We start from the raw sequence: 72,089 nt of genomic DNA, 5'->3' as shown, positions 1-72,089 counted from the left end.
AACATAGCACTAATCTCTCAAATTGAGCCAAAAAAATAGAGGAAGCTCTGAAAGACTCAAGCTGGCTGCAAGCGATGCAGGAAGAGCTAGATCAATTTGACAAAAATCAAGTATGGAAACTGATACCCAAACCTGAAAGTGTTCCTATAATTGGAACAAAATGGGTCTTCAGAAATAAACTAAATGAGGATGGAAAAGTTGCAAGAAACAAAGCTAGATTAGTTACTCAAGGATATTCACAACAAGAAGGATTCGACTATGACGAAACCTTTGCCCTAGTAGCTCGACTGGAATCTATATGAATTCTTCTAGCATATGCATCTTTTAAGGGATTCAGGCTATTTTAGATGGATATTAAAAGTGCTTTTTTGAATGGTTTCATTGAACAAGAAGTATACGTGACAACCTCCTGGGTTTGTAGATTCAAAGTTTCCCTATCATGTGTATAATCTAACCAAAGCGCTGTATGGACTGAAGCAAGCTCCACGAGCATGCACGAAAGACACAGTTCAATTTTTATTGATCATGGATTTACAAGAGGTAAAGTAGACACTACTCTGTTTATTAAAAGATCATCAGAAGGTAATCTCATTATTCAAATTTATGTTGATGATATTAAATATGGTAGTGTTAATCCTCTTATGTGCAAGGAATTTTCAAATCTTATGCAAAGTGAGTTCGAAATGAGCATGATGGGAGAACTAACGTTCTTCCTTAGACTTGAAATCCAACAATCTGAAGAAGGAACGTTCATATGTCAAACCAAATATACAAAGGAGTTGATCCAAAAACTCGGTATGAGCAATTCCAATCTTATTGGAACACCAATGAGTCCTTTAACAAGTCTCGACAAAGACGAACAGGGAATTCTTATTGATGAAACTAAGTATCGTTAAATGATTGGCTCACTTTTTTACCTAATTTCTAGTCGACCAGATATTATGTTTAGTGTCTGTAAATGTGCCAGGTTTCAGTCAGCTCCTAAGGAATCACATCTGACTGTAGTAAAAAGAATTATTCGATATCTCATTGGAACTGTCTCTCATGGACTATGGTATCCTCGTTCTAACTCGTTTAAATTAGAAGGTTTTTCAGATGCTGATCTTGCAGGTGATAAGGAAGACAGAAAAAGCACAAGTGGAACATGTCAATTACTTGGCAAAGCATTGATATCTTGGAACAGTAAAAATAAAAATCAGTTGCATTATCCATGACTGAAGCTGAATACACCGCTATTGGACAATGTTGTTCACAATTACTATGGATGTCTCATCAACTTGGTGATTATGAATTATCATTTAAGCCTATACCAATTTTCTGTGATAATTCTAGTGTTATATGTCTCTCTAAAAATCTTGTGCATCATTCTAAGGCAAAGCATATAGACATTAAGTATCATTTCATTGGAGATCATGTTCTTAAAGGAAACATAGAACTATCTTTTGTTGGAACAACTGATCAATTAGTGGATATTTTTACTAAGCCTTTATTAGAAGAAAGATTTTGCTTTATAAGAGAATTACTTGGCATTATTTGCACTAATAGTTAATATTAGGACCTATGTGCTATTATTTTTTGTTCTGTATGCCTAATGTTTTATTTCTTTTCTTAATCATTAATTGCACCTCCGATTTCCCTCTCTTTTCTTCTCTTTTCATATTGGTTTCAAAGTTCAAATAAAGAAAACCAATCATCACGTCTGATCAACTGACGCCCCTTGCTTTTCTGTACTCAACCGTCATCACCCTCTTTTTAATATTGAAACTTCTTTTCAATATGCATCGTCCCCATCACCTAGAAACCCTTCTCAGAAGCTTTCCCCAACCAAAAACACTTCAATGGCCAAACACCCCAAAAATCCCTTTGCCTCCACCAGGAAGAGTACTCACTCTAGAGCAAAACCCTCTTCTCCGCCCCCAGAACAAGTAGACCTAGGGTCCGACCATTTTAAAGGTTTTGCCTCTTCTCAAGCTGATGTTTCTAATCATTATCACACACTAGGAGAAAAAGCTTTGTGAAAATGACTTATGGAAGAACCCCCTATTTCCTTCACTCCAAAGAAATCAAAAATATATCTTTCTAGTTCTCTAGAGTCAAACCTAAATTTCTGGGATTCTCTAAATAGAGACTTTTTCATTGCCCTGAAAGACAAGCCTATTGCTCATGGGAGGGTAGTCAGCCTTGATGACATGGAAGCCCTAAATTGTAAGGTAAAAGATCTTTTCATTTATCAAGGGTGGTAAGTTCTTTTCTGTTCCTCCACCTAAGGTCTATGAACCCCTAGTGAGAATGTTTTATGCAAACCTTCGCTCTAGTAAGTCTGATAAGTTGGAGTCCTTAGTGTAAGGAAAGCGTATTTTTTTATTGTGCCATGTTTGATTCAATATTTCAGTGTAAGTGTTCTGGTTTCCCCATGCTTTTCAAAAATTCCTGGCCCGATGATTTTGATATTTCTTTTGATCAAGCTAAAAGGTGTATTGTTGAGTGTCCATCTAAATCTCTCCCAAACAAGTTAGGTCCTAGTGATGTTAGTTTTGAAACTCGTGTTCTGGCCCACATTGTTGCAACCACTTTGCTTCCTCATACTGGCTCTTTCTCCACCTTCTCTCAAAGAGACACATTTCTGGTCTATTGCCTTGTGACTAAACTCAAAATCAAGCTGTCCTCCTGGGTCATAAATTTTATGATTGAAAGTGCAGATGATCCCACTAGTCTACCCTATGGAATGACCATCACTCACATCCTGAAGGCTCATAATATTTCCCTACCTGCATATCCCTTTATCTCTGTTTTGAAATCTTAAAATTTCAGAGTGTTTGAGAGTATGGGGTATGTGTGTGTGAATGGCTCATGGGTTAAAAACAAGAAGGAGAAGTCAAGCATGCTCAAACAGATTCCAAACCCAAACCTTCTATTCTCATCCTAACCACAGTGATCCTGACTTTGATGAAAAGCTTAGTGCCATTGACAATCAGCTTTCTGCAATCAAAGATCTTCTCACAGCCACTCAGTCCATTGTTGGTGACATTCATGCTATCTCCAAAGAAACAAGGTCTGATGTTTCCAAGATAAGAGTTACAGTTTTGAGAGTAAGGGAAAACGCTGTCAAGGCATTCAATGAGGTTCATAACAGGCTTGATGGAATGAGTGTTTCAGCCAATGCCAGCTTTGATCGACTAAAGGAAGCGATTTGCAATACTCTTACATATTTTCTGCGTCGTTAATGTGGAAGTTTAAGACAATTTTTTGATGTGCTTTTTTTGGACTAGATAACCATTCGGTGGATGATTTTTTTGTTTTCTTTTGTTTTGCTATAACTTTGCAATTTTGTCATGCTATAAATCATGTTTTAGAATGTAATTTATTTTACTATTCCCTCTTTGCGATGTCAAAAAGGAGGAGAAAAGATATATGTATTTGTATAGTTACAAATAAGGATAAGTCGACTGAAGAGTAAATACAGGTAGAAGTTCACGACACTTTTTGAGGGGAGTCATAGATCGTGCAGAAGAAGTCGACTACATGAGTCTCAACAACTAAAACTAGAGAAAGTCAACTGCTCCCATTGACGGGGAGTAATATACAGGGAAGTCAATTGATGTTTATACATATATTATTTTATACATATATATTATTTTGTCATCATCAAAAAGGGGGAGATTGTTAGATCTGATTTTAATGATGAAAATAATATATTTGTTCTTTGTATAGGAACTCATGGATAACATTCAAGATTGAAGGAATCAATCAGAGAAGATCAAAGAACTCATGGATAGCATTCAAAATTGAAGGAATCAATCAGAGAAAATCAAGGAAAGCATCCAAGATTAAAGGAATCAATGATAGTGTCCAATACTGACGAAATCAATTAAGGCTAGACTGAAGGAATCAAATCAATCAAGAGTATCGAAGATCTTGCAAGATAATCAATCAAGTATCCTAAATTTGGAAGGATCAAGATTCAAGGAAGGATATCCGGCGCTATCAAGTCATGTATAAGGGAAGTCATTAAAGTCTCTCGTCAAGTCAAAGCCGAGTCGTTACTGAATAACCTTATTCTTGGAAAAGATCAATCTCTTTTCAAGGATCAAATCTCTTGTGTTGGTAAATCTCTTCAGAAATCAAGCATCTTTCAAAGTATTTAAACTTGTATTCGTACCTTAGCACACATACTTTGATCAAACCAAATACCCTATCTTTGTTCTACTACAAACAAACATTGTAGCTCTACTAGATCTGCGATGTAACAAGTTAGAGAAGAAAGAGATAACAACACTGGTGAGGCATTGTATCAAAGAGAAACGAGTGACATAGGAACTGAGCTATCGGAGTAGATCACACCATTCACTGTGTACTCAAGAAACTCATTCACTGAAAGAGAATTCCCTTGCAACCCAAAGGGACTGGACTAGGATTCACATTAAATTCGAACCAGTATAAAAATTTTGGTGTCTTTAATTCCTACATTTAATTTCTGCATCTTAAATTATGTCCTTACCATTATCAAGTTATTATATCTAGTCGACTAATTAGAAAACTAGTCAACTGGTAGCGATTAATTTTAAAAATAAACAATTCATTTTTTTTTTTTTTTATATATATATATATATATATATATATATATATATATATATATATATGTGTGTGTGTGTGTGTGTATGTGTGTGTGTGTGTGCGTGTGTGTGTGTGTGTGTGTTATATACATATAACATACACATTCTATATATATTTTGGCTTGCAAATGTAATTAGTTTCGATCAGTCGATTAATTTTTTTTTCTTAAAATAGAAATGAACCAACCCATCCCTTAAATAAGAATGACTTAACCCAGTCTGACCCAATAACCATATATGCAAGTTAAAATAATACGAAAAGTGAATTCTTCCCCCATAAAAAACTTAGTTCGGAATGCATGAGATTCTGACAAAAAAATAAAGAAATAAAAGGTATAATTAGAGAGAACTTGAAACAAAATACTATCAATTTGAACAAAAATCTTGAAAAGAAAAATAAAAGAGAAAAGTATCATGTTTTAAAGGATTTAATATTCATTTTTAGTTTTATTTTAATTATATATATGAGTATTGGGTCGGGTGGGTCGGGTTGGATCATCCCTATTTTAGTTGGATTATTATTTACTAGACTAAAAATAAAAATCACAAAATAAGAAAATACTGCTGGAAATTTTGTATTTTTAGATCACTATGATATTTGTGTGAGAAAACATAGTTATATGACTTTGGTGAAAAAAATTCATAGTTATATGATTTTTGTGTGATTACCTGAGTATTCATAATCAATAACCACCAAAAATTAACTGATTTAATAGGCTCTTTCATTCTGAAATCTCCCAAAAAAAAGTGAATAACATAAGTGGATGTTGTTAGGTGATTAAGTCGTCAAAAGCAATTAGCCTAATCTACAGAAATTTTTATATGGATTTGAGAAACGTGTATGGTAACATTTGAATTTGAGGACAATGCCCACCCAAGTTGGTTTTTAGTCAAACTTTATGGTTAATTTAGTATTCAATTGTGATATTTATGTAGGAAAATTGAGTAGTAGAGATTTTGGGGAAAACCTCTCGCCTCTCTCTAACTTTATCTCTCTAAGACAATGACTGAAGTTAACCTAGATGGGAAACATTTGAGTGACTCAATGCCTACTATTCCCTATGAAAAGAACAGAACACCACAACTCCACCAAATAATCACCACCAACGCTGATAACTCCAATCAAGAAACCACTAATTCCTAGACCGGAAAGGGTCCCAATGATTCTGGCACTCCAAATTTTACCTAGCTCATCACCACCACTACAATCACATTACCTAACCAACCAAAGATCTCAGTAAACTTTGATAAATATGACCGAAGGAACAAAAATAAAGTGGATGTTAGTATGCAGGACCAAGGGAAGGTAGAGAAGATCACAGACCCATCCCAAGAGCTAGCTACAAAAGTGCTAGTGACTGGGGATAAAGAGACATCATTTGCTGCTAATAAATGGAACCAAGGTACTTCTAAACCATCTTTTGCTGCAGCGGTTCAATCGGAGCTTCCAACACTCAGTGAAGGGGCAAAGAATGTGGATATCACGCACGGCACTCACCTGGGAAAACCAACAGTGTTATTTAAGGCAGAGGACTACTTTGTTAATTTGGCACAAGAGTGTAGATTCACCTTAATTGGTAAATTCTACAAGACAAAGCCACCAATGGAAGATATAAGAAAGGCCTTCATCAGTCAATTCCATTTGAAAGGAAAGGTTAAAATAGCCTTTTATGATTTCCAGCATGTGTATATTGATTTTACTAATAAAGTTGATTATACTCATATTAAACTCAAGAAATTTGTGGATATTAGTGGGACTCCGATGAAGATTTTATTGTGGTCTCCTGATTTTAAGCCAGAAGCTGAAACACCTATTGTCCCAGTGTGGATTCTCATCCATCAGCTCCCATGGCATTTGTTTAGGTGGGACGTCATATCAAGAATGGTACAATCTATAGAGGTTGCTATTGCACATGATCAGGATACTTACTCGAAGTCCAGAGGTAATGTAGCTAAAATAAAGGTGGAAATTAATCTATTAAAACTAAAGTTGGATCAGTTGTGGCTTGGTTTTAAAAGGCTAGAAGGGGAAGATGATGGGGTATGACTTGATATTGAATATGAAGGAGTTCCTTCCTACTGCATTTACTATAAAATGCAAGGTCATATGGAAAGTCAATGCTGGAACAAAGTGAGGGATGATAGAATAAAAAGGGAGAGGGAAGAAAGAAGCAACATGGAAAATATGAATACTCAGTAGGAGGTCACAACAACTATTGCTTTAGACCAGAATAGGGAGGAGGAGGTCCAAACAGTAACTAGGAGAAAGAACACAAAAATTAAGAATACTAAAATGGACCAACACATGGGAACAGAACAAAGAAATTCTGAGCAGAGGAAAGGGAGTGATAAGGAGAACAGAAGGAATGGAACCATTGTAATTAGAGAACCAGTCATAGTTCCACAAAGGGAAAGAGTCCAAGAAGTGCCAGGGAAAGGGAAGAGAATTGATACAGAGGATCCAAAAAAAATCTCCACATGCCCAAAAGTCCAACATGGTGCAAGCAGGGGTGAGACTAGCAAGAAGAAAAATAAGAAGAGTTCAAATCAAACAAAGGTGGCGGCAGGGGGAGAAGTTATGGTACAAGTACAGCAAGCAGAGAAACAAAGTGGAGTCCATACCAAGGGTCTTGCAAGACCAATAGCCCAGAGTAATGCAATTGAGAAAGGGGAGCATAGTAGACAAAGGCAAGAGGATGAAATCCTTTAGGCAAGCATAGAGACCACACAACAACAACCAGAACATAATGAAGAAAATAAAGAAATTACCCATAACAATGATCCAGGAGAAGCATAGAAGAATTTCAATAAATTGATTCTAGGATCTAACCTGGAGAAGAATCATGATCCTGACTCAGGTGATGATGGCATAATTCAATCAACTGAAGAAGAAGAACAAGATGATAGCTCTGATGATGAAGATGATGGGGGCTCAATGAAGAGTGATGAAAGTGTGGACAATGAAGAAGAGGTTAGCAATGACATTGCCTCAAATCTGGTGGAAGTCTTTGTATGTGAAGCTACTATGCATCAAGCCATGACTAGTGCTATCAACTTAGGTCACCTATCACCTAGAGGCAAGTATGGACCAAGAGGAGGCAGAGGAACAACAAGAGGAAGGGGTGGCAGACAATATTCTCAAAGTCCTTCGAAGGCCTCAAAGAAACAAACCCCCTCAAACCAGTAATGATGTTTAAGTCCTTATTCTGGAATATTAGGAGCATTAAGTCCAATGGTGCTCTTGAAAAACTTAAACAATTGGTTAGAGCAAGCAAGTTCCCATTCATTGCCTTAGCTGAGCCATTCTATAAGGTTGACAAACTAGAGAAGTACAAAAGAGTTTTGGGATTTAGTCATGCCTTTGCAAATTGCAATGGTCAAATATAGATATTCTGGGAGGAAAACCTAGATTGTTCAGTGGTTGAAGAGGATGATCAACAGGTAACATGTATCATTAATCAAGATGGTGTATCCCTTCTTATATCTTCTGTGTATGCTAAATGTAATGATGAGTTGAGAGAATGCATGTGGGACAAACTAAGGGTCATTAATGCTAAGTATAATCTTCCTTGGTTTATAGTAGGTGATTTTAACTATATCATTGACCCCTCTGAGAAGAAGGGTGGGAATCCTCATAAAATCTCCAAACGTTTCTCTTTTATTCAATGCATTATGGATTGTGAACTGGTAGACGCAGGCTATAGTGGTTCAACATTCACCTTGTGCAATGGATGGTGCCCTAAGAGGAGAATTTGGCAAAGGTTGGATAGAGTTCTAGTCAATCATAATTGGTTGAATCTTTTTGACAGCACTACAGTTAGTCACCTAGTGAGAACGGGATCCGATCATTCACTATTGCTATCTCAAGTGAAGCATAAGATGTCTAACCCTGTCAAATTGTTTAAATTTCTGAACTTCTGGACAGAAGAAGAAGGTTTTATGGATGTAGTAGAGCAAGCCTAGAATGAGGAAGTGCAGGGATCCCCTCTTGGAAATTTCACCTGAAACTTAAAAATACGTGGAGGAGGTTGTCTGTGTGGTCAAAAAAACACCTTGGTAATATATTTGATAATACTAAGGCTCTAGAAGAGAAAGTTGTTGATCTGGAGGAAATGTCAATTGCTTATAATTCTGATACTAACAGGGCAGAATTGAATAAAGCTAATGTTGAGTTGATTATTGCCTTAAAGAAGAAGGAGGACTACTGGAATAAAAAATCAGGGATTAGATGGCTTATCGAGTGTGAAGTTAACTCTAAATTCTTTCACTTTGTGGTCAATGGAAAGAGAAGAAGATTATCTCAAAAGAAAATAAAGAAGGAAGATGGTTCCTAGATTGAAGGTGATAATGAAATTGCAAATGAAGCCATCCAATTCTTCCAAAAGCAATTAACTAAAGAGGATCATCAGAATGATTTCTGTTTACTGAATTTGATTCCAAATATTATTGATGAAGAAGATAATGACAAACTGATTGCACTTCCAACGATGGAGGAGCTAAAAGATGTAGTGTTTTCCATGAGTGTCCATAGTGCCCCTAGACCTGATGGAATCTCTGGAAAATTCTTTCATGTTTGTTGGAAAATCATCAAGAAGGATTTATTGCTAATGGTGTTTGATATTTTTGCAGGTTCAGAACTACCAAAGGCATTCACACATACTTGCCTAACTCTAATACCTAAGGTGGAATGCCCTCAGCAATTCAATGAACTAAGACCTATCAGTCTTGGAAACTTCTCTTGTAAGATCATTTCAAAGTTGATAAATTAGAGATAATGCCATGTCATGCAAAAGTTGATTACACCCTATCAGACTGGGTTCATCAAAGGGAGAAACATTACAGAGAATTTTCTCTTGACTCAATAGATGGTGCATAACATCAATAAACCTGCAAAAAAATGGAAATGTGGTAATGAAACTAGACATGGCCAAGGCCTATGACAGGGTTTCATGGAGTTTTTATGTCAAGTCCTAAGGCATATAGGATTTGCAGAAATATGGATTGATAGAATATAGAGATTAATTTCAAATGTCTGGTACTCTATCAACATCAATGGATCAAGACATGAATTTTCCAAATCTAGCAGGGGTATTAGGCTGGGAGATCATATCTCCCCCTCACTCTTTGTGATTGGAGCTGAGATTTTTTCCAGATTAATGGATTCCTTGTTGGTGGAAGGGTTCATCCCATTCTCATGTGAAAAGAAGGGGCCTACTCTGACTCATTTATGCTATGCACATGACACCATTCTCTTTTCTTCTGGAGATCCTTTGTCTCTAAAGATGATGTCAAAACTAGAAGCTTATGAACGGATTTCTGGCCAGATGGTGAACAAATAAAATCTGGATTTTATGTCTCTTCTAAGATCAATTGCAACAGAATTCGTGAGATTAGAGCTTCTATTGGTTTTCCTCACTTTCAATTTTCTATGCAATACTTAGGTTGCCCTATTTTTTCTGGGAGAAAGAAGGTTGCTTATTTCAACAACATGGTGGCCAAGTTCTCTAACAAACTTCAGGGATGGCAAGGAAGGTTACTATCTTTTGGTGGTAAAGCTGTTTTGGTAAAATCCATCCCGGCAGCACTTCCTATTCACTTATTTGTTGCTATAAATCCTCCTAAAACTGCCTTAAATCAAGCAGAAAAAATCATGGCCAGTTTCTTTTGGGGGAAGATAGATGATAAGGAGAAACATCATTGGGTAGCTTGAAAATCTTTATGCTACCCAGTGAAGGAGGGAGGAGTGGGGTTCAGGTCACTTCATGACACATGCAAGGCTTTTGCCGCCAAGATGTGGTGGAATTTCAGGACAAAAAAATCACCCTTGACAGTGTTTTTGGAATTAAAATATTGTAAGATAAAACATCATGTTGCCAGAAAAGCATTCTATGACCATTCTCATGCGTGTAGAAGATTAATGGACATCAAGATCGAGGCTGAAAAATATTTGTTATGGAAGGTTGGAAAGGGAAACATATCATTTTGGTGGGATAATTGGACTGGAAAAGGTCCTCTAGCTAAATTAAATCCTTCTACTATGGTTAATAGAAGGACTAAAGTTTCTGATTTCATTGAAGCAGGGACATGGAATATAGCCAAACCTTCTCCGACTCTGTTGCTACAGTTGGTCAACTCGATTGCAAATATTCAGATTCAGGATGGGAAAGAAGACTCTTTTATTTGGACCTTAAATCCTAGTGGAGATTTTACTTGTAGATCAGCTTGGGAAAAGATGAGGAAGCAGGGAGGAAGATCTTTAACTTCTAACATGATATGGCAAAAGAAAATACCTTTCAAAGTATCCTTCCTCATGAAGAGGGTTCTCGAAGGCAGACTACCTACTGATGATAGGATACAGAGAATTGGAATCATCATCACATCTAAGTATGTATGCTATAATACAAACGATGAAGAATCCATTCAACACCTCTTTTGTAATAGCCATCTTGCTAGACAAGTTTGGAGCTTCTTTGCCAATTCTTGTGGAGTTAGACCCAACCGGGAAGACTTAGACAACTTGTGATGGTCTGGTGGTTAACTAAGACAAAGAACATATTACAGGATATTGTGATTCAATCCATTCCTTCCATTATATGCTGGAAGATTTGGAGGAGCAGATGCAATGCAAAATATGAAGGAACACGTATGTCTGCCAGAAACATCATCAACCAAGTCCATAGACACATTTTGATATTGGTCAATTGTAAGTTTCCTAAGGTCAACATTCCTCAATCGTGGTAGGGTCTATGTGTGGCTTTGGATAAGGCAAAGCATGTTCTGTCTAGTCATATGGTCAGATGGAACAAACCAAGATCAAATTGTATTAAGCTTAATATAGATGGATGTAATAAGGGTAATCCAGGAAGTTTAGGTGGGGTGGGGTGATTAGAAACGATGCTGGTGATATGGTAGGTGCCTTCTCTGAGTTCTATGGTAATTGTAGCAATAACATGGCTGAAGCAAAGGCAATGTTGAAGGGCATTATTCTGCGCAAGGACAAGTTCAGCGGACACATCACTGTGGAAACAGACTCCCAGCTTCTTGTCAATATTATTAACAACAATGCCAGACCCCCATGGGAAATTAAAGGCATTATGGAAAAAATTGTTGACTGTGCCGGCAAAGAAATTGTACAGCAACTCATATTTTCAGAGAAGGGAATAGTGCGGCTGACCTATTAGCTAATTTGGGGGAGAGAATGAAGAACAACAGAGTTTACAATGATGTAACATCATTGTCCAACAATATTAGTGTGAGCGTTACTGTGTTAAAACAAAAATCAGAAAACAAAATTGTTAGAAGAATAAAGAAATCTAGAAAACAATAAAGAATCAGAAATATTCCGAGTCCACAATTTTCTTGTGCGTCCTTAAGGAATATTAGCCCCCTCACACGTTGCCAAGGTAATGGATTAAATCCTCCCAAGATAAAACGGAATAAACCTTCCTGCAACAGTGGCAATACAAACTGCAGGATACCAACGAACTCAAAGAACGGAGCAAAATCACACTTACGAATTTGAGAGAGAGAAACTGCGAATTAGGATGTAGTGTATTCAGAAAGAAAGAAGTTCTAGAATGTTTTTCGTTTGTAGAAAATGTAGCCTTGCCTCAGAATTTATAGGCAATTATCAGAAGAGGTGTCTGGAAAAAGTGCCTTTTCAGAAGAATACGCTGCCTGCTGGGGTTCTACCACGACCGCGGCAGAACCGCGGTCAGAGAGGCTCTCTGAATCTCCCTGTCGCGGTTCCACCGCGGTCGCGGTATAACCTCGGCCAGAGAGACCCTCTGAATCTTCAGCAGGATTCTGGCGTATTTTCAGCAGTGATTTGGCATTTAATTATTAAATAATTAAATAAATTTTGTCCAAAAAATAATCTTATCGATCGATCATTTGACAAATCCAAAATCCAAATCCAAATCCAAAGCCAAGCGAGCGATGATGACGACGGCGCGAGGGTTCATTCTCTTCAACTCCTTTTAAGAGCTTTAAGAAGTGATTCTATATATAAGCACACAAATGTGGTTGTCCCTCACCAATGAGGGACAAAGTGCAAGACAAAAGTTCACTTCTTCAAATTTTTCATTTTCCCTCCATTTTATTTCCCTCCATTTCCAATTCACACTTCTTCTACTTTAAAGCCTAATGGCTTAAAGTCCAACAATCCCCAACATGAATGGGAATGGTTGTATCAAGAAAGATCATAGATGAAAGCTATGTGATTTTGCAAGTAAGGATTAATTGCATCTGGATAAGTAGGTTTCCCTTTGAACTTTTCGTAGTGAACATATGTCGGATATACTCGGTCAATCGGTAGATTTGATATCTTTGAACCGTCGAACTTTAGTGTATACCTAGACAACCAAATATCACACAACCAACCCTTAACCGTCTTTTAGTTCTCATTGTTGTGTTCGTTTTAGCCATGAACACCACCTGGTCTCATAAGTGCGTAGAAAATTGGCCTTACAGAATTCTCCTTGAAACGGCTTACACTTCACACTTACGTAGGTGATTCCTTAACGTGTAATCCTTTGGATTGACACTATTTGATAGATACCTCATCAAACTTTGGTAATCATTAAAGAACGTGTAAAGTTCTATCTTGTTACTGAACATTGTCTTCATCACGAGAATGGACCAAAGATTTTATTTTGACAATGTTGAACCGGTTAATCACAACTTTGTTTGAGCTTCTTGAACCTAGATCTCGGAACATCCAAGATTCTAGGTAGAGTTACCGCCTTGTTGACTTGTCCTCGGCCATAGTCCCATTCCCTTAGATGATTTCTCAACTCCCTCTCTAGTTAATCCTTTTGTAAGCGGATCCGCCACATTATCCTTTGATTTTACATAATCAATAGTGATAATTCCACTAGAAAGTAGTTGTCTAACGGTGTTATGTCTTCGTCGTATATGACGAGACTTTCCGTTGTACATAACGCTCCCTACTCGTCCTATGGCAGCCTCACTATCACAATGTATGCAAATAGGAGCCAAAGGCTTTGTCCAGAACGGAATGTCTTCTAAGAAATTTCGAAGCCATTCAGCTTCTTCACCGGCTTTATCCAAAGCTATAAACTCTGATTCCATTTTAGAACGAGCGATACACGTTTGTTTGGAATATTTCCAAGATACTGCTCCTCCACCAACAGTAAAAACATATCTACTTGTGGACTTTGTTTCTGTTGAGCCGGTTATCCAAGTTACATCACTATATCCTTCGATAACCACAGGATATGTATGTAGTGTAAGGCGTAGTCTTGGGTATACTCCAAGTATCCCAGAACTCGTTTCATTGCCACCCAGTGATGTTTGTTGGGATTACTTGTGAATCGACTAAGTTTACTTATTGCACAAGCTATATAAGGTCGTGTACAGTTCATGATGTACATTAAGCTTCCCAACACACGAGCATACTCCAATTGAGACGTATTTTCACCTTTATTCTTTATAAGATGATGGTTTAAGTCAATTGGAGTTCTTGCACTTCTAAATTCCAAGTGTTTGAATTTTTCCAGCACCATTTTCACGTAATGTGACTGAGACCAAGCTATACCTTGAGGAGTCCTCTGGATTTTAATTCCTAGAATTACATCGGCAACTCCTAAGTCTTTCATATCAAACTTACTAGCAAGCATACGTTTAGTAGCTTGAATGTCAGCAATGTCTTTGCTCATTATTAGCATATCATCAACATATAAGCAAACAATGACTATATGATTTGGAACGTTCTTAATGTAAACACATTTATCCCATTCATTAATCTTAAAACCATTTGACAACATTGTTTGGTCAAATTTCGCATGCCATTGCTTGGGTGCTTCCATAAAGGGACTTGACAAGTCTACACACCTTTTTTTCTTTTCCCGGAACCACAAACACTTCAGTTGGTTCATGTAAATTTCTTCCTCAAGATCACCATTTAAGAATGTTGTTTTTACATCCATTTGATGGATTTGAAGACCATACAAGGCGGCTAACGCTATTAGCATCCGAATGAATGTAATTCTTGTTACCGGCGAGTATGTGTCAAAATAGTCAAGACCTTCTCGTTGTCTAAATCCTTTAACAACAAGTCTTGCCTTGTATTTGTCAATAGTACCATCGTCCTTCATTTTCTTCTTTAAAATCCATTTAGAACCCAACGTTTTGTTACTTGGAGGAAGATCAACCAATTCTCAGGTATGGTTGCTCAATATGGATTCTATTTCACTATTGACAGCTTCTTTCCAATATTGTGCTTTCAAGGAAGACATTGCTTCCTTGAAGGTATGAGGCTCATTTTCTAACAGAAAAGTCAGAAAATCTGGACCGAATGAAGTAGATATCCTTTGACGTTTACTTCTTCTTGGATTTTCTTCATTAGGCATATCATCTGTTATTTCCTCCCGAGGTCGTTTTGACTTTTGGCAGGTCACTTGACTTGCCTTTTTATACGGATAAATAATTTAAAGAATTCAGCATTATCTGATTCTATTATCGTATTAATGTGAATCTCAGGATTTTCTGATTTATGAACCAGAAAACGATATGCCTTGCTATTGGTTACATATCCAATAAACACACAATCAACCGTTTTTGGACCTATCTTAACCCTTTTAGGTTTAGAAACTTGTACCTTAGCTAAACACCACCACACTTTGAAGTATTTCAAGCTAGGCTTCCTTCCTTTCCACTTTTCATAAGGAATGGACTGTGTTTTACTATGAGGTACACGGTTGATTATCCGGTTAGCTGTAAGTATAGCTTCCCCCCACAAGTTCTGTGGTAAGCCAGAACTTATTAGTAATGCATTCATCATCTCCTTCAACGTTCGATTCTTCCTCTCCGCAATTCCATTAGATTGTGGAGAGTAAGGGGCAGTTGTTTGGTGAATAATACCATTTTCCAAACAAATTTCTTCAAAAGGAGATTCATATTCGCCACCCCTATCACTTCTTATCATTTTGATCTTTTTGTTTAGTTGCGTTTCAACTTTACTTTTGTATTGCTTGAAAGCATCAATTGCCTCATCTTTACTATTAAGTAAATAAACATAGAAGTATCTCGTGCTATCGTCAATAAAAGTAATAAAATACTTTTTCCCACCACGAGATGGTGTTGACTTCATGTCGCAAATATCTGTGTGAATTAAGTCTAAAGGACTTGAATTCCTTTCAATGGACTTATATGGATGCTTAGCATACTTTGATTCCACACATATTTGACATTTGGAATTAATGCAATCAAATTTTGGCAATACTTCTAGATTTATCATCTTCCGCAATGTTTTGAAGTTTACGTGACCTAAACGCGAATGCCATAAAGTGTTTGACTCAAGTAAGTAAGAAGAAACATTCACTTTATTGATAGGAACTGCTATTACATTTAGCTTAAAAAGGCCCTCATTTAGGTAACCTTTTCCTACATATACATCGTTCTTACTTAGTACAACACTATTAGAAACAAAAATACATTTGAATCCATTCTTGACAAGAAGTGAGGTAGACACAAGATTCTTGCGAATTTCTGGAACATGGAGGACTTGGTTTAGAGTCACTATTTTTCCCGACGTCATCTTCAATGAAATCTTGCCAACTCCTTCAATTTTGGTCGTAGATGAATTTCCCATGAAGATTGTCTCGTCGTGTCCTGCGGGGGCATAAGAAGAAAATAACTCCTTGTTAGCACAAACATGGCAGGTGGCTCCAGAATCTATCCACCATTCTTTTGGATTTCCTACCAAGTTGCATTCAGACAACATGGCACATAAGTCCTCCATTTCATCTTCAACCATGTTAGCTTGATTCTTTTTCTTCTTATCATTCTTTGGCGCACGACAATCCACGGCCTTATGCCCAAATTTTCCACAGTTGTGGCAATTACCCTTGAACTTTTTCTTGCTTGGGTAATTCTTTGGTCCAGAAGCCTTCTTCCTCTTCTTATTTTGTGGCGCCTCCTCAACAACGTTTTCCCCCATTATTGTCGAGTTTCCACGTGACTACTTTTCAGCATTTTTGTTGTCTTCTTCTATCCTCAAATGAACAATCAAGTCTTCTAATGTCATCTCCTTTCGATTGTGTTTAAGATAGTTCTTAAAATCCTTCCACAACGGAGGTAACTTCTCAATGAAAGCAGCGACTTGAAAGGCCTCATTTATGACCATACCTTCAATAACAAATTCATAATTAATAATAAGATAAATCTTATTAATAAAATTATTGATTCGGGTCATACCTTCAGCAAGGAGGTCATGCACAATGACTTGTAATTCTTGGACTTGAGTTATGACTGACCTAGTGTCAATCATCTTGAAATCCAAAAACCTTGCAGCCACGAACTTCTTAAGTCCGGCATCCTCAGTCTTGTACTTCTTCTCAAGCGCATTCCATAACGCTTTTGAAGTTTCCATGACACTATAGACATTGTACAAGCCATCTTCCAAAAAACTCAATATGTAGTTTTTGCACAAGAAATCAGAATGTTTTCATGCTTCAGTTACAACAAGTCGTTCATCATCCGGAGTATTTTCAGCCATGACCGGAGGATCCTCCTTGATGAAATGTTGCAAACTCAACGTAGTAAGATAGAAGAGCATCTTTATTTGCCAGCGTTTGAAGTCAATACCGGAAAATTTTCTGGGTTTCTGCCGGTGCCATAGCAGGAGTAGAACGGCTTGACGAAGCAGCAACACTCATAACAGTAGCACCCGTTCCCGCAATACTTCCATTAGTTTGGTTTTCATTCGTCATATTTCTGTAAAGTTGAAAACAATACAGAACTTGTTAAATCAGTGAAGTTTTGCTATCTTCAAACTGAATACCAAACCAAACATACAACACGTAACAATGGTGAAGTTTTTATATACTTCAAACCCGTACGTTTATTATTCCGGCAAAGTTTTTTTTATGTACTTTAAACCGGACAGAAACAATTATAGGAGTAGAAAGCAACAAGGCTTTAGTCTCCAACAGAGTATATAGAAAACAGTTTAATAATCAACACAGAAACATTAGTAATTGTAAATTTCCTTAAGCATGTGAACGTTACTGTGTTAAAACAAAAATTAGAAAACAAAACTGTTAGAAGAATAAAGAAATCTATAAAATAATAAAAAATCAGAAATATTCCGAGTCCACAATTTTCTTGTGCGTCCTTAAGGAATATTAACCCCCTCACACGTTGTCAAGGTAATAGATTAAATCCTCCCAGGATAAAACGGAATAAACCTTCCTGCAACAGTGGCAATACAAACTGCAGGATACCAACGAACTTAAAGAACGAAGCAAAATCACACTTACGAATTTGAGAGAGAGAAACTACGAATTAGGATGCAGTGTATTCAGAAAGAAATAAGTTCTGGAATATTTTTCGTGTGTAGAAAATGGAGCCTTGCCTCAGAATTTATAGGCAATTATCAGAAGAGGTGTCTAGAAAAAGTGCTTTTTCAGAAGAATACGCTGCCTGCTGCGGTTCTACCGCGACCGCGACAGAACCGCGGTCAGAGAGGCTCTCTGAATCTCCCACCGCGGCAGAACTGCGGTCAGAGAGGCTCTCTGAATCTCCCTGCCGCGGTTCCACCGCGGTCGCGGTAGAACCGCGGCCAAAGAGACCCTCTGAATCTTCAGCAGGATTTTGGCGTATTTTCAGCAGTGATTTGGCATTTAATTTAAATAATTAAATAAATTTTGTCCAAAAAATAATCTTATCGATCATTTGACAAATCCAAATCCAAGCCGAGCGAGCGACGACGGCGCGAGGGTTCATTCTCTTCAACTCCTTTTAAGAGCTTTAAGAAGTGATTCTATATATAAGCACACAAATGTGGTTGTCCCTCACCAATGAGGGACAAAGTGCAAGACAAAAGTTTACTTCTTCAAATTTTTCATTTTTCCTTCATTTTATTTTCCTCCACTTCCAATTCACACTTCTTCTACTTTAAAGTTCAATGGCTTAAAGTCCAACAATTAGAACTGCTGTTATAATAGACAAAGAAGGAATTTCGAGTTTCAGATTCAAGCCGAAAAAGAATCAGTTTGTTGTTGATGATGTTCTTATTGATTGAAATCCTCTTAGTGGCACCAAATACAACAATCTCATTTGAAGATCCTCTCATACAAAAGGCAAGGGATAGCAACATAGGAAGTACTTTATGTTATGATGCCCCAATATTTTTAATAATGAAATATTGCAGTATGCACTTTGTATTGGAGGCAATGGTTTACATCCTCTATGTACTAATGCCTTTTGGTAATACACAGGTTGGGGTATAGCCTTAACCCCCACCATCATGGTGGATTTTCAACTAATAAAAAAAATGTAGGAAAATTGATACTGTATAGTTAAAATCGGGCTAAACTAAAAGTAATCTTTACCTATTTGTTTATTCTCCTTTATTGTATGTCGTGTGCAGCTATATCTGTTTGGCCTTTGCCTAACAGTCCCTAGCTATGATGTGGCAGCGCATGATCTCAATAGGCAAGTCGCATGTTACTATTCACGTCATCTTAGATATTGACACTTCTCCTTAGTCCTAAGTAGGCTAAATTTTATCTTTATTTACGGACATAGTATAAAGCACCCTCTTTGTATATCATTGTCCTTTTACAATTTTAAATTTAAGAAAATAATCTTTTTAGACCTTTTATGTATAAAAGACAGATTTCTTATGTATAAAAGTAAATATTTCATGTATAAAAAAAAGAGTTAGGATTATAAACTAAAAACAAGTTTTTAAAGAGCCAAAAAATTAATTGACACGTCGGCTTTTACATAGTTAATTTAATTTTGTTGATTTTAACAGGTTTAGACCTTTTATGTGTAAAAGACAGATTTTTTACGTAAAAAAAGTAAATATTTCATGTATAAAAGAAGAGTTAGGATTATAAACTAAAAACAAGTTTTTAAAGAGCTAAAAAATTAATTGACACATCGGCTTTTACATAGTTAATTTAATTTTGTTGATTTCAACAGGTTAGATTTCATTTCCTGATTAATTTGCCGAAGTGCACATAGTAACTTAGACAACATGAGATGTGCGTCCATTCTCAAGGTTTCCAGAGATTTGTTAACAGTATTTTTGCTATTGTGACGTTAGGGCTTTACTCGTTTCTGTTCTTTAATTTAGATTATCTTATGGCTGAATAAAAATGAGGTGTCACTCTCTTTTTTTCATGTACGTCGAAAAAAAAGTTACCGATAGCAAATCTCTCCCGGCTGAAGATCCTTCAATCTCCAGATGGTGTTCCTCCCAATCTTAAAAATAAAAAAGCTGTCTTGATTAATAGTGGAAGAAATGGGTTGATAGGAACTCAGTAGCTTTTGTCCAGAACTTGTAGATATACTTAAAAATCCACTAAATATTTACAATTATTTGACTTTAAACTCATTTATTATTGTATATTAACTTGAGATCCCCATAAAAATCCATAAACTTTAAATTTTGGATCTTTCTCTAATTGTAATTCTCCCATTAATCATCTTGTGGCACCAGGTTACTTGATATTTCTTAAAAACTCACTAACCATGCGTAGTACAAACATTTATTAAAATTAATTTTTACTGACCTGTTAGTAACACCAATTACAAAGAGTAAAGAAAAGCACGCTTTTTTCTGCTTATGCAAGCGGCCAGCCAAGCCCTTACAAATATAAATTGGAAGGACGAAATTTGGAGATTGTTCCTAGTTAGACAGGCCGATTGTCTCGTCACCATATTTTTATATTTGTAAAGCACGAGATACTGGATTATTACCGATAGAATATATTGTTAGACCTAAATAAGAGAGCACACTTGGAAGGAAACAAAGGTTTGTTTCTGAACTGGAATTAATTTGAAGCTTAGGTGTATTCGAGGTTGTTCTATATTAAGAGCTAGTTGTAAGAATTTAATTCGAGTCACTTATAATTAAAGTCAATTCTTTTTTGTTTGTATATGGGTGCTCGTTTATCCAGTTGACAAAGATAATCCTCAAGGAAATGTGACGGATTTGGTCCCGATTTATTGATTCAGTTCAATTTTTGTCCATGTGCTCTTCAATTCTACACTTTTGACCTTTAATTAGATAAGGTGGGCGCCCTTTAACATTCAGTTGATAGCTTTAACGTGGCGGATTCGTGTTAGGAAGCAATTTTCTTAAAAAATGATTTTTGAACTCAAGAAAAAAAAATATACTGGAGAGAAAAGATTTTAAATTTATTTTGGGTAACTTCAGGTGGGGGTTGGCAGAATTTTGAGCAAAATAATATTCTAAAATATATAGTGAAACTTCAGTAATTTTTTTGTTATAAAAATTAATTTGATTACTTTGCTGCAATTTGACTATAAGTTCGAGATCTTTTATAAAATTAACCCTCTCATAGATAGTTATTCAACTTATTAAATTATTTTTGTAATTAATAAAACACTTAACTTTATTAAGTATTATGAAAATCACTAAACTATTTAGTGGTTAAGCAATAAGGTGGATGAATGAAATTATGGCCACTTTCTGAATAATGGATACGAAGATATTATGATCGATTTTTACAGTTTATAGCCTCTAAAAACAGATGAAAGATCATACATTTTAATATTAATATAATATTCTTGATATTTAAATTCCTACTCCAACAAAAACAAATCAAGCGGTTATTGAAGAAAATATTTTTCAATGTATGAAAAAATATTTTCCTTCAAAAAATACTAGTGGTTGAATGCATTTTATTTTACGACTCTTATTTTATGTAATTTATTTTAATGAACACTTAGATATTGTTGTTGCATGTACAGTAAGACATCTTTATAACAGCATCCCTATATAACAATCATTTACTATAAAAGCAAAGTTTTTTTTTAGAATCGATTTTTTAATTTATATTTTACCTCTTTATAACAGCTTTTTACCTATAACAACAACAACCATATTTATAGCAGAACGCTCTTTATAAAATTTTCCCTCTATAACAGCCATATAGAATTTTAAAGATTACTAATAATAATTCTAGAAATATGCACCCAATCTTTTCCATTAAATAAAGTTTCTATCTTGCATAAGACATAAGATTTGAAGATTTGCACATGATATATTTTTCATTAGATACTATTTTTACTAAAAATTTGGATACGAATCTTCGTCAATCCAAAGAATTATATCAGTAGTAAAGAATGAAATCTACAAAACAGCTACAATTACAATGTTTTTCCATCTATCTTGAAAGAATTTATTTTTCTAGTAGCTTTAAAATGTATGCCTTTGAGTTTTAATCTTTGTACGTTTTTAGTTATTAGCTTTCTTCTATACTTACCTAGTGAAATATGCATATCTTCTAAGATTTTAAATGTGAATAATTTTCTTATCTTTTATATGTAACACTAAAAAAGAAAAATAATTAATTTTTGGATAAGTTTTATTTATAATGGTCAAAAAATAATAGTCATTTATCATAAAAGTCTAAGAATATCGAAATAAACGAAGGTTTAAATGTACTGCTCAAAAGCTAACGAAAAAAGATTTCTTTAAATAAAATACTCTTTTATTTAAAAAATATATAGTCCATTTCTCTTGAACAATCTCCTCCATAGAAATTTAAAATATCGTGGCTCTCTGTACCTTAGTTGACAGCTTGTGTGTTCACTAATACTTCTCATTTCACTTTACAATTCTCTTTCTTCTTCTCTTTAATGTCCTTCTCCTTGACTCCAATTAGTTCTAAGCTTTGGTTTCAACGAGTGTGTGTCAATGGCGGAAGCTATACAATACTTTGAATTGAATACCGGAACTAAAATTCCGTCAATTGGTTTGGGCACGTGGCAGTCCGATCCTGGTGTCGTCGGCCAAGCCATTGAGACTGCTATCAAGGTCCTCTGTTCCATTGCGATTACCTGCAATTATCTTTTAAATGACTTGATTGTTTAAATATTTTTAATATCGTCAATGCATAGAATATAAATTCATTTATTAAAGTATTTAAGTTATATATACATAATTTTTACACTAGCATAGACTTAAATTATTTTACTAAATTGTTTTAATATATACTACTAATTAAATGTCGTTAACAAGGAGGGGAGCCTTGTTGTAACTGGTAAAGTTGTTGTCATGTGATCAGGAGGTCACTGATTCGAGCCATAGAAACAGTCTCTTGCAGTGGTCCGGTCCTTCCCCGGACCTTCGCATAACGGAGCTTAGTGCACCGGGTTACCCTTTTTAACTGTCGTTAACTAATAAAATCACATGATTCACATGTCAAATTTTCTTTCTCACATAATTATATTACTATTAGAATTTGGCATAACATTTCCAATGCCGAAAAAGTTGGAGTACTACAATTGTTACACTATTTTGCTACTAATATATGCTTTTATGGATCAATTTTAGAAAGTCACCCACTTTGAAGTGTCACATGCAATTAAGCGATCCCATATCTATAATCGTGAATTATATGCTATTTGGGTAGCAAAGGGATGATTGTTTAGTGTAAGAAATTAGAGCTATGTCATTTTTGGTATTCGGCACAGTTTCTGAGTTAATTATTCATTTGTCGTTTACGCTGCAAGTTGGATACTGTCATATTGATTGTGCTCAAGCTTATGGCAATGAAAAGGAGGTAATTTGAGTTAACAATAGAGCAAATATAGGCTTTTCATAGATAAATATATCTAGCATACTCATGTTATTACAAATGGCCTTGTTAATCTATCACTTGCCTAGATACAATATAGGGTGTTATGTTGAAATGTCTGTTTTTGCCGAAGCGTTTCTAAGTTATTACTTCCCTTTCATATGTCTTGTACATGTTCCTCAAATGCTGGTGCAGAGTGAAAAGCTTTATGCATTTTATCTTGGATCTCAGATATCAGTACAAAATCCATAATGTGTTTAGAGGAGTGAATTTTATTAAGAACATGCACTCTTTTGCAAGCCGTGTCTAGTATTTGTGTCTCCTGTCAAAGTTGGAATTGTTGCGGAAGCCAAATGTATATAATGTGAATAAGTCACAACTACTATACCAAAAATTATGACAACCACCAAATAATAAATAAGACAATAAAGCAACAATAAAAGGAACACCAGAATTTACGATGTTCGGCTAATTTTGCCTACTCCTCGGACACAACCAATATTTTATTCCACTCCAAAATACAAGTGAAATAATACTAAAGAGAGAAGATACAAATGCCTTAAGAAGATAAGAAGGCAAATGAGAGGTGTGTTTAAATCCTAAACATTAAGCCTTCTTTTATAGGGGGAAAATCCCCCCAACTCTTCTTTTCCCACCGATGTGGGACAAAAATATTTGCCAAACTTAACAAATCTCCACATTGGCAAAATTCCACATCTTCAATTTTCTCTCAATAACAAATTTTGATTGTGTCTTCATCTTCAATCTTCAGTTTTCAACAATGTTGATCAAATCCAAACAATGTTGAAACTTGACCGCAGTCACCACCTTTGTCAGCATATCAGCAGGATTCTCCGTAGTATGAATTTTTTTCACCGTGACTCCACCTTCTTCTATGATTTCTCGTACGAAATGATACCGAACATCAATGTGCTTCGTCCTTGCATGATAAACTTGGTTTTTCGCTAATTGAATAGCACTTTGACTATCACAAAAAATTGTGATACCTTTTTGTTCAACATCAAGCTCCTTTAGCAATCCTTGAAGCCAAATTGCCTCTTTCACAGCCTCTGTAATAGCCATGTACTCTGCCTCTGTTGTAGACAAAGCAACTGTTGACTGCAAAGTAGACTTCCAACTAACTGGTGTCTTTGCAAAAGTAAACACATAACCAGTAGTTGATCTTCGTTTGTCTAGATCACCCGCAAAATCTGAGTCACAATATCCAACTACAGACTGATTGTCTTCCTGCTCAAAAACTAACCCAACATCTACAGTATTATGAATATCTCGTAGAATCCACTTCACAGCTTGCCAATACTCCTTCCCTGGATTGTGCATATATCTGCTAATAACTCCAACAGCTTGTGAAATGTAAGGCCGTGGGCAAACCATTGCATACATCAAGCTACCAATAACATTTGCGTATGGTACCTTTGACATATACTCTCGTTCAGCTTCATCCATTGGCGACATAGTAGTACTTAGCTTAAAATGGGAAGCAAGTGGAGTATTAACTGGCTTAGTCTTGTCATCTATGCCAAAACGTTGAAGTACTCTCTTCAAATATTCCTTTTGAGATAAACAGAGTTTCTTTGAACGTCTATCTTTAATTATCTCCATGCCAAGAATTTTCTTTGCCTCACCCAAATCCTTCATCTCGAACTCCTTCTTCAGTTGAATCTTCAACTTATCAATTTCTTCTGAATTCTTGGAAGCTATCAACATATCATCAACATATAGGAGAAGATATACAAAGGAACCATCTTTAAGCTTGTGCAAATACACACAATGATCGTATTTGCTTCTCTTGTACCTTTGCCGCAACATAAACTCGTCAAATCGCTTGTACCATTGTCTAGAAGATTGTTTCAATCCGTACAACAATTTTTCAAGTTTGCACACCATATTTTCTTTTCCAACAACTTTGAATCCTTCTGGCTGAGTCATGTAGATTTCCTCCTCCAAGTTTCCATGTAAAAACACAGTTTTTACATCCATCTGAACTAGTTCCAAATCCAATTGTGCTACCAAAGCCAACATAATTCTAATGGAGGAATGTTTTACAACTGGAGAAAATACTTCATTGTAATCAATTCCCTCCTTTTGAGCATATCCTTTGGCCACCAATCTTGCTTTGTAGCGAACATCTACTTGGTTAGGAAATCCTTCCTTCTTTGCAAATACCCATTTGCACCCAATTGCTTTCTTTCCCTTCGGGAGATTGGCCAATCTCCATGTATGATTCTGATGAAGGGACTGTATTTCATCATTCATGGCAATCCTCCACTTATCTTCTTCTGAACTTTGGACTGTGTCTTTATAAGTGGTAGGAACATCATCAGCTACAATTGAGGTTGCACAAGCAACCGTTTCTATGAGACGAACAAGTTTCGTTATTGTCCTTTTTGGCCTGCTGGTTGCTATTGATTCAAGTTGTTGTTGAGGTTCCTGAGTTGGAATCTCCTCTACTGGCTCTCCTTCCAGAGGGTAATCTTCATTTGTTTCCTCCTCTGCTTCTTGTGTAGGAAAAATAAATTTTCCCTCAAACTCCACCTGCTTAGAAGCACCTTCGTTTTGTTTGGTATCTTCTGTTACCTTATTTACCATAGCAGATTCATCAAAGGTAACATCCCTGCTGAATATTACTTTCTTTGTCATAGGACACCATAAGCGATATCCTTTGACTCCAGAAGTAATTCCTATAAAAATAGCCTTCTTTGCCCTTGGATCCAATTTTGACTCTGTCACATGATAATATGTAGTTGAGCCAAACACGTGCAAAGAGTCATAATCTACAGCAGGCTTTCCATACCATTTCTCAAATGGTGTTTTGCCATCAATAGCAGCAGATGGTAGACGATTAATGAGGTGGCATGCATATGTAATTGCCTCAGCCCAAAATTCTTTGCCCAAGCCAGCATTGGACAACATACACCGTACCTTCTCCAGCAAGGTCTGGTTCATACGTTCTGCCACTCCATTCTGTTGGTGGTGTATGTCTAACAGTGAAGTATCGGACGATGCCATCATTTTCACAGACCTTATTGAAATGATCATTTTTGTATTCACCTCCATTGTCTGTGCGAATACACTTGATCCTCCTGCCTGTTTGATTCTCCACCATCGTCTTCCATTTGAGAATAATTCCCAGCACTTCATCTTTGCTTTTCATTGTATACACCCACACTCTTCGGGAAAAATCATCAACAAAGGTTACAAAATAGTGCTTCCCACCCAATGAAGGTGTTTTGGAAGGACCCCAAACATCAGAGTGTACATAATCCAAAATGCTTTTAGTATTATGGATCGTTGTACCAAATTTAACCCTTGTTTGTTTCCCTTTAACACAATGCTCGCAAAACTCCAAGTTGCAAGCCTTGACTCCCTTTAACAATCCTTGATCTGATAGAGTTTTCAAGGATTTTCCTCCAGCATGTCCCAAGCGCATGTGTCATAGCCTGGTTGCTTCTATTTCTTTGTCGTCATTGGATGTCACTGTCGCTGTCCCAATAACTTTACTGCCACAATAGCGGTACATATTATTATTCTTCCGATTAGCCTTCATTACCACTAGTGCACCTGAGCATACTCTCATCACTCCATTTTCTGTAATGATTTTGAACTCTTTTGATTCTAGGGCTCCCACAGAGATGAGATTCTTCTTCAAGTCTGGTACATATCGAACATCTGTTAATGTTCTAATCATTCCATCGTGGTTCCTTAATCGTATTGAACCAATCTCATATGAGGTAAGAGGGTTGTTATCCGCTGTGTGAATGATTCCATATTCTCCTTCTTGAAAATCCACGAACCAGTCCCTGTTGGGACACATATGATAGCTACAAGCCGAGTCCATCAACCATATGTCTGATGATGTTGATGAATCTGTTGTAAATAATGAGAAGTCTGAATCATCACAATCAGCTACATTTGAATCCATAATGGCCTTTCCATTATTATATTTGGCCTTATTCTTCAACTTCGGACAGTCTTTTTTCCAGTGCCCTTTTTCTCGACAAAAGGCACATTCATTTTTGCTGGGTCTGGATCTTGACTTGGATCTTCCCTTCTTTGTCCTCGTTTGATTTTGAGGACGACCCCTCACAAACAGTGTTTCTCCTTCTCCGCCCTTCTGTTTTTCTCGCTTTCTTTGTTCATAGCTGTACAAAGCCGAACAAACTTCTCTGAGAGAAACTTCGGCATTTCCATGGAGTAGAGTAATTTCAAGGTGCTCGTACTCATCAGGAAGCGACGCCAACAATATCAAGGCTAAGTCACCATCATCATAAGTTGTATTCATATTTTGCAAATCTGTGACCAACTTATTGAAACTGGTGATATGTTCATTCATCGTGGTACCAGGAACACAAGTGAAATGAAACAGTCTCTTCTTCATGTACAATTTATTTTGACGGTTTTTCTTCAAAAATTTATCCTCCAGTGCTTTCCATAATTTACTTGCAGAAGTTTCATTTGTGTATGGATATTTCTGCTCTCTAGCAAGGTAGGATCGAATGGTACCGCAAGCAACACGGTTGATAATTCTCCAATCTTCTTCTCCAATAACATCTGGTCTTTTTTCTTCAATGGCAAGATCTAGCCCTTGTTGAAAAAGGACATCTAGAACCTCGCCTTGCCACATCCCAAAATGTCCTGATTCGTCAAAAATTTCTACCACAAATTTCGCATTTGACACAATTCTTGTCATAAGCAAAGATGCCAACGATGACGTATTATTGACACTTGATGTAGATTCTTCTTGTTTGTTGTCTCCCATTTTGACACAAATATTATTTAATAGCTGACGACACAAATCAAGGTTATTTCATTTCTGGTGTGGAAGATTAGACTAAGCTGCAACCACAGAGCATACTCAGACAGAACCTTGACTCAGTTACCAAGATAAATCTTTTATGATGTGGAAGATCAGACTATGCTGCAACCACAGAGCATACTTAGACAGTACCTTGGCTCTGATACCAATTGTTGCGGAAGCCAAATGTATATAGTGTGAATAAGTCACAACTACTATACCAAAAATTATGACAGCCACCAAATAATAAATAAGACAATAAAGCAACAATAAAAGGAACACCAGAATTTACGAGGTTCGGCTAATTTTGCATACTCCTCGGACACAATCAATATTTTATTTCACTCCAAAATACAAGTGAAATAATACTAAAAGAGAAGATACAAATACCCTAAGAAGATAAGAAGGCAAATGAGAGGTGTGTTTAAATCCTAAACATTAAGCCTTCTTTTATAGTGGGAAAATCCCCCCAACTCTTCTTTTCCCACCGATGTGGGACAAAAATATTTGCCAAACTTAACAGGAATAACATCTTAATGTTAGAAGCTTTGAACTTCTTTTTGTACAATGTTTATGGTTTTCGCTCGAGATTAATCTTGCAAACCATTTGCCGGACTAATAATTTATTACTCTCTGTTTAAACTATGATTTATTCCTATTGAATGTAAGATGTGATCAATATTTGTGTTCCTCTTTTCTACAGTAATCTAGAACTGAAAGTACTACCTCTGCTTACTTTTTTATTTTTATTTAGATTGGTGAAGTTCTGAAGAGACTGTTCAAAGATGGTGTTGTCAAGAGGGAAGATCTCTTTATTACATCCAAACTCTGGTAATCAAGATTCAAACGAATTAATAAATGACGCCTTTTTCTTCTTTTGTCACCCTTAATATAACAGTCAGATTTCTATCCTTTTGGAAGTTGACTTATTCAATGTTTGTGATATCATCAATTATTTAGCATCGCTCTTTCATTTAGTATTGTTGAGCTCTCACTCACGTACTCTCTCTCTCTATCTCTTTTGTTTTATGGGACGTAATGGTGCTTTTGAATATTTTGATAATGGAATAAATACTCTAAGCTGCCTTTAACAACGAGATGTTTTAATTCACTGATACACTCTTTTCTTCATTTATATGCAAAAGAATCTTCTTTGTTTCTGAGTTTTACAAGAACAAAGACGTGTCCTAGTTGATTCAGATGACATGCATTGAAGCAATTTCAATGTTGGTGAACTCTGGTTCTTTTCCATTAACTTTTGTTCCTTGTTTTTAAAGATATGAACAGATTGTGATGTATCAACTTGTGTAGGTGTACTGATCATGCACCTGAAGATGTACCGGTGGCGTTCAAAAAGACTCTAGATGATTTGCAACTTGACTACATTGATCTGTACCTTGTGAGTACTGCTTAACGGAAGCTTTTCATATGCTACTGTTTGTGATTCTTTCAGTTTTGATTTACTATCTTTTAGAAATATCTGCTGCTATATTGTGCTTTGACTCGAATTCTGAGTACTTACATTTTCGGTTTTCCTTTTTGGTTTTATCTTTTTTGGAAGATTCACTGGCCTGTCCGGATGAAGAATACTGCCGATGCCTTTAAACCTGAAAATCTAATTCCAGCAGATATACCTAGCACATGGCAAGCAATGGAGAAACTTTATGATTCTACGAAGGCTAGAGCTATCGGGATTAGCAATTTCTCTACTAAAAACTAGGAGATCTTTTGGAAATAGCTCGTATTCCTCCTGCTGTTAACCAAGTGGAGTGCCACCCTACATGTCAGCGAACAAAATTGCAGGAATTATGCAAATCCAGGGGAGTGCATCTCTCTGTAAGCTCACTAACAAAAAGCAGTTTTCAGATTTGTTGCATATATTTTCTGCCTGCTTTGAATTGGTTGATCTATTACTGTTAATCAGTTTCATGAGTAGACTGCGGACTATTACATTCATTTATTTAAGTCTTTTCATTTGTTTATTTCTTTCAGGGTTATTCACCGCTCGGTTCTCCCGGTTTTGTATTCCTTAAGGGTGATGAGGTTCTGAAGCAGCCTGTTGTACTCTCAGTTGCTGAGAAATTGGGAAAGACTCCGGCTCAGATTTGTCTTCGCTGGGGTGTGCAGATGGGGCATAGTGTACTTCCTAAAAGCACAAATGAATCCAGGATCAAAGAGAATTTCGATATTTTTGACTGGTCCATACCCGATGACTTGTTCTCCAAGTTCTCCGAAATTCAGCAGGCAAGTTGTTTATGTTTTCCTTCTTATTCAATACCTTTTGTACTTTATTTTGGTTTCTCACCCGATATCTGGTACCTGCATTGGGGCCCGATTAAATCCGAATTCGTGCCAGGAAGTCCTATATTTTTTTTTTTGGGGGGGGAGGGGGGGTAAAGCCCTCCCCAACGAAGGCAACCATATTCTAGTTAAGGATGAAGTACTTACCACTCCACCACGACCCTTGTTCATACCTTTTGTACTTTCAAGTCATTTCATATGATTAAGGTTGCAATTATATATCAGTAGTTACTTTTTACCAGATTTAAATGTGAAAATGCATTAGGACCAAAAAATATTATATCTTCTCAGGAGATAGCATTAATCCCTTTTCCATGGAAGGAAAAAGAAAAGAAGTAAACAAATTGATAAAAATACTTCAGCCTGCGTTTTGTGGTTGTTAGACTTTAGAAGAACTCAGTATTTTGATATTTGAAAGGGAGCCTTGGTCACAGGTTCGAGCCATGAAAACAGCGCCTTGCAGAAATGCAGAGTAAGGCTGCGTACTATAGATCCTTGTGGTCCGGCCCTTCCTTGAAAACTCATGGGTCATGGCTATATGACTGAACCAGATAGTAGTTTAATTGGCTAGTTACACAACCTTCCCACTCCCCCACCAAATAGATAACAGAAAAAGTTTTGTTACTGTGGCAAGACTTTTTGATATCCATGAATAGTCGATTAGGCTAAGAAACGTAGGATGGGAGTGATCTCTGAAAGAGTGATTTTGTTTTGTCAATGTAGCTTTTCGAGTTATCAATCTAAACTATCTTCTATAAGGAGCTTGAATCGTTAGTTTACTAAGTTTTATTACCATTTACCATTGTCTCACCACTGCCCCTAATTCTTTTATAATATCGTTGCAGACTCATTGAATTAAACTTTGATGGTTGAAGATTTTCTCTATAAATGCATTTACCAGATATATTCATCAAGAACTTTTCTGGATATATTTTAATTGGATTCTTGGCATTATTTTTGCATTGTGCAGGCAAGCCTGTTTAGAGCCACTCCATTTGCCAAAGTTCTTGAAGAGATATTGGATGGTGACTTCTAGAGTTACAGTCAGGGGCGGAGCTAGAGTGCCGAGAGCGGGTTCGGCCGAACCCAGTAGCTATAATTCAAACCTTGTTTTTGTCTCATTAAAAATCCATTGAATATGTATAAATTATTTATTTACAACTCAATAACTTAAAACGATTAGAATCCCCAACCCTCTGGTTACAGCAGATAATATTTTTCATGTCCCTTTGGGGATATCCGATAAAAAGGAAACATTTCCATAATTTGATTTGCTGTGGACATGCTCTGTGATTGGGCGTCATCCTTTCAAATTGTGGGTTTTTGTGATGCCGATTGGGCGTCTTGCTCAGATACTCGTCGATTAGTGAGTGGATTCTTCTTAAGCATGGGCAATTGCCCTATCTCTTGGAAATCGAAGAAACAACAAGTCGTCTCTCTCTTCGGCGGAAGCTGAATATCGCTCTATCCTGCGTCTAGTAGCAGAACTTTCGTGGGTTGTGCGTCTCCTCTCCGATCTGTCCGTTTCTCCCTCGCTTTCGATTTCTGTTTGTTGTGACAATCAAACAGCAATTCACATAGCGCGAAACCCGGTTTTTTACGAACGAACGAAACACATCGAAATTGATTATCATTTCATCCGTGAAAAATTGCTTGATGACTTATTTCCTTGTCATTTGTTCCATCCTCTTCTCAAATAGCAGACATTTTTACAAAAGGATTAGCAGGGCCTCTTCATCGCAGCTTTTTAGGCAAGTTAGGAGTCCGATGTTCGGACTCCAACTAGCTACGTTTGATTTTATCGCTGATGGTCTACAGTGTTGAAGAGATTTCAGATATATTAAAGGTTGGGTTGATTAAATGATGGACTTGCTTAATATCTGCGTCCGGAACCAAAATGTGGTTCTTTTGGACAAATAGCACCTTAATAGGTGTTAAAAAAAGATGATATTTTTATATATAGCGCCCAAATACTGGGCGCTATACATTAACGTCAAAAATCGAGCCGTCTTCTTCAAGACGACGATTCTGCTTCTTCTTCCTCAATATTTTACATATTTTTCTTCTTGATCCCCCACTCCAAGACCCGCTTGTATTGGGAAAAAACTGAGTTTATATTAAAGATGACGTGGCATGACACGTGGTTTGGTTAAATGGTCAAAGCGCAACAATTGACTAAGAGGCACGGATAGAGACAGCCACGGGAAGAGGAATTTAAATAGGCACGAGACGAAGTGCAGATACGAGTCTCGTACCAATTCAAGTCATTTACAGCCAACGGATTAGAAGGCATTAAAGACAAAGATCTGATGACAGAAAGGAGTCCAAATTCATTATTAAATACCTGATACGTTAGAAAATTGGTATTTAATAGGAATGATTGTATAACGGCTTATTTAGTATCATTTATTACTCATAATTATACCATTAAAGCTGAGGCTTCATTCCTTTACCTAGAATTACCTATAAAAGGAAGAAGTATCATCATTTGTAAGGACACGGAATACTATTGGGAACTCATTGAAATACAAAATTATTTATTATTTTACCATCATTCTCAAAAGTATTTTATTTTCGTCTCTTGATTATTAGTAACCCGAATTTATTTTTAGCTTTGACCAAAGACCCAAATTTTTGGTTAAACAAATTGGTTCCGTTACCAGGAATCTGATAATCTTTTCTTTTAAGCTATATCTTGTCGATTGTCGTCACCATGTCAAACAACAACACCGACAATAACAATAATAACACATTGGGAAACCATGAAAATCAATTTCATCAAAATCAAGATGACATGGTTCCCTCCCCTCCAGATTCCCCACGTCAATCTCGTGAAGGCACTCCTGTTACTGAATCTCGTGCTGATCAACAAGAACAATCTGAACACTTTGAAGGAGTTACAACTGAAGCTTTACAAAAGCTAATTGATGCACACGTCGGCAAAGCTCTTCAGGCACTTGTTAGTCGATTGCCTGCTGCACCACCCACACCAACTCCTAATAATAATATATTGGAGAATCCCCGTTCTGGTTTTGATAATTCTGGAAACGGAGCAACCCCCAGTGAACCACAGGAAGGGGGACCAGGTAATTCAAATAATTCATATTTGCAAAATCGAGTACTAACCTTGCAGAAACAGATTAAGGAACAAAATGAGCGTATTGAACAAATCCCTGGAGTTTCGCCTGTAATAAAAGGAGTAGACATGGACAAATACTCACAACAACCATGGAAGCCAAGTGCTGCTCCCCTTCCGATTCCGAAAAAATTCAAAATGCCTGACATCCCAAAATATGATGGTACTACAGACCCACGTGACCACGTGACTTCATTTACAACAGGCGTGAAAGGCAACGATTTGACCAAACAAGAAATTGAATCAGTACTGGTCAAGAAATTTGGAGAAACACTCACCAAGGGTGCTGTAACCTGGTATTCTCTTTTATCTGAAAATTCTATTAATTCTTTTGCTGAGCTTGCAGATTCTTTTATTAAAGCACATTCGGGAGCACAAAAGGTTGAGAAAAGAATGGAAGATATTTTCAAAATCAAACAAGGGGATTCGGAGTTGCTTAGAAATTTTGTTGATAGATTCCAGCGTGAAAGAATGACTCTACCTCGTGTGCCTGACAATTGGGCTGCAATAGCCTTTGCAAGTAATTTAAATGACAAAAGTTCTGAAGCCACGAGATGACTCAAAGAAAGCCTTCGAGAATTTCCTGCAACCACGTGGAATGATGTTTACAACAGGTATAGTACGAAGCTGCGAATTGAAGAAGATACCGTACCTAAGTTTCATCATGAAGAAAAGGGTGGTCGCCGAAGATCAGAAACCGAAAAAAGATCAGGTAAAAATAGGTACGATCCATATATGGGACCTGCAGGAAAAGACCCACGGTCGAAACAAGATAGCCAGCAATATGATCAAAAATCGAGGAACAGGGACTCTGGCTCTTCTTCAAAGTTCAGGAATGATCGGAACAGACAAGAATCACGAGATGATGACAGAAGTTTAAAGGCACGATTCGGCGGATATAATTTTAATGTCTCTACCTCCGAGCTCGTAGCTGTTTTAAGAAGCATGGGAGATAAGGTACGGTGGCCAAAAGAGATGCGGTCAAATCCAAGTAGACACAATCCAGATCATTGGTGTGAATTCCACAATGATCACGGGCACAAAACTTCCGAATGTAGATTCTTGCAGAGTGAAGTAGATCATCTATTGAAGCAAGGATACCTCACTGAGTTATTTAGCGAGAAAGGAAAACAAGCTTATATGAAAAACAGGCAAGAGCCACCGCAACCTCCTTCACCCAAGAGGACAGTGAATGTCATAAGCGGGGGAGAAGATATTCATGGCATAACCTACACAGCCTCCAACAAGGTTTCTAAGGTAACAATTACACACGGGAAACGGGTGCGACAGTTCCTAGAAAATGAAAGTATCTCGTTCGATGATGCAGATACCGAAGGAGTGACAACTCCACATAATGACGCACTGGTAATATCTTTACTTGTACATGATACTAATGTAAAACGAGTTTTCATTGATTCAGGGAGTTCTGTAAATATTATATTACTAAGGGTACTACGGGAAATGCAAGCTGAAGACAAAATGATACCAAGGCGCACACCTTGTCAGGCTTCGACAATTCAAGTGTAGTAACAAAAGGAGAGGTAATTCTAACAACTTTTACTACGGGTGTTGTTAAAGAAACTAAATTTCAGGTAGTTGATATGGAAATGGCCTACAATATGATCATGGGGAGACCATGGATACACGATATGGATGTTGTCCCATCAACTTTGCATCAGGTTATTAAATTCCCATCACCATGGGGAATTTGCCAAATTCGTGGGGATCAGCAGATGGCTAGAAGTGTTAATGCTGTAACAAGTACGAGCACCGTAAGTAAAGAAAAATAGCAATTACAGGAAACAGTTGAAGGTAAAAAAGATCAAACTTCAGCTGAACAAGAAAAGACAGATTTGGACTCAAGGCCTGACACAATTCAGGAACCTGAAGAAAATGAAAGCATCAAAACGGCAATTGAAGAGCTTGAGGCAGTGATGTTATTTGAGCAATGGCCTGAACGGAAGGTTTATGTCGGGGCCAATTTAAGCTTAAACATGCGAGGTATGATAATCGAATTTTTAAAAGCTAACTTAGACTGCTTTGCTTGGTCCCACGCTGATATGACAGGGATACCACCGGATGTGATGACTCACAAACTCAATGAGGACCCTTCTTTCACACCAATAAAGCAAAAGCAAAGAAAGCAAGGTGCTTTTAAGAACCAGGTGATTCAGGATGAGGTCCAAAAATTATTAAAAATCGGATCGATCTGTGAGGTAAAGTATCCTAATTGGTTGGCTAACACGGTGGTCGTACCCAAGAAAAATGGTAAGTGGCGTGTTTGTGTGGATTATACCAATTTAAATAAAGCCTGTCCAAAAGATTCCTTTCCCTTACCGCATATAGACCAACTAATTGATGCAACCGCAGGTCATGAACTTTTAAGTTTTTTAGATGCATACTCGGGATATAACCAAATTAAAATGGATCCTGGTGATGAAGAAAAAACTTCTTTCATCACAGACAGAGGGACTTACTGTTATAATGTAATGCCCTTTGGTCTCAAAAATGCTGGGGCAACCTATCAAAGGTTAGTCACCAAAATGTTCCAAGAACATTTAGGGAAAACAATGGAGGTATATATAGACGATATGCTCGTCAAAACCCAGCGATCTCATGATCATATTTCACATTTGTCTGTTACATTTGAAATTTTGCGAAAATTTAATATGAAACTCAACCCAGAAAAATGTGCATTTGGAGTTGCATCAGGTAAGTTTTTGGGTTTTCTTGTTTCTAACCGTGGTATTGAAGTAAATCCTTCTCAGATCAAAGCAATAGAAGAAATCCCTGATATCCTTACTAATAAAAAGGAAGTACAAAGATTAACGGGAAGAATTGCAGCTTTGGGGAGATTTATTTCCAAATCCTCATAAAGGTGTTTTAAGTTTTTCTCTGCACTCAAAAAGCAAGATCATTTTGAATGGAATGAAGATTGTCAACAAGCCCTTAGAAATTTGAAAGCTTATTTGTCAAAACCACCATTGTTGGCAAAACCAAAGGTGGGGGAAAAACTTCTCATCTATCTGGTCGTATCTGAAGTCGCGGTAAGTGTTGTTTTAGTCCCTGAGGACCAAGGTAAACAATCTCCTATTTATTATGTAAGTAAGTCCTTATTGGAAGCTGAGACACGATACCCACAGCTAGAAAAATTAGCATTAGCTTTGATCATGGCATCTAAAAAATTAAGACTTTATTTTCAGTGTCATCCCATTAATGTAGTTACTTTTTTTCCGCTTCGAAATATTTTGCATAAACACGAACTTTCAGGAAGATTAGCAAAATGGGCTATAGAACTAAGTGAATATGAAGTTGTTTATCAACCCAGGACCGCTATAAAGTCTCAAGTACTAGCTGATTTCGTGGCTGATTTTAGCCAGGGGATGCATTTAGAAGCAGAAAAAGAATTACTAGTTTTTAATGGTGCAAACCCGGGGACTTGGGTTTTATTCACTGACGGTTCATCTAATGTAAAAGGGGCAGGCCTAGGAATAGTCCTTGTACCACCTGTGGGTGAGACTATAAGACAGGCTATAAAATGTCATTCTATAACTAACAATGAAGCAGAGTATGAGGCTGTAATTGCAGGTTTAGAATTGGCACGAGAACTCGGCATAACACAGATTATAATCAAGAGTGATTCTCAACTCGTGGTCAATCAAATGCTGGGGACTTATACAGCCAGAGAGACACGAATGCAAGAATACCTCGCAAAGGTACGGGAGTTAATAAAACAATTCCAAACTTGGAAAGTAGTGCAGATCCCAAGAGATAAGAATGTAGAGGCAGATGCTTTAGCAAATCTCGCATCTGTAGCAGACGTAGCAAACAATACAAATGCTTCAGTCATACATCTATTTCATTCCGTTCTCGAACCTGATAAAAACGAGGTAAATTTTAATCATTTAACATGGGATTGGAGAAACGAAATTGTTGCTTTTTTACAGCACTGTACCGTGCCTAATGACAAAGGAAAGGCTCACGCGCTTCGCAAAAAAGCTTCTCGATATTGTTTATATCAAGGAAATCTTTATCGAAAGATGTTCGGTGAACCACTAGCAAGGTGTCTCGGACCCTCTCAAACAGAATATGTGATGAGAGAAGTACACGAAGGACATTGTGGGAATCACGCAGGGGGACGGTCACTGGTAAGAACATTAATTCGCACAGGATATTATTGGCCTAAGATGGAAGAAGAAGCAACCAGTTTCGTGTCCAAATGTGATAAATGTCAAAGATACGGCAATAATATGCACAAACCAGCTGAGTTACTACATCCTGTTATAGCCCCGTGGCCCTTTATGAAATGGGGAATGGATATCGTAGGTCCACTTCCACAAGCAAAAGGTCAGGTAAAGTTTCTACTTGTACTTACAGATTATTTCACTAAATGGGTAGAAGCAGGGGCATTTAAACAGGTACGAGAGAAAGAAGTTAAAGACTTCATATGGCGAAATATAATATGCCGCTTTGGAGCACCAAAGGAGATCGTGTGTGACAATGGACCACAATTCATTGGAGCTCAAATCACAGAATTTCTTCAAAGTTGGCAGATTAAAAGGATAACATCTACGCCATACCATCCAGTAGCTAATGGACAAGCGGAATCCACAAACAAAGTCATTATCAATAACTTGAAGAAGAGGTTACAGGATTCAAAAGGTAATTGGCCTGAGGTGTTACCTGGAGTATTATGGGCTTATCGTACAATGACTAAAACAGGCACTGGAGAAACGCCATTTTCAATGGTTTATGGTGCGGAAGCCTTAATTCCAGTTGAAATAGGTGAGCCAAGCACACGGTACGATCACGCAACGGAGGAATCTAATGATGAAGAGATGCGGATCAACCTTGATTTACTTGAAGGAAGAAGAGAAGATGCATTGATAAGGATGGCAGCACAAAAGCAAGTAATTGAACGATATTACAATAGGAAAGCACGCCACAGATTTTTCAAAATTGGGGACTTCGTGCTTAAAAAGGTGTTCCAATCTGCGAAGGCTGCCAACTCAGGAAAGTTAAGTCCAAAATGGGAAGGACCGTACAAAGTCTGTGACATTGCGGGAAAAGGAGCATACCAGTTGGAGACAATGGACGGTAAAATTTTACCCTCACATTGGAATGCCGTCCACTTAAAAAGATATTACTTTTGAGAAAGTACTTACGGTCAGGTATCACCGTGTTAAAATTTCTCTCTTGGATTATTAATATTTTACTAACGATTTTAGATGCTAGGCAAAATACCCTAACTCGTGCCAAATGATGAGTCACAACCTGCAAGGCAAAATGGAGTATTCTTAAATTCCTAGCCCAGGGTTACAATTAATCTGATGGAAATACACACGAGTTAGGCAGTCTTCATCTAGAATCGCACCTTCGAGTCCCGTATATCTTTTTGTTTCAGGAAAAGGGCCAAAGTAAAGGAAATAAACAAGTGCTCGAGGTTTCATACTTCACCTCTCAAACACTTGGGGGACTACAATATTGTACACAGATACGTGTAGAAATGCAGATATGAATATCGAACAAAAGTCGTCCACAAAGAGACAAGTGTTGAGTAAAAGTTACGAAGTCTTCAGCATTCATGAGAATAACAGAGTCATCTCTCAAAACTCATAAACAAAGTCACCTCTTAAACCCTTCTTAATATATAAAGATAGGGTCATGACTATGTACTGAAACAGGTTATGAAGAAAAACCTTGTTTATTCTATGTTATGTACAAATCTGTTGCAAGAAAAATAGTTACGAGAAAGTTGTAGATGTATTGTAATACATGTAATAGTCAAACACTTGTTAAAGTTTATGAATAAAAACTTGCCAAAGTTGTTTCATACAAAACGTGTGTATTCCTATTTCTTTCATCGTATTATAACACCATTATGAAGTTGAGACGTCTTCTTCATTAAGTGTCGATAAAATAAAAGGGCCCTCTTTTATAAGCCTCATGTTGATAATCCATGAGAAGAATCATAAAGCATTTTATAAGGATAAAAATGCTAAGCTATTCCATAAGTCCTAGATAAATAGGCAAGAATAGAATATACAGAAGTACCGATAAAACTTCTTAATATAAAAAAAAACTAAGTACAAACTTAATCAACAAAATATTTGTTTTATACAAATGCCCCATTATGATAACTAGGGACTTCATCAAAAGATCCCTTACAGCAATTTCATTTTCAGCTAGTCACTGAAGGGTTTGGAACAGCAGAAGTTTCACCCTCGGGAGCAGGAATTGCAACCCCAATTGCTGCAGTAGCCACTTCTTCATTTAAAAGTTCTTCCGTTACAGGAGCTTCAAGTACAGGAGAAGGAGTATTAGTAGATTGTTGACTTTTCTCGATGGTATCTACGACTTTGGCCAGTTCAGACTGCAAGTCAAAGCCTTCCTGAGCAGCTTCCATTAAAGCATCACGGCGAGATTTTAGGAATGCCCAACTCACTTCTATGTTGAAGTTCTCTTCCAGAAGCCCATATTCCTTTTCCCACATAGCAAGATCGTTTTTCAAGATTTGGTGCTCAGCTAAATGGGAATCAAGGGAAGCTTCAAGAGAGGCATGAGAACTCTTCAAGGCATGAATTTCGTCATAGGAGGTCTGTAAGTCAGCTTGAGCTTGAGTCAAGCTTTGCACTAACTCTCCTGCATACTCTTCTTTCTTAGCCAAAAGTGCCTTAAGCTCCCTAACTTCTTCACTAGCCTTTGATAATTGTTCTGACAAAGAGCATTCCAAAAGCTCTTTGTCTCTTTTAAATTGGCTTGAAGAAGCCTTGGCAGTTGCCAGTTCAGAAGTCAAACCACGGTTTTGCTGCTCCAGGAGGTTTTTATTTTCTTGCAACTCCTCTATGGTCCCTTGAGCATTCTCAAACTGTTCTTTCCAATTGGCTGCTTCAAGCTGGGCTCCCCTGGCTATTTCTTCGGCCTCGTGGACAGTTTTTTCAGACTCACGGGATTTTCTTTCCAGAAGGGAAATTCTTCCCATTAATTCCATACCAATGAGGTTAGCCTACAGAGACAACTCATAGAAATGAGGGATTGAAGATAAAAAAAACGTGTTGGTAAGAAGAGGAAAAATACCTTCAAAGTGGAATGAACTATGTCATTCATCAAAGTCAAACAGCTATGGCTCTCCATCTTCTTCTTCTCAATATTTCCAATTAGGGGCTCAAGCCAAACATCGGCTCTACCAGTCTTTCTCAAGAGGCTATGGTTGGCAGGAACTTCCAGAGTAACACTTCTCATAGTCATACTTCCACTGCTAGAACCCGTCTCTGTATGATGAACAGAGGGAAGAGGAGCAATGGAAGGAATGGAAGGAGAAGATATAGAAACAGGAATGGAAGGAGAAGATGTAGAAACCAACGCAGGAACGGACATAGGAGCGGTAGAAACTGGCAAAAGAACAGAAGTCGTCAAAACTGGTAAAGAAATACTTACGGTTGGCAGAGGAATGGAGGAAATAGGAACGAATGAGGAAAGAGGAGCTTCATCAAAAACAGGGCCGAGCTCGCCACTCCCGAAACCACTATCAAAAATATGCTGAATTGACTCATTATTATCTCTTGGTTCGGTGTCCTCGTCAGAATGGATCGAAACAGGCTCGGTGGTGGAGGTTCGAGCAGGAGTGTCTTCAATTTCATCATCAATGATTATTCGCCTCCTGACCCTTGGCCTGGTAATTAGGGAGGTACCCTCCTCTTCTTCAGAACTTTCTTTTATAGCTTTCTTTATTGGCAGCAAGGCTCGAGCCTTATCCAAATCAAGAGTAGCATTCGCAGACATGCGAATGGCCATAGCTACTTCAGCCGTCATTCCTCTAATGCCAAATCCTGATTAAAGGATTGATATACATGATCAAAATTGAGGAAAAAATGCTTAACATATTAAAATATATATATATATATATAAAGGGGCATACCATGTGTTTTGACCTTCCAGCCATGTAAGGAAGAAATCGATTTCCAAGTTCTTTGCTCCCTAGAAGCAATCTTCAAAAGTGAATCTACCCAACCACGGAAGTTGGGAATAGGTTCCACATCTCCCATGGTTGCTACAAAAAACCAAGAAGAGACGAGGTTAAAAATAAATTTCTTTTGAAATTCTCAAAAGTAGGTACGGTAAATAAAAGGAAACCTACGTTCAAAATTCCACTTCTCAAGGAAGGGAGTATTAGTTTCGCCAATCAAGTCCACCGTACGAACAGCAACGTAACGGATATACCATCCACGATCTTTGTCATATTCAGGATTTACCAGAACATTTTTGCTCCTTGCAGTTAAGGTAAAAACCCCATGGCGTATTAAGTTAGGGTGGTATAAATGAATGAGGTGAGAGAAGGTGAAATTGACATTGGCTTTGGAGGATAAGTATCTCAAACAAGCCACTGTTCTCCACACTAGTGGACCGATTTGGGCCAAACAAATTGTAAAGAAACGGCAAAAATCAAGAATAACTGGGTCAATCGGAGGATTAAAACCTAAAGTGAAGGGGTAAGTATAAACAAAAGAATACCCACTTCTAAAGGAGGAAATTCTCTGATTTGGGGAAGGAATTGACATTCGAAGACTATCCTTCCAGTTACAATCTTTTCTTATGGTGGGGATTGTAAGTTCGGTTACTATTGTAGGGTAAGTATCAGCTTTTTCTAAATTTGCAATTTGCTTTTGCAGAGACGTTTTGTCACTTTCAAAAGAAAAATCGCTGGGAACTATCTCATCAACTGAGGGTTCTTGAGAAGAATCAATAATTTCCCTACTTCTAGAAGAGGGGGACTTTGGGATATAACTCCTTGAAGAAGAACCAGAGGAGCCGCCTCAAGTAGATTCTAACCTTGTTCAAAGCCTACCTCCTCCGCCTCTTCTGTGTCTAACAGGGGCGTTGGGGAATTGGTCTAGAATTGGAACTTTTTTACGGTTAGGGTTTGAAGAAGACATTGTTAAGAAGGATAAGTCGAAAGAAAGTAGAAGTAAAGAAGAAAGTGTTTGCTGAAGATTTGTGAAGAAGGCAAAGGAAGAAAAAATTATGTATATAATGGGAACCGTCAAACTTAGAAGTGTAATGATGGAAAGCCTATAATAAAGGCAACTATCACTTCGTGAATAGTGAGAATGAAGAAGTCTTGAAAAAGGGTGTAAATAGCAGAATCAATCAGAAAATGACACATGGGCGGAACATTAAATGGAAAAGACTACTGAGGCGTTAATACTGTCATAAGCATTAATTGTGGCGAAAATTCCTTTTTTATGAAGATCCACTTCCCAATTATTTAATTGATAAATAAATGGAAAGTGGGGGGACTATCTGTATTGGGAAAAAACTGAGTTTATATTAAAGATGACGTGGCATGACACGTGGTTTGGTTAAATGGTCAAAGCGCAACAATTGACTAAGAGGCACGGATAGAGACAGCCACGGGAAGAGGAATTTAAATAGGCACGAGACGAAGTGCAGATACGAGTCTCGTACCAATTCAAGTCATTTACAGCCAACGGATTAGAAGGCATTAAAGACAAAGATCTGATGACATAAAGGAGTCCAAATTCATTATTAAATACCTGATACGTTAGAAAATTGGTATTTAATAGAAATGATTGTACAACGGCTTATTTAGTATGATTTATTACTCATAATTATACCATTAAAGCTGAGGCTTCATTCCTTTACCTAGAATTACCTATAAAAGGAAGAAGTATCATCATTTGTAAGGACACAGAATACTATTGGGAACTCATTGAAATACAAAATTATTTACTATTTTACCATCATTCTTAAAAGTATTTTATTTTCGTCTCTTGATTATCAGTAACCCGAATTTATTTTTAGCTTTGACCAAAGACCCAAATTTTTGGTTAAACACCGCTGCCCTACCATTTTAAAAAGAAAAAAAAATTTGGGTCCCCCGTCACATAAAAGGTGAAGAACGTAGGTCCCACATTCGAGTTGAGCTTCATATTATTATTGATTCACACTTCCGGAGTCAAAATTTCAATCTATTTGCTTTCCAAAAATTCTAAATCGAGGTATTTCGGTTTATTTTAAGTTGAAACTTTTATAATAATTCATACTATTTGATTTGTATGTGTTCTATTTCGGTTTGTATTTTTTTTTCGAAACTAGTATGTTAAATTTATCCGAATTTAATATTAGTGTTTTATAAAAAAATATAAATTTGTCTGTTAATATCTTGATTTATATATATGTGTTTTCATGTTGTTTTATGTTTTATTTGCAATTAAATTTATTTGTTGTTTATGTTTAGTTTAGATTACTTTTTAGCGTAGTAAAATCTAGACCTTTTTAGCATAGTAAAATGTAGACCCTTTGAGCGTAGTAAAATTTAGAGCCTTGTAGCGTAGTAATGTGTAGTATTTTAGCTTAGAATTCCTTTTGTTTAAGTATCTTATACTGGTAGTTGAAAATACAAACTTTGTACAATTAAGTTAATAATTGTATCAACACACATAATTACTAATGTTAATTTGGTGTCACTGGGCCTCAAAATATCGAGTCCGGAACCCATAGGTATATATATATAATTTGTACAATTAAGTTATTGAAAAATATGAATTTAAATTATAAAACAAACACATAATTATTAATGATAGTTTGGTGCCACTGGGCCTCAATATATATATATATATATATATATATATATATATATATATATATATATATATATATATATATATATATATATATATATATATATATATATATATATATATATATATATATATATATATATATATATTTGTACAATTAAGTTATTAAAAATATGAATTTAAATTATAAAATAAACACATAATTATTAATGATAGTTTGGTGCTACTGGGATTCAAATATCGAGCCTGGAACCCATAGGTATAATTTTTGTATAATGCTAAAAATTGTGTATCTCAAATAATTAATATTTAATATACAGAATAAAATACAATTAATGTTGTTTTAATTTACAGTTGACGACATGGACGCGACTATACATCCCGGCTCTCGGACTTTGGATCTATTAGCCCTACAGCCCCAGCATAGATCCGAGTATATATGGGACGGACAGTTGCTTACGCAGACTTTCTGGGCCAGGAGAGTGGATCTATTGTAGGAGTTTTTGAGTCATAGAGTTCTACATCCCCGCGTGGTCCATTACCTGGAGGAGATGAGATTATATAGGATTATTATGATTGGTCGGTTACAGCTCGACTAGGCTTTGATCACGGCCTTGATTGAGCGGTGGCGACCGAAGACGCACACTTTCCATCTGCCCATCGGCGAGGCTACCATCACACTCGAGGATGCTGAGATTTTATATGGCTTGTCCGCTGATGGCTTGCTAGTTTTACTGCCTGCGACCATGAGATATTATTCGCGGCAGTCTTATTGGGATATGCTGCACATGCTCACGGGTTTCAGGCCAGAGGACAAGACTGTAGCGTCTGGGTCCAATCGTATGTAGTTGGTCCCCATTAGAGACCACTTGGAGCAGATCCACCATACTATCACTGACGAGTCAGTGGAGGTGGATGTACAGCGATATACGAGGCTGTTATTGCTCCTTCTACTTGGGGGGTCTTATTCCCGAACACTTCGGGAAACCTAGTGAGCCTCTGTTTTCTATACCATCGGATTTGACTCCTATACCTGCATCTCACGACACTCTTATTTGTACAGGCAGATGTATCGGGCTTGCATCGACACATAGAGAGACGTTGGTAGCTTTCTGCCGCTTCTACAGGTGATAACATATTCAAATAATATGTCTATTAGTTACAATTCTACCTAGTTATAGTTAATCTTATACTTTACGTCAACTTTGTATGTTAGGTTTGGGCCTGGGAGCGATTTCTGCAGTTTCAGCCACCTCTACCACAGCTACCGGTTAATGTAGAAATTCCGCATCTCCTTCTAGCCTGTAGGTGGATTATGTGTCGTACTCTTGCACGAGAGTATGATGCCCATCATAATCTCCCCTTCTACAGGGATGTGTAGGATCTGCTGGAGGACACATAGGTGAATATCTAACTAAACTTACCTGTTATAGATTAACTTAGTGTTGCGCATACTAACGGTTTGTGTTCTTATTTGATAGTTCATCTGGACGCCGTACAACGATGAGGTGATAGGTACCCTGCCAACGTATTGCACGTTTGGCCGACATATTTGGAGGGCTTCTGTCCCACTCATATGCCTCGATATTGTCAAGCATCATGCCTCCGAGCGGGTATATCATCAGTTTGGCCTGCCGCAGCCTATACCGAGTCTGCCTGCATGGCTTGCTTTACATTATGAGAGGGATGATTGGTCCAGGGCGGAGGACACATTTATGGCATGGCTTGACGATCAGTTGGGTACTTGGGACATGCGGGGGTCTTGACCCCACCTCCGCGGCACTTTCCTATTCAACGTTATATGGCATGGTACCGCACTGCTTCCTGACTTTTTATCGGGAACCCAGTTCATCAGGCACACGGTCGGTACGTCCCATACGCCGGGAGACACGAGGCCCTGGTATGTTTTCTATTATTATTAATTATATACCTGTAATTTAGTGACAAATACGTAGTTTATATTTTTTACTTTATACAGGCGATTGGATTGCATACTGTCTATCATATGGGCCAGCAGATGCAGAGTCATGTCTATGATCCTGTGGCCATGCAGGAGTATAGTCGTCGATTCATGGATGTGGTTGCCCAGACACTGCAGTGAGCTCGATCGGATCAGCTTTTGGCACACGAGGCTGATTATATGGACCCAGCGCAGTACCAGCGAGGTCGTGGTATCCCATGAGCTGGACGTGCCCGATGAGCTGGTGGTGACGGATGACGTGGTCGTGGGCGGAGAGGAGGTGGTTCCCAGCAAGGGGGCGTTGAGGCTCCTGCTGATGATGTTGATGCGATATGGCAGGTGGCATGCATGAGACGGACATGCCGGCTTACAGCCTTGGAATTTATTGCACTCCAGTGCCATCGCAGGTGACCTCATCGGGTCAATTATTGATCACGGGCTCAGATATTCAAGGAGTGGATTGGGGTAGATACTTCCCAGGCCCGTCTGCCACTGATGAGGATCTATCGACCCGAGATTTTTATAGTGGGCGCCGACTAAGTTATGGCTCCACATCACATGCGCAGGTACGAGTTTATTAGTATTGAATTTGAATTTGTTTTAACTGTAACTTATTTATTTTCTTTAACTTTATCAATTTCTTTTTTAAGGCTTCATGCGATGCTGCGATAGATGACTACATTCAGGATCTACATTCGACCTCGTTCGAATTAATTAAAAGTCATCATTTGACCTCGCTCGAATTGACTTACATTTGACCTTATTCGAATTATTGTGAATTGTTATGTAGTTTTCTATACTATGTTTCATATTATTATGTAGCCTTCTACTGGACCTGACAGCACCACCGACAAATGTCATCCTGCGCCGCATCCAGCTATAAGGAGACGACTTGATGATGCTAATCTTGATAGCGCACCCGGGTGGGAGGGGACGTGCCTCAGGCCAGCGAATGCATTGAGACACACCGGATGCGGGACACATTGATTCTGCCTTCCTTTTTTTTATTTGGTGTAAATAATAATTTTGTATACATTAATAACAATATTTAATCGAATATGCCCATTACTTTTTTTAGTTCCCCATTCGTTTGATAGTTTCATAGAACAACATAAGCACTTAAACTTAACTTTCACTTCAATTAAAATAAAATTTAGTACAACAAACAAGGAAAACATTACTACAGCACAAACACAAACATAGCAGACCAACATAATAAAAATACATGAAATATGAAAAATACACTAAACACATACATGCCAATGTTTAGCCCCGGTTGCCATTTATTCTTCGCTCCAACCACTTAAATCATTTTTTCAGTTGTTCTTTTTCTTCTTCTACCTCTTTCAGTTTCGGTTTCACCTCCGCAAGTTCCCATTTATATTTTTTTTACGTTCCTTTTGTGCTTCCCAATTCCATTGTGTTTTCCATTTTTCTTCTCCCACCTCCTTCAGTTTCTCCCTCAAGTCTGCATTAATTCTATTACTTTCTTTTTCATGTTCCCGTTGTCTTAAACACACATTATGAAGATATTGCAGTTGTTCTCTGTAGCATTCCTGATAACATGGTTCATCAACCCATTCCTCAAAATCACAAATAGGTTCGCCGGGAACCTTGTAAAACTGGTTCATACAATGCTAGTAGCGGCGTCCAACTTCACCACCGTCCCAACAATTTTGCATCAAGCATGCTTTTTCACACTTGCACTTTGGTGGACGAAGAGGTTGAGTCATTTGTGAAATATTTGCTTTTAGTAAAAAAAACATTACTTTTAATGAAATATTTGCTTTTAGTAAATTTTGAGTACACAAAATAACTACAATGAGCCCGTTATTTATAGGCGAGACAACACCCACATAATGTAGTGTTTAACCGCGCTAAATACATGACGTACTATCTAATGGCGCTATACTTTGCGTGTTAAATATCATGATGTTGACAAGACTACTTTATGTCAGCTGGTCAGCTTTTTCAGTTCGACAAGACAACGCACATATATTGTATATTTAACCGCGCTAAATACATAACGTACTATCTAATGGCGCTATATTTTGCGTGTTAAATATCATGATGTTGACAAGACAACTTTAGGTCAGCTGGTCAGCTTTTTCAGTTCGACAAGGCAACACACACAAAACTGTATATTTAACCGCGCTAAATATATAGATAATTTTATTAAATTATTATTTAAATAGGTAAAATGGGAAAGTACAAATCATAATTAACAAGCATAATTTTATTTCATAAATCTTGCAACATAGACATAACAACTAATTATTACAACACCAACTCATGGGTAGTTAGGTACACTAGAAGAACACCCACCACGAGCTTGATTAGTTTTTCCACCCAAACCAGCTGAAGGACATTTACGATGGTCGTGTCCTGTTTGCGAGCATATACCACATTTGCGTGCATAAACGGGTATCACTAACATCCATTTGGTTTTGTATACGCGTTCTCTTCTGCACCTGTATTTTACGCAAATAAGACTTGTTACACACCATTTTAAATGGTTCCGGAGGCCAATAATGCTCAGCACCCACTGGCTGCAACTGACCACTATATGTGTTTAGGTACTTGGAAATACTATATTGTTGATCAACATAGTTGGTCTCCGCATAACTAACACGTTGAAAACACTTGATGGCATGTGAGCAAGGCATGTGGTAGATGGACCATTTCCCACAAGAGCATAACCTTGCTGATTCATTTATAGTATGTACATTATTACCCCGATTATTATGGATAGCGGTGCGAACTTCAAAAATATCTCTTTCATTATCATACTGCAAAAATGAATGTCAATGTGTTCGCCGTCTGTATTTCTCAAATCTTTGCATCGGCACTGGCATAAATTCAACACTCCTTTCCATCAATGACGTTGCAGTTGCAGACCTTTCAACAAACTTCCCCGCCATCTGCTTGAACGACATTCGCACCATGGCCGTGACAGGAAATCCTCTTGCCGACTTTAATAACTCGTTGAAGGACTCTGACACGTTTGTAGTAAGAATTCCCCATCGTCTGCCACCATCCGCATGCAAAGTCCACTTTTCCGGGTGATGTCGCATTAACCAACAATAGGCTGCCTTGTCTTCTTGCCTGATAGAATCCATATACCTCCGAAATTTATGCTGATGGTGGTCTGTTGCTGCCATCCACATCAAATCATGTAGATCCTTGTTGGGATGTGCCTTCTAGAAATTGGCCTTAAAGTGTCTCACACAGTAACGGTGGTATGCATAAGGTTCTTGCCATACAGGTAAGTTCTCCACAAAACTTAATATATCACCGTGCCGATCAGATATTAGACAAATACCTGAACGTTGTTTGACAACGTGCTCTTTCAGGTGGTTCAAAAACAGCGTCCACGTCTCTGTGTTTTCATTGGCACAAATAGCAAAAGCTAGAGGAAATATCTGTCCATTAGCATCCACTACCACGGCTATCAATAGCTTGATATCGTACTTTCTATAGACATGAGTTTCGTCTATGGATATTACGGGCCGGCAATGTGAAAAACCATCAATTGCTGGCTTAAACTCCCAGAACACGTAATTGAATATGTATTCTGGTGTTCCCGAACTCCGCTCAAGCTTCCATTCAACAATTGTCCCGGGGTTAAAGTACTGCACTGCGGCCATGTACTTTGGCAGAGATGCAAATGACTTATCCCAATTATCGTAGACAATTTCAAACGCTCGTTTGCGCCCGAGAAATGCCTTTCTTTTAGTAATGGTATTCCTGGTGGACTAATGTAATGCACTCTTTGATTTTATACCTTATGGATGCTTCGAGGTGCGGAATAAGTACAAGAGAAATCAAGTTAATATCCAAGTTGAAGTGATTTCCGTTGAATGTGTCCATTTCGCATGTGTGGGTAGGAATGTATTTACCCACTTTCCACATACCTGTCTTCTTCTTGGTCGCACGCAACATCCAATTACATGGCCAAAACTACCTGCGGCAAACAACCTTGTATACTATCGGACTTGACTCCCATACCTGAATCTCACGACACTCTTTTACGTTGTGCATTTTACAAGCCCTGCTTACGCGCGCTTTATCAAGAAAAAGCATCCCCTTTGCAAGCACCATTGGTCTGGACTCATCTCACATTGCTGTCCAGATTTCATCAAAATCCCTTGTGAGAGCTTCCACATCCGGCACGGTTGGCAAGTTATCAATGTAAGGAATCTCCCTTGAATGAAACGACACTTCGGACTTGTACACTTTTCGTCTAGGGGGATCTCTCTTCAAATCAGGTCCTTCCTCCTCATCCTGCGCATCACCATCCTCACGAGGAAAGGATGTCTCGTCTCCGGATTCATCGGCATTGTTATCATAATCACTGTTCTGTTCCTCACTCTGTTCTTCTGCCAAATCCCGATGTAATATGTATTTTCAGCTGTGAGTACGGGTGGTTCAACTTGCTCATTTTCACTGCACAACCAACAAAAATATAAGCTACTGAATTAATAAATGCTTTCCATATGGTTATATCACTTCACTTACAAGTCGTAATGTGATGAAATTCCATGATGAACGTTTTCAATTAGGTGATGACTACCGGATAGGCCACTTGTAAAATTCATATCCGGCCGGTACCCCCTATTAAATATATGAGCGTTAATACAAATTCAATACACCAAAAATATACATAATTAACACAAATGAAAATTGAAGTTTACCACTCGTCTTGTGAATTATGGAAAGCAGGGTATAAATTATTTTCTCGCTGCTCATTCGCCGGCGGTGATAAGTTTAAATCAAGGAAAACTCTTTCATCCGGAACCTGTCCGGCAAAAACTGCTCCAGAATAACCACCCGATGACTGGGGGTTATCTCTACTACGCACAACCTCATTTTTTTGGAACAACTTCAACCTTTACGTAAATCTCCAACATTGTGATTACAAGAAATTCCCGGCATTCGTCCGGAGTCCTCAGAAAATCACTCAAAGTTTCATCATCGTCGATGTTAAACTCCGAGTAAAAAGCAACCCCTTGCGGAGTGACGGAATACGGATATCTTCCGGTTACTTTAAGTATCACTGAACGTTTCCTCACACTCATTTTTTTACATAACAACGATATCAATTTATCGTACTCCATTGTAAGTGATAATTTAACATGACACTGAGCAGGTAAACTGTAGCCTACAGAGTTATTCTCCATCACAACCTCACTCCTCCCCCCCCCAATATAATGAAACTCTTATTCTACGCTCTTCAAACATAATGAAAAAATGCTGGAGAATTTAACAACAATAAACGTTTCAACAAGAGTATGGAAATGGCTAGCCAGGAAATTTCTACGCTATACACCTTTTGAATGAATTTCTATACAATCTTAACCTCTTTATATAGAAAATGGCTAGCCGGGAAATTTTCTTTTTTTATATATAGCACCCAAAAACTGGGCACTATACGCTTTTGAATTATTGAAGTTAGGAATTATTGGTGGGGCCAGGAAAAAGGTGTATAATGCCCAAATACTGGACGCTATACATAAAGTTTTATGTATAGCGTCCAGTATTTGGGCGCTATACTTGTTACTGTCATCTTTTTATATATAGCGCCCAAATACTGGGCGCGATACATTAACGGCACAGTTAACGTTAATATATAACGGCCAGTATTTGGGCGTTATATATAAAAATGTCATCTTTTTTTTTTACACCTATTAAGGTGCTACTTGTCCAAAAGAACCACATTTTGGTTCCGGACTCCTTAATATCTCTTATGTTATTGGGCCAAGCTTTCAACAACGGGAGAAATTCAAAACTAGCCAGATTTACAACTAGTCGTTCAAAAATAGCCCAGTTTTAAAAGTAATCGAAATTTAGCCATTTTTCATGTAAAGATAAATCTGAGCGAAAACACTGTTCAAAACCCGAAAAATATGCCAGTATATTATACTGGAGTTCCAACATAAGTATGCTTGAACTCCAGCATATTATACTGGAGTTCCAGGATAAATATGCTGGAACTCCAGTATAATATGATGGAGTTCCAGCATAAGTACACTAGAACTCCAGCATAATATATTGAAGTTTCAGCAAATATAATTGTCCAGTATAATATACTGGAGTTTGGAGCACCGGTGCTCCAGTCTCCAGTATATTATACTAGAGTCAGCAAAGTATATCGGTCCAGCATAATATGCTGGAGTTCATACACAGGTGCACCGAACTCCAGTATATTATGCTGGACCGGTCTCTGTTGCAGCAAAATAATGGCTATTTTTCATTGACGTCGTAAACGCTAGCTATTTTTGAATGATCAGTCCGAAAACTGGCTATACCATGCTATTTTGGCTTCAACAACAATACATTTTGGGCCTACAATGATGTGTATATCTAAACAAGGAAGAGACATGAACCTGCTTAATATCTCTAATGTTATTGGTCCAAGCTTTCAACAACAATACATTTTGGGCCTACAATGATGTGTATATCTGGACAAGGAAGAGATATGAAGATAAGAGCAATTTAAAATAGGATTAGTTACCACCTATAGTAAAGGTTGATACCTTATTTATTTTAAATAAATATCTTTTAAAAAAATTATATTCCATAGCTACCTTTTAATTTATTATAGCCAAATATCTATTTATGGTCACCTCCTACCCTTAAGCCATAAAATAAGCTTTGTACTATTTTTCTCTCTCATATCCCCTCAAATTTCTCCTATCCCCTGCCCCATATCTATTCTCCCTCTCTCTCTCTCTATTTCCCGATCTCATATCCTCTTTTATTCTTCTTGTACAATTTCAACAATTGGCAATGCCTCTATCGAAGCCTTTGTCGTCGGTGGTGAAGGCCCCTGCAGATTCTGAATGGTACTACTCGTGATTGATTTCCTACTACTTCTGGAATCCATGGAAACCTCGATCACATATGATCTCCGATGCATCAACATTTGGAATTAAAGACGGCGTTGGATCGTCGGCAACCGGAGGCAACAGTGACGGCAAGCGAGGACTGGATACTGATGCTGCTTCAACGAGACGACATTAGGGTTGCTCTTGAACAAAGACGACGAAGTTGAGGCTGAGCAACTTGAATTTTCTGTTAATATATTTCAATAAATTTCAATGTATCTCGCTGCATTTCATTGTATTCATTATCTTTTTTTCATTGTATCTCAATGTATGCCGTTGTATTCTATGTATTTCATTGTATGCAGTGTCTCGCTATATTTCATGAATGTATTCATATATTTTTTTTAATTAATATAATTTATGTATTCAGATGTATTATATAATTTCTCTGAAGATTGCTATGTTTATGGGGTGTTTTTCGGTTGAGAATCTTTTTTATAACTGGAAATATAAATTTTGTGTGTTATAATTGAGTTTGTTGAGTTATATTAGGAGTCTATTATGTTGATTGATTCACTTTCCGTTTAAAAACAATGTAATTCCCTATTTCACGTCGTGAATACAGTCGAATACAATAATCTGTCAAGCTATAATCCCATGGTTCACGCCATGAATACAGTCGAATACACTCGAATACAAAAATCTGTCTAGCTGTAATCCCCTATTTCACGCCTAGAAATGCTACTGTATTCATGAATACACTCTAAAAAATCTAAAAATATAGCTATAGGAAGTAATATAGTAAATCGTAGCTACAAGTAGCTAATAAACACTAAAATATAGTGGTTTCTGAAAGTTTGTCTTTAGAATATTCTAGAATCACATTTAGGATAATAAAGTTTATATTAATTTTGTCTCATTGTACAGTTGTCCTATGGTACAGAGTCTGTTAAGAGTTCTTTGTCTTTTTATTCTTTTGTATAAATATAGACATATACACAGTGTAATATAACAGAGACACAAATACAATATCAAAAGCTTTCTTAGACTTCTTCTTTGTTTTTCAATTCTTTATTACTTGCCAAAAATGCATCTTAATGAAGATTTTTCACAATATGACAGATCTTCACAATCTTAAATTTCTTCATAAATTTCACAATAAAAAGACATGAAAGGTTCATTATATTACATCATATAACTCCATTTTTTCCTTCAGTTTCACATCAAAAGAAAATGGCCAAACTGATTTTTCTCATCTTTTTATGTGTTACTACACTTGCAAAACTTGCCACAAGCCAAACCCCGTTAGTGTCAAACTTTTGTCATAGAGCAGTATTTGTAGAAAACTTTTGCTTAAAATTTCTTGGATCAGATCCTCGTTCTAAAACAGCAAAAACTGATCATGATCTTGAGGGAATAACAATTGATTTGGGGTCCAAGACAGTAAGAGCAGTAATTAATAAAGCCATATCACTGTCCCAAAGTGCAAAAAATCCAAATGTAAAGGCTGCTATAAGTTCTTGTTTACAAGATTATAATCTGCTCAGTTTGGATATTTCAAGCATAAAAGCAGCTTTTCAATCTGGAGGAACTATAGGAGAACAAGGAGCAGATGCTAGGCTTGCTGTTTCTAAGTGTAACCAAGCTTTAGGTGTTAAGAAATTACCAAATCCTCTTTCAGGTGATAATGATAATTTGTTGTCAATTATTCAAGTAATCCTCGTTAACGGGGTGTAATCTTTTAAAGGATATGATTAAGACGTTTTGTTCTTTATTATATTTTCGGGGTGTCAATGATAACTTGTTCTTTATGTTATGATACGTAATTAATGTTTACTAGTAGTCGTACCCGCGCGATGCGCGGTCAATATTAAAAAAATATTAATTAAATTAAATTATATCAGGCTTGTTTGATCCTATTAGATCGTATTGCTTTAATAAAATTCAATTGTCATCCTGTTTGTCAATACGATATACCCAATAATGAAATTCTATTAAATCAAACGTACTTATATAGTTAGTGAATAACTTTTTTGTTTTATTTTTCTTTATTATATTAAACAATATTTAGTATTCGCTTTCTTTTTGTAATATATGAGAAGATATATAATTTATTACTATTAAATTTTTTTTTTTATAAATTTTATTATGTTGTTCTTAATAATATTATCTAAATTTTAGTGAATAAAATCTATGTTAAACTAACAGGACTTATACAGGCAGCGCATCGAATAACGTTTTTGTTATGTATTTTTCTTTATTATATCTTTCAATATTTAATACTATTACTTTGTTAATAGAAAGTTTCATTAGCATATTACGTTATTTAATATTTTTCTCTGAAGTTTTTTTTATTATTTTATTTTTGTTTTTTTATTTTTAAATAATTTTAAAACTCCAACTTAAAACTACTCCCCAATTTGAATTGGTAATTTATTATTTTTTTATTTTATTTTTTATATTAAAATTCCAACTTGAACTACTCCCCAATTTGAATGGGTAGTTTTTTCTCTTTTTTTCGTTTTTTATAGCTTTTTTATTTTAAAATAATTTAAAAACTTCAACTTGAAACTACTCTCACCCAGTTTGAATGGGTAGTTACTTTTTTATATATTTATATTTTCATTTTCTAATTATAGTTAATTATAAGATATCTATTTTTATTTTAAAATTATTTTAAAACTCCAACTTGAAACTACTCCCCGATTTGAATGGGTAGTTTTTCTTCTCTTTTTTTTTTTGTTTTTTTATAGATTTTTTTTTTCTTTTTTATTTTAAAATAATTTAAAAACTCCAACTTGAAACTACTCCCACCCAATTTAAATGGGTGGTTTTTTTTATATTTATATTTTCGTTTTTTATATAGTTAATTATAAGATATCTATATTTATTAATTCAAATAAAGTAATCAATTAATATATATATATATATATATATATATATATATATATATATATATATATATATATATATATATATAAATATATTCATATATATGGTAGTTTTATATTTTTTTATTATTTTCATTTTTTATATATATTTAAATTCAAAAAGAATAACCAATAATTAATTATTAACTAAATAATAAATTTAGTAACTAATTATGTCATGTGGCTTATTTTTAAGCTGCCACTTGGCTTAACGAAAGGGCTTTTTCCTCTCCTTTTAGTAATATATAGATTCTGTTGTTCTTAATAATATTATCTAAATTTTAGTGAATAAAATCTTTGTTAAACTAACGGGACTTATACAGACAGCACATCGAATAACTTTTTTGCTATGTATTTTTTTTATTATATTTTCAAATATTTAATGCTACTACATTGTTAATAGAAAGTTTCATTAGCATATTAAGTTATTTAATATTTTTCTCTGAAGTTTTCTTTATTTCTTTATTTTTGTTTTTTGATTTTCAAATAATTTTAAAACTCCAACTTAAAACTACTCCCCAATTTGAATTGATAATTTATTATTTTTTAATTTTGTTTTTTATTTTTGAGATTACTCCCGATTTGGATGGGTAGTTTTTCTTCTCTTTTTTCGTTTTTTATAGCTTTTCTTTTTTTGCTTTTTAAAAAAAATAATTTAAAAGCTCCAACTTGAAAATACTCCCACCCAATTTAAATGGGTAGTTATTTTTTTATATATTTATATTTTTGTTTTTATATTATAGTCAATTATAAGATATCTATATTTATTAATTTAAATAAAGTAACCAATAACTAATTATTAATTAAAAATAACTACCAATTTGAATGGGTAGTTATTTTCTTATATATTTATATTTTTGTTTTTTTATTATAGTTAATTATAAGATATCTATTTTTATTTTAAAATTATTTTAAAACACCAACTTGAAACTACTCCATGATTTGAATGAATTGTTTTTCTTCTATTGTTTTTTGTTTTTTATAGTTTTTTTTTTGATTTTTTATTTTAAAATAATTTAAAAACTCCAACTTTAAACTAATCCCACCCAATTTGAATGAGTAGTTATTTTTACATATATTTATATTTTGATTTTTTTAATTATAGTTAATTATAAGATATCTATATTTATTAATTCAATTAAAGTAACCAATATATATATGGTAGTTTTGTATTTTTTTAATTTTCGTTTTTATATATATTTAAATTCAAAAATAATAACCAATAACTAATTATTAATTAAAAATAACTACCAATTTGAATGGGTAATTATTTTCTTATATATTTATATTTTCGTTTTTTTATTATAGTTAATTATAAGATATCTTTTTTTATTTTAATTATTTTAAAACTCCAACTTGAAACTATTCCCCGATTTGAATGGATAGTTTTTCTTCTGTTTTTTTCCGTTTTTTATAGCTTTATTTTTTTTTTTGCTTTTTGATTTTAAAATAATTTGAAAATTCCAACTTGAAACTACTCCCACCCAATTTGAATGGGCAGTTATTTTTTTATATATTTGTTTTTTATTTTTTTATTATAGTTAATTATTAATATAGATATAGATAAGAAATCTATATTTATTAATTAAATTAAAGTAACCAATTAATATATATATATAACCAATTATATATATACATATATATGGTAGTTTTTAATTAATATATATATACATATATATGGTAGTTTTTTTAATTATTTTCATTTTTAGATATATTTAAATTAAAAAGAATAACCAATAACTAATTATGCCATGTGTCATTCTATTGTTCTGCCATTTGGCTTCATGAGGTGCTTTTGTCTTCTGCTTTTAATTATAGATAGATTAGAAAATGAAAATATAAATATATAAAAAAGTAACTATCCGTTCAAATAGACATAGATATAGATTTTTTTATTTTTTTATTTCGATATTTATTATAAAATAAATTAAAAGTTCCAACTTTGTTGGAGCTTTGTCCTAAAAATCTACACTTATTGTTTTATGGTTATACCGCACTTGGCATCATATAATTATTTACTTCTCTTTATATATATAATACACACACACTACAATATTAGAAAGAAACTACTCCACAATTTGAATCAAGAGTTTTTTATTTCTTTATTTTTGTTTTTTATTTTAAAATAATTTTAAAACTCCAACCCAATTTGAATTGGTAATTTTTTATTTTTTTAATATCATTTTTATTTTAAAATTAATTTGAAACTCCAACTTGAAACTACTCCCACCCAATTTGAATGATAGTTATTTTTTTATATATTTATATTTTCGTTTTTTATTATAGTTAATTATATATATATATATATATATATATATATATATATATATATATATATATATATATATATATATAGTTGGTAGTTTTTTATTTTTTATTTTTTTGTTTTTTATAGATATTTAAATTTAAAAATAATAATAATTAGTAACTAATTATGCCATGTGGCTTTTTTTTAGGCTGCCACTTGGCTTAAGGAGATGGCTTTGTCCTCTCCTTTTAATAATAAATTAATTGGCTGATTTTTTAATTTTTAAGATTTTGTTGTTTATTGGCTGCACATTGGCAGCGCTATCCTTTCATGCTATTAAACCGGAGCAATATTGTCATTTGATCATTAAAATGTGATGCAATTTTAATTGGACAATTGACACTGATTTCGTGTTTGTACTCACTTTTGGTCGTTAATTTTGAAATGTTTCTCGTTGTATTTGCTTACAATTGATGGATCTAATGTTTTTTTAACATTGGATTTGTTGTTGTTGTTGATGGATCTAATATTTTAAAGTTGTTGTTTTCATTAATGGACAATAAGAGTCGTCAAATTAACAGAAAATTACTCTAGGGTCTGGCTAAGCAGGAAGAGGAGAAGTTTAGGGAGCGATTTGACATAAATCACAGATCCCAAAAGGAGAACTATTCAGTATATTGAATTCCAGTGCCTCTATTTATAGGCATTTTTTGGTGACAACCAAAGATTGTCATAAGCATGGACCTCTTTTAAGTGCGTTAGTAATTGCAGTAATTGAAAAATAGCCACAATCAAGAAGACGCTATGTCATAGAATCTATGGTATAAACACACCCACTGAATTTTAAAGTAAATCACATGAAAAGCTTTAATGAATTACTAATTTGACAGTGCATTGTTATGAGAGACTTGTTTCCTATAGGCACTACAAATGCACTTGAAAAAGAAACAGCCACATTCTACGAAATACTACTCTAGCTGCGCGTCGATATCCCAAAGCTTCTCAGATGTATATAATTGCACAAACTTAATACACCACAGAGGTAAGAATTTAACAAAGTCTACAGTCGATGATGGCAATATTCCAAAGCTGCTACTTCAATACAAATAGCCGTGAGACTATCACACACGTCTAAATAGCAGTCACTTTCAAGGAAAATAAGCAAAATATATGTAACCTGGAGCTATTAGTTTGATGAGTTTACTGCTAATACTGCAATTTAATCAGTTTCTATGCTATGCTGCAACAAACTGCAATATAAAGCAATAGGAAGCCAATCAAATTTATATCTGTATATAGGATACCCAAGTGATATTGTCTCTCAGCTGTCGAACTTGATCATGAGAATATTTTATTCATGTGTTCAGATAATTCAGTACAACTATTGAACTATCTTTCCTTTGGTCCTTCTCTTTCCATCCAAGATTACGGGTGGTTTCATTTCATGCTAGTCACAAGCACAGTGGGTAAGAGGTGTTTGGCTAAGCTTATAAGCTGGTCAAACTGGTTTATAAGCACTTTTTGGCTTATCTATGCGTTTGGTAAAATTTAAAGTGCTTATAAGTTAAGTGCTTATAAGCCAAAAATAAGCCAAAAGCCATAAGTTGGTCTCCCCCAACTTATCAAATTTCAGCTTATAAGCACTTTAAGTTTGACCAAAATATTTACTATTCTATCCCTGAAATACTTCTTTTTAAAACAAAACTCTTCATATACCCAGTTCTTCAGCTGCATATTATTAATTTCAGCTCTTTTATCCAAACACATAACTATTTATTTTTTAAATTAGTTTTAGCACTTAAAAGTGCTTTTCAACACCTAATGTTTATCAGCTACTCTAAATCAGCTAAGTCAAACGGGCTCTACTTTTCTCACCACATATTTCTAAAAGCCCCAAAAACTGTCATGTGGTGCAACTGATAAAACTTCCGCAAATAACAGTTCCTACTGGCCCTAGGGCCTAGATCCAGTCCTCTCTTGGCTTTATATAACCCAAGCCTTTTATAATGCTCAAGCTATCAATGCAGAGCTTTCTTAAGCCGAGAAGCAGGCATACCATATCCTGTTTGATATTTCTCTCAAGTAAGGATAAGAAATTGCATGAGTGAATAGAGAGGGACACTGTCTCTGCTATAGAATATGCACCAGCTACTTAAAGCTTCAGTATAACAGTCAAAACCAATACCTTGTAGTTCATATGATCTTAGCAGCTTAAATCTGAGCTTACACTATATAGATCAATCCAGTTTGCTATCAGGACAACATTTCATTATTTGCAGTTCGAACTGGATTCAAAAATACAGGATCGACCGTAATTTACTTTTTTCTAAAGAAAGGAAAATATACACCTTATCTGGCAAGCGTGTAAAATGCCAAACCACAAGTATTTGTTACTATTTCAAGACTGATTAGACCATGTTAATTTACAGACAGTAAGACAGAGAAAAATATAATGAATGAATCAATACATATGATGGGCAATCACAGTAAAGCAACCGGAAGTCCATTGAAGCTACAGCTCACTATAGTTGCGCCAGACAGCTCGGAATTCTTCACGAAATGTATTGAGACGAGCCTTCAGATTAGGAGTCCTGAAGCTTGCATGAACAAGAGTGGCTGAGAGAGAGAGAGAGAGAGAGAGAGAGAGAGAGAGAGAGAGAGTGTTTTATTAAATCCATACATAGAATTTGAACAAAATTTACAATTAGAACGACAGAACTTACCAAGGAGGCCTATACCAAGTGCCCATAAGACGGTTAAGAGGCCACAGGAAACAAACCAGAGGAAGAAACTCACTGCATAATTGCACAACAGCGATCAAACAGAATTTCATATTACAGCTACCAATGATTCAACAAGAAGGAAAAGGAAGAGAAAAGAAGATAATAAACATATAAGAGATCAAACACTTCCAGTACCTATAGAAAATACAAAGACAAACACCCAACGAGGCCTCCCACAAATGAATATTGCTCTTTTAGCGGATGGCCGCCCTCGAATAACAGGCCTGAACATTATCAAACATATGTAAGCAGCGACACAGACTCAGTGTGCTATAATAACCCAAATGTACATGTGTACTCACGTGAGTGGAGGCCTCATTTTTGCAGCTAAATGAGGTGAAAACTGCCTGACAGTTCTTGTCACCTTTTCACTAAAAGTACCTGCAAAACTGCGGGAACAACACTTAGCAACATTAAAAGATGCAAGAATAAAGTATGAATGCACTTATAAAACTTAGAATCTTTAAGCAGCAAATTTTGTTTCCCATGCATATCTGAATAAAAAATCTCTAAAAAAAAAAAAAAAAAAAAAAAAAAAAACTGATTTGAAATCGGTTATTGTTCTAACTATTGACGCATCACCAGAAAAACTGAAACATCAAACTAGCATGAAAGCTTTTCCTTCTTGTTCAGCCTAATATGAAGCATAAGAAATACTATTGACTAGGAAAACATAGAAAAACTTTCACAAAAGCAGAAATGACTTGGGACGTTTTCTCTCCATACAGAGTGCAGAATACGCTAATGGGTAACAAATGAAAACGCATTTAGTTCACTACTACATCCCTGCATCAGGAGGATACTATTTTCTTGTAGACCAAAGACCAAAAGACTATGCCGTTCAAACTACTGCAGTTTTAAAAAAAAACAACTCTAAGAAATTAACTCAAGGCTAGAAAAGCTAATATTTAACCCTTTAGTAAATAGGAGAGAACTTGCAAAATGGTGTCTAGAGGGCAGAACTTCAGGTTTAGTTCAAGTCAAAAGATATAACCTGCACAAAAGCATAAAAGAAAACCAAGAAGGGGAGAAATGACAAAGGTGTTAACTCAAACTCAAGATGACCCGCTAGCCATGCGTTAACAAAAAATTGAAAATATTTCATTTGTACCAAGGTTATTACTTTATCTAAAAAAGGTCCAAATTTTCCCCACTTATTGACTTTCCTTAACTTTGCCCTCTATTAGAAGTTGGCAACAAAAATACCCTCACCATTATTCATATATATTTGCCTTTCTTTGCTAACGAAGCTTCAATTCGCCCATTTAATTCATGTTGGCTTTATTAAATTGCCACATTTGCACGTGAAAAAAACCACCCCCTCTACCCATTAACAACCCCCCTCCCGTCAGTCACCCTAACCATTTAAACCCCCTCTACCCTTCTTCCCCATCCTCGACTTGTCATTTAGAAAAGCCAAGACAAAAATGCAAAAAACAGACCAAAGAAATGTAAACTAAAAATCTGTTTTTTTTTTTTTCCTTCTTCACAGTATCGTTTCAATTTTATAGGATGTTCCCGAAGGTAGGAAGGGAAACTCTGATGGCAAACAAAAACCTCACCACTAATAAAAGAATCCATAGAATAGAAATACCTGTCATTTAGAAAAGCAATACTAAGCGCTGTCAAAAGGGCAGCAACAATTGCAAGTGGCCCCCTTAGAAACCCCAATGCTGCAATACGAAATACACATGAGTTGTACTTGTTAGTTCCAAATAAAAACTGTTATGCTGAAATCATATCTGAAATGAACAAACCCAACAATTTTCCCTTACCAAGAATAACCACAATCATAATAAAGTAATTCGTCCTGTAACTGCAAAAAAAAAAATTAAAAATAATTCAGAAAGACTTTTCATTATTAAATTTGCAGTTTTTTCAGCAAAGCATGGAAAACGTACTAGTAGAGATTACACTTGAGGCGACTGTTCCATTTGGTATAAGATCGAGGGAAAGTGAATCGAGAGAAGAATTCAGAGGGCGGACGTGGCGGAGATGACCACTCGACTTCGCGTAGAGCCTCAATTAGATCTTGTGTGCTCACGTTGCCCCAATCCATTGCTAAGAATTATTATGCGAAACCCTAGAATTCAGAGGAACACAAAGCTACGATAAGAGAAAGGAGAAAAGGTAGAGAAAACAAAGAAAGTGGAACGTGGAGGCTTCTGAAAATTCAAGTATGACCTCCGGAGAGTAGTAACTAGTAAAACGGTTCAAAATTTTGAGGATGATAACAAAGGGAGTATACTGGACAAATGATACGTCACTAGACAAATGATGAAGAATACCAAAACAAAACAAAAAGAAAAGGGAAAAAAAAATGTCTGAGCCCGGGTTCGAACCGGGGACCTCTAGTGTGTGAGACTAGCGTGATAACCAGCTACACCACCCAGACACATCTGACGTACGATCGATCCGATATTTATCTAAATGTTTATCTCTTGATGCAAATTTCAAAACTGCACTAAATCAAATTTTAGATGACCAATATTGTTCTTGAATTTAGCACGGTCTGATATGAGATTTTTTTTTTGTTTCTAATTTTACTAGTCTTCAGCCTATCTCATACTAATTCATGAAAATATTTTTCAATAAAGTAACGAAAAGTTATTGCAATCTCAAAAACCTTTAGGAGAAAATTAGAGAGCATAATTTTACAAAAAAACTAAGATAAAGACAATTTTTTTTATGAAAATACCTTGTAATTCTCAATATATAGCTAAAATCTCTTGTACAGTCACCAGTAAATTATATATTTTCATCATCTTTATTATTGAAGCTTCACTTTTTCAAAAGTGAACAAATAAAGATTAATAAGTTAAAGAGAAAAAAGATATAGCATACATAATGAGGTGAACTGAACATAAACGGATAACCCGTTAAACGAAATGCTCATTCGGAAAGGATAAATATGAAATTTATAGACGTTAAGTAACTATAATCAACCAAAGGAACAAATTTGCGAGTCTAAAGAGAACTTGATTTACTATTCACTGATGTTTATTAGAAATTAATTTATAAGAAAAATGATAAATATCTAATGATGTGCGGGACCTTCATTTTTTATTTTCTATCCAAGGGCAGCCTGATGCACTAAGTTCCCGTTATGCGCGGGTCCAGAGAAGAGTTGGACGACAAGGGTCTATTGTTTTCTATCCAGTATTCTATTAATTCAGATTTGCGCTGTGAAGTTTAACTTAAAATTAAGAATGGATGAGTATTTACCACTCTACCATAACTTTTGATAGTAATTATATATATACACACACACTAAAATCCTTCTTCAATTCGACTTCGAACCCCCGGTAACTGAATTCAACCATGCCACACAGGTCGATACAGATAATATGAAGCTGCTCAAGACCTTACGCCATTAAACAGAGCTTAAATTTTCAAAACGACCCGTCGAGTCGTTACATGCCATGAACTTAAAAGTTCCAGCGTAGATTGCATTAGCAGTATATATATTCCTTAAATGTGTAGTAAAATAAAGTTACGAGGAATGGACGAGGTACAAGCTTTGTCTCTCACTACTATTATTTTATAAACGAATAGACATTTTATAGTATACTAGTATCTATGAACGTGCGTTGTACGTTAATAATGACATGTGATGGTTTAAATATTTATTTATATGAAAGAACAATAAATTTTAGTTAAAGAGATAAATTTTATATATAATAATACAACAATCATCTAAATGCCGAAAAATATTATTATACATAATACATGAATTTAAAATAAAAGGACATCATCAAAACTTACACAAATGATCAATTTTGTCATGTTAGTTAGATAATTATGTACTATTATAGTTTAAAAGTATTTAATGTGCTGGTATATTAACGAACAATTCTTTGTGGACAATACTTTTTTGTGTATGTTTTCTCTTAATGCTTTAGTTGCTCTACCTTAACCAAAATTCTTGTTGTCGATCTCGATATACCTCTTGAAAGTGTAACATACAGTTGCTCGTGCAAAAAAATATTGCGGTAAATATAGTCCAATATTTAGGATATTTATCCTTGTTCTTTATTTGTTATATTTTCAAAACATAAACATACTCAAAATTATTTTCACACAAATTTAAAAGGACATTCCTTAGTTTCGGAAGACGAAAGTTGAATTGAGGGCTAAGAATGTACTTAGAAGCACATTGACCAGTATCATAATTTTTGCATGTATGATGTTATTGTCAAAACTTTTTATATACCATTTGTGTGCTATTACATAAGTTATTCGGCATATCTAAGTTTTCTAGTAGCATGACGGACAATTTTTGTTTTCAAAATTAACTTATATAATGGAAGATCAACTTTAACCTAGTCTATTATATATACGGTGACGCTAATACGTAAGAAATATTAAACTTAACAACAAACATGTATGGTAGAAGGTCATATGGTATTAAAGTATTTAAGTATTCTTCTTGGTAATAATTATTGGTATCATTTCTGCTGAGTCAAATTTGAAAAAATATTTTATTTTTATTATAAAATTTTGCAATCAACCTTTTATTTAGTTCATCACATATTTATTTTTGCTAGTTAAGATATCTTTTTAATTCTATCATGTGATTTGCACAAATTACGTTTTAATCTTATGATAGAAATATTTCTCTTATTAAATGCACTACTATTACCATTGAGATTGATAACCAAGTGTTCAAGAAAAATCAAATCATCTTTTATTGGATACTCTTAGTCGTTTCCGATACGAAGCAAGAAGACACTGAATACTGGATCTGTTCTTACTTTGTATTTCTAGTCAGTTGAATCTTTTTCATTTGAAGCTAGAAGTGTAACTTTGGCATACTAGCTTTTACAATATTTTGTCGATTTTGGAACTACTGGTAGTACTTGACAGAAATCACCTCCCAAACCATTAATTTTTCCACCAAATGGTTCATTCTGGGCATTATTTCGATCGTTTGACACTTTGTCATAAGTGCTTCATCCCATATTATCAATTTTGCTTTCCTTATAAATATAGCATCATTGTTATGCTTTGATATATTTGTGATGCTTATTTAAGTTGTTTGAATAGGTATATCAAATCTAAAGTGGGTTGCCTCACAATAAAATTATATATGGTACATCACTTGCTATTATTGCTAACAATATCATGTCTCTTGTATGATATTTGCAAGTAATGTATGACATAGAAATATTATTTTGATTCTGTCGGAGGCATCTATAAAGAATAATCTCGTTATACCAGAGTCGACTCTTTATAATATAGTCTTGAAAAGCTTTTTATTGATTATGATTTAGCTTTGGTTGTACTTCCGCAGACGCTTGTATAGCATTTTGATTCGTAATAATAGACTAACCTTTTTACTTTGTATTTTAACGCTCTTTTTATGGAATAAATTTATGTATCCTAAGTTTTTTTTAACTTGAATAAAATTTTTACTCATATGATGAATTTAAAAAATAATCGAATTAGATTTACTTGCTAAAAATTAATTAAAAGATTTAATTATTGGATTTTAATATAAAAAATAATTTATTCTATGTTGATTCAGATCTTAATATTAGTTCATCTCTTGTTTTGAATATTTAATCTTAATTATAAGTGTATACACTATCAATTTTATTTTTAAAGAGTAAAATATTGATATGACATTTCACTTTTAGATTTTAAAATTATTAGTGATATTGACTCTTATTAACTATTTTTTTCTCTTTCTCACACATTTATAGTTGTTGTTTAATAATTGAATATTTTTCAATATTACACGAAAAATTGATTAAAAATATTATTTGAGTAGAAAAATAGTTCAAATACAATATGAAAATATACTATCGTGGGCATATTTTTTTTCTCAATTTCAACCCTTTATGAAGTCCATCTAATATTACTTATTTTTGGTATTAAACATTATGGAGTGATAATGATACGGAGAATTCTTCCGAAATTGATTTTACTAAACCTTCTTACATATTTTTAATAAAAATTGAATAGAATTTTATTATTAATTTTAAAATTTTAAATATTAAAAATTATCAAAGAAGGTATTGTAGTCCAAAAATTAGGTTATTGCATGTCACGACCCGGATTTCCCACCCTTGGGAGTCGTGATGGCGCATACTCGTAGGAGCTAGGCAAGCCAAGAAATTTAGAAATTTTAACTCCTTCATTTTTAGTCTTTTTTAACAATTTGTAACAACAGGTGATCAATATTTAAATAATAGCGGAAGACGAAAATATGTGAAAGACTTAGACTAATATAATACCAAAATCAGTACGAAAATATCAACATACGTCTCTACCCAGAAACCGGTGTCACAATATTTATGGACTGTCTATGAATACTACATACAGATGTCTGAAGAAAAGGAATACAATTTATCCCGGATACAAATGAAAACAGAACATATAGGTAGATAGAAGAGACGTCGGGCCTACCTCGGGGCCTCTGTGAACTGAAGGCTGGCTCCTCAAGTGCTACTGTCCCAGTGTTGCTCCGCTATCTGCACAGAGTGCAGAGTGTAGTATCAGCACAACCGACCATATGTGCTGGTAAGTGGCTGGCCTAACCCCGACGAGGTAGTGACGAGGCTAGGACCAGACTCTAGATAAACCTGTGCAATTACATAATATATGGCGGAAAATAAACAGGAATAAGCAATTTAAATGGGAAGGGGTACATGCTTCGGGGAACATATCAAATCCAGCAGAAATAAAGAGAAATATGAGAGAAACGGCTCAAAATCTACAACAAGTAATAATAACACTGTTGCGGCGCGCAACCCGATCCAATATATATCTAACATTGTTGCGGAGTGCAACCCGATCCAATATATATATAACATTGTTGCGGCATGCAACCCGATCCAATATATATAACATTGTTGCGGCGTGCAACCGATCCAATATATATAACATTGTTGCGGTGTGCAACCCGATCCAATATATATAGCATTATTGCGGCGTGCAACCCGATCTAACATATTTATATACATTAAACTCAATCATACCACGAGTCCCGGCAAGGGATCAATAATAAACTACACTATCCCGGCAAGGAAATTCAACAGTGAAGTATATACGTCCCGGCAAGGGAGAATCAGCTATAACCAATCTAAACTCAATACCTACTCATCTCAGCTAACACCAATACTCAACCTTAATTAATTTCCACGTAAATAAACTAAAGCTTTGCTCAACATCGAGAATCACCAGTCAGAACATCCGTAGAATCAATCAAGACCATAACACATGTCAATTTAAGACTCACGGTCATGGTCGACACCAGCGTATAGATACTCGTCACCATGCCTATACGTCGTACTCAACAAGAAGCAATTAGAAAATAGGACACAACTCCTAATCCCTCAAGCTAAGGTTAGGACAAACACTAACCTCGATGTCACGTACACAATTCACGATTCAATTGTAGCTTTACCCCTTAATTTCACCGCCAATTTGCTTGTCTCTAGTCACAAATTACTTAATTACATCAATAAACACCAAATGAATCAACCCCAATGCATGAAAATGAGTTTTCCAAAGTTTTACCCAAAAAGTCAAAAATCGCCCCCGGGCCCACATGGTCGAAACCCGAGGTTCGAACCAAAACTCGATTACCCATTCCCCACGAACCCAAATATATGATTTGTTTTGAAATCGGACCTCAAATCGAGGTCCAAATCCCCAATTTTTGAAAAACCTAGGTTCTACCCAAAACACCCAATTTCCCCCATGAAAATCATTGATTTTGAGTTGAAATTATATGAAAAGATATTAATGATTGAAGAAAACGAGTTAGAAATCACTTACCAATGTTTTGGAGAAGAAAGGTTATTTAAAAAATCGCCTCTTATGTTTTTGGGGTTTTGAAAAATAAAAAATAACTGAAAATCCCGTTTTAATATACCCCTCTCAGACCCCCTGTGCGGACCGCACAAAATGGAGTGCGGCCGCGCAGCTCACCAGGTTGACTGCAGTGACATATTCTAGTATTTTGGCCATAACTTTCTCTACAGATATCCAAATTGTGATTTCTTTACCTTTCTGGAAACTAGACACGAAGGGCTACAACTGTTGTTTTTGAATTATCTCAAATTTCCTTGTAGATCAAACGATATAGGCTTCCGAAGTTGGACCAGTGAAATGTTCTTCATCGCGGACTGCACAGAATCTAGTGCGGCCGCAAAGCCCTCATCGCGGTCCGCACAAAATCCAGTGCGGCCGCACAAGCCCCTCCGCGGCAGCATTCCTCTTTGTGCGGACCGCACTGGTCTGTTCAGAGGCCTTCCACCCCTCTGAACCTGTAACAACTATGTTTTTAAGCCTACGACATCCCGGAACCTACCCGAAACGCACTCGAGCCCTCGGAATTCCAAACCAAGTGTGCATACTAACTCAAAAACATCATATGGACCTACTCGTGCAATCACATCATCAAAATAACATGTAAAAACATGAATTAAACCTCAAAACTCAACATTTTCATCAAGAACTCTCAAAGTTCGTAACTCTTCAACCGGAAGTCCAACTCACGTCAAATAAACTCCGTTTTTCACCAAACATCACAGTTATCTTTTAAATACTATAACAAGTTTGTGTCGGGATCCAGAACCAAAATACGGTCCCGATAACAATGGTTTCAAACATTAATTCTTTTCTTTATTTCTTAGATAATTCAGTAAAACAATTTCTTTCAAAAATTTATTTTTAAGGGTTGGAACCTCGAAATTCATTTCCGGGCATACGCCCAAGTTACATATTTTACTGCGGACCTCCCGGGATAGTCAGAACACGGATCCGGGTCCGTTTGCTTATAATATTGACCAAAGTCAACCATAATCAAATTTTTAACTCTAAAATTTCTATTTCTCTTATTTTCACATAGAAGGCTTTCCGGATATATGTCCGGACCATGCACGCAAATCAAGGTGGGGTAAAAGAGAGGTTTTTAGGCCTTGGAACACTGAATGCACTTGCAACACAAGTGATGACCTTTTGGGTCATCACATTCACCACCTCTAAAACAACCGTTCGTCCTCGAACGAACATAAGAAGGAAGTACCTTAGTTGGGAAAAAGATGGGGATAACGGCTCCGCATATCGGACTCGGACTCCCATGCCGACCTCTTCACTGAACACGAACAGAAGGAAAACTCTTCGATCTCAATTGACGAACCTGTCGGTCTAGAATAGCTACCGGCTCCTCCTCATAAGACAAGTCCATCCAACTAGACAGTGCTGAAATCTAACACGTGGGATGGATCACCGTGATACTTCTAAAGCATGGACACATGAAACACTGGATGCACGGCTGATAAACTCGGCAGCAACGCAAGTTTATAAGCCACCTCCCACTCAATCAAGAATCTCAAATGGGCTAATGAACCTAGGGCTAAGCTTGCCCTTCTTCACAAATCTCATCACGCCCTTCATAGGCGACACTCGAAGTAATACCCCCTCACCGACCATGAATGCCAAATCTCGAACATTGCGATCGGCATAAATTTTTTGCCTGGACTGAGCTATACGGAGCCTATCATGAATGATCCTGACCTTTTCTAAGGCATCCTGAACCATATCCGTACCCAACAACCGAGCCTCTCCCGGCTCAAACCATCCAACCGGAGACTGAAATCGCCTACCATATAAAACCTCATACGGAGCCATCTGAATACTCGACTGGTAGCTGTTATTGTAGGCAAACTTTGCTAAGGGAAAAAACTGATCCCACAAGCCTCCAAAGTCAATGACACAAGCTCGGAGCATATCCTCTAAAATCTAAATAGTCTGCTCGGACTGCCCGTCCGTTTGAGGATGAAACGTTGTGCTCAACTCAACCCGAATGCCCAAATTTTGCTGAACTGCTCTCCAGAAATATGAGGTAAACTACGTACCTCGATCCGAAATGATAGACTTGGGCACACCAGAAAGATGAACAATCTCATGAATATAGATCTCAGCTAACCTCTCGAAAAAATAAGAGACTACCACAGGAATGAAATGCACTGACTTGGTCAGCCTATCAACAATAACCCACACTGCATCGAACTTCCTCTGAGTCTGTGGGAGTCCAACAACGAAGTCTATAGTGATCCGTTCCCATTTCCACTCAGGAAGCTCAATCCTCTGAAATAGACCACCAGGCCTCTGATGCTCGTACTTAACCTGCTGACAATTCAAACACCGAGCCACATATGCAACGATATCCTTTTTCATTCTCCGCCACCAATAATGCTGCCGCAAATCCTGATACATCTTAGCGGCGCCCGGATGAATAGAGTACCTGGAACTATGGGCCTCCTTTAAAATCAACTCTCGGAGCCCATCTACATTAGGCACACAAACTCGGCCCTGCAATCTCAAAACTCCATCATTACCTAAGGTAACCTGCTTGGCACTTCTATGTTGCACCGTGTCTCTAAGGACACACAAATGGGGATCATCATACTGCCGATCATGGATACACTCCAATAAAGAAGAACGAGCGATCGTGCAAGCCAACACACGACTGGGCTCAGAGACATCCAACCTCACGAACAGATTGGCCAAAGCCTGAACATTCAAAGCAAGCGGTCTCATCGACCGGAATATAAGCAAGACTGCCCATACTGGCTGACTTCCTCCTCAAAGCATCGGCCACCACATTGCCCTTTCCGGGATGATATAAGATGGTGATATCATAATCTTTTAACAACTCCAACCACCTCCTCTGCCTCAAAATCAAATCTTTTTGTTTGAACAAATACTGAAGACTCTTGTGATCTGTGAACACCTCATATGCCACGCCATACAGATAATGCCTCCAAATCTTCAACGCGTGAACAATGGTTGCCAACTCCAAATCATGAACTGGATAGTTCTTCTCATGAATCTTCAACTGCCGCGAAGCATAGGCAATGACCTTGACATCCTGCATCAACACTGCACCAAGTCCAATGCGAGATGCATCACAATAAACTGTATAAGGCCCTGAACCTGTGGGCAAAACCAACACCGGTGTCGTAGTCAGAGCTGTCTTGAGCTTCTGAAAGCTTGCCTCACATTCATCCGACCATCTGAACGGGGCACCCTTCTAGGTCAACCTGGTCACCGGGGCTGCGATAGATGAAAACCCCTTCACGAACCGATGATAGTAGCCTGCCAATCCCAAGAAACTCCGAATCTCTGTAGCTGATGCTGGTCTAGGCCAGTTCTTGACTGCCTCAATCTTCTTCAGATCAACCTGAATACCCTCCGCTGATACAACATGACCCAGGAATGCAACTGAACTCAACCAAAACTCACACTTCGAGAACTTAGCATATAACTGACTATC

At 36.2% G+C, this 72,089-nt stretch overlaps 2 protein-coding genes, 1 non-coding gene and 1 pseudogene across 4 annotated transcripts; 2 read left to right on the top strand and 2 right to left on the bottom strand.

Annotated features, from left to right (window-relative positions):
- The first annotated feature begins 10,404 nt into the window (after positions 1–10,404).
- On the top strand, positions 10,405–11,794 carry LOC107782404 (uncharacterized). The gene is made up of 2 exons (XM_016603288.2): positions 10,405–10,997; positions 11,476–11,794. The coding sequence occupies exons 1-2, from the start codon at positions 10,405–10,407 to the stop codon at positions 11,792–11,794; spliced, it is 912 nt and encodes a 303-aa protein (XP_016458774.2).
- Positions 11,795–22,168: 10,374 nt separating this feature from the next.
- On the top strand, positions 22,169–31,579 carry LOC107770712 (NADPH-dependent aldo-keto reductase, chloroplastic-like; annotated as a pseudogene).
- A 28,683-nt stretch (positions 31,580–60,262) lies between these two features.
- Positions 60,263–63,066, bottom strand: LOC107784238 (PRA1 family protein A1-like). Of its 2 annotated transcripts, none has more exons than XM_016605327.2 (7): positions 62,701–63,066; positions 62,575–62,615; positions 62,394–62,472; positions 61,102–61,188; positions 60,935–61,023; positions 60,740–60,811; positions 60,263–60,607 (listed from the first exon to the last, which is right to left on the bottom strand). In XM_016605327.2, the coding sequence occupies exons 1-7, from the start codon at positions 62,856–62,858 to the stop codon at positions 60,594–60,596; spliced, it is 540 nt and encodes a 179-aa protein (XP_016460813.1). In that variant the 5' UTR covers positions 62,859–63,066; the 3' UTR covers positions 60,263–60,593. The 2 variants fall into 2 exon arrangements, with proteins under 2 accessions (XP_016460813.1, XP_016460812.1); XM_016605326.2 differs by having other exon boundaries at positions 60,263–60,632; positions 62,701–63,064.
- Positions 63,067–63,120: 54 nt separating this feature from the next.
- TRNAV-CAC (transfer RNA valine (anticodon CAC)) lies at positions 63,121–63,194 on the bottom strand. Its single transcript has one exon. It is a non-coding gene; the product is annotated as a tRNA-Val (tRNA).
- Between the last annotated feature and the right edge of the window lie 8,895 nt (positions 63,195–72,089).

The sequence above is a fragment of the Nicotiana tabacum genome, chromosome 5 (assembly GCF_000715075.1).
Source record: "Nicotiana tabacum cultivar K326 chromosome 5, ASM71507v2, whole genome shotgun sequence".
In the NCBI taxonomy this organism is placed as follows: domain Eukaryota; kingdom Viridiplantae; phylum Streptophyta; class Magnoliopsida; order Solanales; family Solanaceae; genus Nicotiana; species Nicotiana tabacum.
Note: the sequence above shows the minus strand (reverse complement) of the source record. Positions and strands in the feature narration are given on the sequence as shown.

Excerpts from the sequence above, each read along its gene's own strand:
- LOC107782404 (XM_016603288.2), top strand. The coding sequence starts at position 10,405 with ATGTGGTGGAATTTCAGGACAAAAAAATCACCCTTGACAGTGTTTTTG. Across the intron at positions 10,998-11,475 it reads GGAATCATCATCACATCTAA|GAAGTTTAGGTGGGGTGGGG; the intron begins GTATGTATGCTA and ends AGGGTAATCCAG.
- LOC107784238 (XM_016605326.2), bottom strand. The coding sequence starts at position 62,858 with ATGGATTGGGGCAACGTGAGCACACAAGATCTAATTGAGGCTCTACGC. Across the intron at positions 61,189-62,393 it reads ATTGCTTTTCTAAATGACAG|TTTTGCAGGTACTTTTAGTG; the intron begins GTATTTCTATTC and ends TTGTTCCCGCAG. Across the intron at positions 60,633-60,739 it reads ACTTGGTATAGGCCTCCTTG|CCACTCTTGTTCATGCAAGC; the intron begins GTAAGTTCTGTC and ends TCTCTCTCTCAG.